This window comes from Felis catus, chromosome A2 (assembly GCF_018350175.1).
Source record: "Felis catus isolate Fca126 chromosome A2, F.catus_Fca126_mat1.0, whole genome shotgun sequence".
Classification (NCBI taxonomy): domain Eukaryota; kingdom Metazoa; phylum Chordata; class Mammalia; order Carnivora; family Felidae; genus Felis; species Felis catus.
The window spans coordinates 10,804,310-10,876,398 of NC_058369.1; the positions used below are offsets into that span (position 1 = coordinate 10,804,310).

Consider the following 72,089-nt stretch of genomic DNA (forward strand, 5'->3'; position numbering starts at 1 on the left):
AACAACCAGGTCCCATCAGCCCAAGGTTGCACAGGCAGAGGGACGGCACACAGGAGATATTTATAGTTTCCTCTGTCTGTTCATGAGGCACGTTCCCCTCCTGCCTCTCCAACCTACAGCACATGATTTCCCTGGAGGACACTGGTCTGGAGACAAAGGAAAGTTTTTTGGAGATTCCATATTCCCAATAGACTGTGACCCCAGTGTTAATCACTCCTTGCTCTTGAACTCTGCTCCTCCCAGAGGGCAGACATCCCGCATCTCATCCCAACCCTGATTTCAGCTTTTCCCCCAAGTCTAGAACTGCACAATCTTTGTGGATTAGATGCCTTGGATGTCCAAACACTTGGCTTGTGGTGGAGACACAGCTCCGCTATCTATGGAACATTCCTATTTCCTTTTCAACGAGTTCCTTTGATATGAACCCCAAGCACTACGTACCTCAGCTTCATGACACATTTTCCAAACATTTAGGCATTCCATAATATGTCACAAGGTAACAGCTGCCATGTAGCCCCTCTGTGTGAAGCATTTGTCAGTTATATAAAATATATTCAGATCATATTTGGCACTATGATATGAGCTTGGGACAGAAAAGTAAACAGATCCTTCCCTGTAGCTTCCAGAAGGAACCAAGCCTTGCAAACATCTTCGTTTCAGACCCATGAGAACGACTTCAGGCTTTTGAGCCCCAGAACTGTAAGAGCATACATGTGTGTTAAAACACTAATGTAGTCATTGTACGTTAGCATTAGGACTTGGACACAAACATTTGTCCAATAAAATTTTGCTAAGAACCTGAGACTAAGCTTCTCCGTTCATTCACTATAGCTCCCCCTGGGTAAAGGCATTTTGTGTTGTAATCCCATCTTTAAGTAGAAGAATTTTAAAATCAGTTTGGAGATATTCGTCCTCTTTAGCTGGTAGAGAATTTCTCAGGGCATAAATACAAACGTGCTCCAGATTTTATTGTCTTTGACGCATTAGCAGAAGAAAAGTAATTCATCATTTGAATGTATGTCTATTGTTTATACTAAATTGTTGTGTCTACATGTCTACATTCTATCAATTGCATATTAACTCAAACATTTATTCTTTTTATGTCAACACTCTTCAAATTTCACTCATTTCCTTTCAACATAAAATAAGAGGTCATAAATGAGTCTGTGTTCATTTTTTAAATTTTTGTTTGAGAGTAAGAGCATGTGTGAGTGGAGGAGAGGCAGAGGGAGAGATTCAGAGAGAGAGAATCCTAAGCAAGTTCCATGCTCAGTGTGGCGGGGAACCCAATTCCACGACCCCAGGGGAAATCAAGAGTCAGACATTCAGCCAACTGAGCCACTCGGGTGCCCCATTGAGTCTGCTTAAAATGAATAAGCAAGCACACAAAACAGCAGAATCCGATCCATAAATATAGAGAATAAACTCGTGGTTGTCAGAGGGGGGTGGGGGGGATGGGTGAAGGGCAGTGGGAGGTACAGGCTTCCAGTTGTGGAATAAATGAGTCATGGAAGTCAAAGGCACAGCGGACAGAATATAGTCAATGATATTGCAATGGCCTGGTAGGCTGACAGCCAGCAGTGCCTTTGTGCTGGGCACCACATAATGTACGGAGAAGTTGAATCTCTACGTCGTACACATGAAACTCGTGTAACATTGTGTGCCAAGTGCACTCAGATAATAATATTTTTAAAAACGATTCTGTGTTTGGGTACATATGTGTAGGTGTGTTTATTTGAAATAGAAATGTATACAGAGAAACACACATATATGCATACATACAACTTTACGGCTGAGCATTTTCTTCGGATTCAACGAAATATGTCCGCACACGTCATTTATTTCTTGCAATATACATTTGAAGTTATGTTTACGGTCCCAAGTTACTTTTGGAAATAAAGAAGCTGAGGCCAAGGGAGATTACATTTTAACAATTGGATTAAGAAGTCATCAAGGTTGTGCATTTTCTTTTTTTTTTTAAATTTTTTTTTCAATGTTTATTTATTTTTGGGACAGAGAGAGACAGAGCATGAACGGGGGAGGAGCAGAGAGAGAGGGAGGCACAGAATCGGAAACAGGCTCCAGGCTCTGAGCCATCAGCCCAGAGCCCGACGCGGGGCTCGAACTCACGGACCGCGAGATCGCGACCTGGCTGAAGTCAGACGCTTAACCGACTGCGCCACCCAGGCGCCCCAAGGTTGTGCATTTTCTTAAAGAACATCAAATAGGAATGTGCAGTAGGTACTTTAGTTTTTGTATGGCTCCCTTAATTCATCAAATCATACATTCCGAATAGATGCAGTTTATAGCACATGATTATACCCCCACTAAATTAGTTAGAAGGGAAAAAAATCTAGCAGCGTACGGATCAGTGTGAAATACAGAGCAGAGGTAGCTGATTCATACTGAGTCGTGACAGGAGCTTTTTCTTCTCAGTAGGAAGAAAGCAAAGAGTGATGTATGAATACAGGAACAGTAGATGTAAATTAAAATCATTCACTTTTGATATTCTTTTTTCCCCTGTAAAACAGAGGATAAAAATGCACTCGGAAATCGAGTTAACTGATCATATACTTGTTCAGAAGAGAAGTGCCCCATGGTCACACATGACATCATGGATGAGCCTTAGGAACAATGTAGAGTCGGGGTGCCTGAGTGGCTCAGTCGATTGAGTGTCCAACTTCGGCTCAGGTCATGATCTCACAGCTTGTGGGTTCAAGCCCTGCGTCAGGCTCGGTGCTGCCAGCTCGGAGCCTGGAGCCTGCTTCGGATTCTGTGTCTCCCTCTCTCTTTCTGCCCCTAACCCACTCGCATCCTGTCTCTGCCTCTCTCAAAACAAATAAACTTTAAGAAAAAATTATAAAAAAAGAAACTGTGTAGAGTCTCACAGCTCACTATAGACTCACGAGGAGACAGGCAGAGCTCAGAACAATCCCCAACATACAATATCATTTGGTAATAAAAGCATTACATTAAATCATTTTCTTTTAAATGGCTTGTTATGCAGCAATGGCTAACTGATTCAATGATCACGGTGAACAGAAGTAAGGACAATTATTATCTGCTGCTGACTGTTCTTGGTATTTATTCTTGTATTTGAAGCCTGCATTCATGGTACCTCTGCTATTTCAGTTTAGTTCAGACAACTGCATATAAAACCTCTCACTGAGAAGCAGTGGCTCAGTCGGTTGAGTCAGTTGGTTGAGTCGGTTGGGTCTCCAACTCTTGATTTTGGCTAAGGTTGTGATCTCACAGTCATGAGATCAAGCCCCGTTCAACTTGGAGCCTGCTTAAGATTCTATCTCTGTCTCCCTCTCTGCCTCTTCCCCTCTCTCCTGCTCACTCCCCCTCTCCCTCTCTCTCTCTCTCTCTCTCAAAAACAAACAAACAAACAATAACAACAAAAACAACAAAACAACTACCTCTCATTGAGGGTCATTTCCCCATAGCCAGAAAAGATTGAAAATGTATGCATTATTGTGTTGGAAAACTGGTGTCCCTGATTCACATGATCAGACAGGAATGCAAGCTCCCTCTTATGTCATCCCTTGAGCATAGAAGATGAATAGAATCCTGAGCCTGAGAAACATGTATAATGGAGGAAATGACCATTCGACACCCCTTTCGTGGTTATGACAAAATTTAGAAGGAAAGGGGATATATTTCTTTTACAACAATGAAAGGAGTCATACCAAAGGCAGCGTAAAGATTTCAGGAAGAAACAAGGAGATAATTCAATAAAAGTAGAAAAATGTCAATCAGTCCTTCCCCCATTTGGATAAGCCGCCTTACACATGGCCACCAATCCTCCATACTCCAATAAATAGCCGTACAGCATGAAGAATAAATACTTTAAAGAGCACAATGTGCGATTTAAAATAAAATAAAATTTTGCTTCATCATATTAAAGGGCATCTGGAGTCTAAGGTCATACTCTAAAGTCAATCTATCTATTAGTGTTTGTTGTTCCATGAAGACTTCTCTTGGAGACGCGTATTTGGTGAACACTTCAGTAAGGAAGTGACTTTCGTACACATTGTGGACAACAAGGTACTAAGAGACCAGGATCCTAATGAGGAGAATAAAACCCATCTATACGACACATTAATATATTAAGTGTCCATTATTAAGAAGAGCAGTTAAGATACTGATATACAAAGGAGCTTCAGACATATAAGCGAAAAAACGTAGCCTCAGATATTGTTCTACTTTAAAATCACATATATTTGTTATAAAGTGTGGTTGTTTCCATAGGTGGCGTATCAATCATGACAGTTCTTTTTGTTTGTTTGTTTCAAGTTTTTATTTAAATTCTAGTTAGTGAACATGTAGTGTAGTGTTGGTGTCAGGAGTAGAATTTAGTGATTCATCACTTACATACAACACCCAGTGCTCACCCCAACAAGTTCCCTCCCTAATGCCCATTGCCCATGTAGCCCATCACCCACCCAATTCCGCCCACCAATCCTAAGACATACAGAGAGCTAACTAGTGGTAATTGTGGCATTAAAAAAACACGTATGGAAGAAAAATTATTTGGTGTGACACAATTGTTTGAGAAAGATTATTTTTTAAAAATGTCTATGTTGCCTCAAGGTAAATGAACATTTCCAAATATTTCACATCCGTGGTTGGAAATAAAATTCAGAAAGTGGGAAATACAAGGGAAAAAATTGTAGGATATCAGAGAGAGCAGAGCTTCATAGAGTGAGTTACATACATGGCATATGGAAGTTGAGGACAAGGAAATAAACGGAAAGAGGAATACTACATCTACAGTCTGAATAAAGACCACAGTCTCTGACACAGAGGCTTTGACCCCTGCAATCATAGGCACTTCTTCAATCTTATGACGATTGGCCATGTAAGGGTCTCCTTCCCAAAGAATGCTTTCAGAGCCCTTTTCATGTCTTTGTTCCTCAAGCTGTAGATGAAGGGGTTCAGCATGGGCGTGACCACCGTGTACATCACCGAGGCTGTGGCACTTGACCGTGAGCTCTGGGTAGCAGCAGAGCTCAGGTACACGCCGAGCATCGTACAGTAAAATAAACACACGACCGACAGGTGAGACGCACAGGTGGAAAACGTTTTATACTTGCCCTTAGCTGATGCAATCCCACGTATAGAGGAAACTATCTTGGAATAAGAGTAAAGGATCCCAGCAAAAGGACCACCACCCAGCAGGACAGCTGCAAGATACATCACCACGTTATTAAGAAAGGTGTCAGAGCAGGCAAGTTGGAGCATCTGATTGAGTTCGCAGAAAAAGTGGGGGATTTCCACCTCTGTACAGAAGGACAGCCGAAATGCCATTAAGGTTTGTAACAAGGAATACAGAACACTCATGATCCAGGACACCAGAACCAGGAGTCCACAGAGCTGGGGGTTCATGATGATCGTGTAGTGCAGGGGGTGACAGATGGCCACAAACCGGTCATAGGCCATCACACTCAGCAGAAAGACGTCCAACACACCAAAGAGTATGAAAAAATAAATCTGTGTGATGCAATCCTCATAGGTTATGACTTTGCTCTGAGTCCGGATGTTCACCAGCATCTTCGGGACGGTGGTGGAGGTGAAGCAGATGTCTACAAAGGACAGGTTGGCCAGGAAGAAGTACATGGGCGTGTGGAGGTTGGGGTCTGTGCTGATGGCCAAGATGATGAGCAGGTTCCCAAACACAGTGATCAGGTACATGGAGAGGAAAAACCCAAATATGAGGGGCTGCAGTCCTGGTTCCTCTGAAAACCCCAGAAGAAGAAACTTTGAAATTTGTGTTTCATTACTTGGTTCCATGTGGTGGAGGTGGCTTCTGGGAAAGAGGGAAATAAAATAACATAAATTTGTATTACTCACAAAATTGAAATGCGACTGTTTTTTTTATTTTGCAGTCCAGAAATTCCTTTTAATATGTTGTGTATGGATATGGTCCCCTTTAGGGAATCATCGCTGCCACATCTGATATATTTTTATTGTCAATCAGCTTCTTTCCTAAGAAATCATGTATTTTATACTTTTCCTGAGAAATGCTTCAAGTATTCAGGAATAAAATTGAGTGCTGACCAGGTTTCAGGCACTATCTGGGCAATGAGTATAGAGTGCTGAAGAACAAAAATCCCTACAGCGATGGAGAAAAAATATGTAAGCAAAGAAGATAATTATACAACTATCTTTTTGATACAATTATCTTTTGATTATCTCACCTTTTTGATGGTGAGGTGTGCTGTGAAGAAATGGGAAACAGGGATAAAGCGGAGAGCAAATAGGGCATTCTATTTTAATGGCATTTAGGCAAATTCTGTACACAGGTGGCATTGGAGCACAGATGTCATGTAAGACAGAGACATAGACACAGGATTCTGGGGGAAGTGTGTGCCTGGCAGGGGGAATGGCCAGTGCAAAGGCCCTGAGGAAGGTACTTGTTTCAAATGTTCAAGCGACAAAGCAAAGCCAGCGCTGCAAGGGGAATGGTCTTGAGGGACACAGATGACAGACTCTGTCACACATGTGAGGAGGGATGTGGCCCCTCTGTGACAACTGTGACCTCCAGGCACAGGGCCATCCTTGTCCACACTGCCTCTCCCTCGGTATTCATCGTGCTGCAAAGCCATCCCATGAATTGTCACAGATCCCCGTCTTGGTGCCTGCTCTTGACTGAGCTCTGGCCCATGTATGGTGTCACCTTGGGATTGAGGAGTCCTGGCCCCTGTTGTGAGGACTGCTCATCCTCTACAAGTCACACACGCACAAGACACCGTGGTCTTCTGGGCGGTGAATTTCCCTGTTCTCACAGCCCCCACATTCTTGGTTATGCTGGGAATGGATACAACCCAAGGAGACCCGATCAGCCATCTTTCCCCTGCAGAGTGTAGAAATGGTTCCCAGAAATGCTAATTCTTTTTAAAAATTTTTTTTCAACGTTTATTTATTTTTGGGACAGAGAGAGACAGAGCATGAACGGGGGAGGGGCAGAGAGAGAGGGAGACACAGAATCGGAAACAGGCTCCAGGCTCTGAGCCATCAGCCCAGAGCCCGACACAGGGCTCGAACTCACGGACCGCGAGATAGTGACCTGGCTGAAGTCGGACACTTAACCGACTGCGCCACCCAGGCGCCCCCAGAAATGCTAATTCTTAACCCTCCCATGGACCAATCACCATGGAGCTCCATGCTGGAATGTTAATTTTCCTCTGTGATTTACACCAGTGTAACAAAGTCTGCTCAATAGATGAAAGAGACAGAGGGTGAGATACAGAGGGAATGAAATCGATGAGGGAGAGCAATGATCTCATAAGCTGGGGTGGTCCCTGAGAGACTGTGAGGAAGAACTATCTCCCTTGCTTCTCCCCTGGTTACATCCCCTGATGCCCAGCAAAAATAATAAGAGAATGAAGCAAACTTGTTTAAAAGACAGATATGATATATTCATGGTGTACTTGTACAAAACTATATAGATAAAAATATAAATAGATACAAATTTTAACATATCCATTTATATTATACATCAAGAAAAAAGAGCAAAGGGATAAACCAATACAATCAAAGTCGGGAATTTTTATATCAAGCCTAGAAGACATTTTCCTGTACCTCCTGCATCATTATATGACTGATTTATTTCTACGTGATTGATGGGGATGGGGTTAGCTCCTTTTTCCCTCTTCTTATGTGGCACCTTTTCATTGATATTCCTGGGCTTTGAGTAAAGATCTCTCTTTCTCAAACCCAATGGACACCCTCTAGTCCTCATTCTGGATCTCATCCAACATGCAAAGGACTCCCCAGACCATGCTCTGTAAATCCTGCCCACATCATGACAGTCTCAATGCTCCACTGTAACATCCAGAAGAGCAGGGACTTTATCCTCTCTGTTCATTTCTGTTTTTCACCAACTTAGTTGAATATATGTTTTCTCTAAGAAGATATAAGACTATGAGAAGTTATAGAATGGAAAGAATGAAAGGTTCTGGCAACCAGGTTAAAATAGTACCTTGGAAACACCTGTCATAAGCAAAGTTGTATGAAAAATAAAAGCAAACTGGAACAGGTAAAAATAGCAGTCATTAGTAATACCGACACGGATTAATAACTAAATTGTGAACGACCATGAAAGAATATGACATATAGTGTCCCTAGAATGTTCTGGCCCATGGCAGATGCTCAGTTATTATTTGTTGAGTGAATCAGGAATTAGGTCTCAGTGTATAAGGACATTTCCTATATGACAAGGTCGTATTTCAGTTTCGTTGGAAAAAGGTGAATTGCTAAGTAACAGCTAGAATAAATGGATATCTATCTGGAAAAACATTAAACTGGTCCCCTCCCTCAGACACATTATCGACACCAGAGGGATAATGACTTCAGTGTAAGTGTAACCATACAATATATGGAACATCAAGAAAACTGCATATAACGTTTACAGGTGGGAAAAACCACTAAAATAAAGCAAGAAACTTAGCAATAAGAAGATAGGAATATTTAAATCAAGTTAAACATTTTTATGGTCAAAGAATGTTTCCAAAGTCGACGGAGAAGCAATGATCTGAGGAAATCTTTTGAAATGCTAAAAAAAAGCAGGGGAGGGGGAATAGCATATGGCCATATAATAATCAGAAAGGTCATCACATATTTGCTGAAACTGAGGGATAGATTAAGAAACAACAGGAAATGTCTTCTTCACCCAGGAACCTGGGGAAAAAACTTAGCGCAGTGTTACATTGTGTGTGGTTGGAACTTTTTTTAATGTTTATTTTTGAGAGAGAGAGAGAGAGACAGAGTGCAATTGGGGAGGGGCAGAGAGAGAGGGAGACAGAATCCGAAGCAGGTTCCAGGCTCTGAGCTGTCAGCATAGAGCCTGGTGCGGGGCTCGAACTCATGGACTGTGAAATCATGACCTGAGCCAAAGTCGGACGCTTAACCGACTGAGCCTCCCAGGCGCCCCTGTGGTTGGACTCTTAAGCAGGTAGTCTTGGGGTTACACTGAATTTGCTGGTGGAAAGGTGGGTGTTACAGGTTGAAGGCAGGACCTGAAAGCAGCTATATTACAAATATTCATATTTTTAATGCAGGGTTTCTACGTCTCTGCCTATGGACATCCTGACCAGAGCCTGCCCAGTGCTGAGGTCTGTGTATCTTAGGATGTTTAGAGCATCCCTTTCATGGTAAAGAATATGAAGGACTCTCAAAAGTGTTCGTAGCAGCCATTCTGCGAAACTGGCACAGTCACTGAATAAATACATTCATTACTTACGCAAGCAAATAAACACAGTGATCACTTGCTATGGACTAAGTTGAATTGGCCCCGGGGTGATGATGGATTAATGTTCTCGGACAACCCTGTCATCCACGGTGCCCGGGGCTGTTGGACTCACCTGGCTGGGTGTCTGACAGGAAGGTCTCCGTGTGAAACTGAATTCTTCCCAGGACAGCAGGTAACAGGGACTAAGGCTCTGTCCTCAGCGGAGACAGCAGGGGGGAGTGAAGCATCATTCCCAGCCAGAATTAGGACTCAGAACAAACAGACCAAACCCACTCGCCTTCCTGCCCAAGGTCGCACAGGCTGACAGGAGACCAGAGGTATTTACACCTCCCTGTATCTGCTCATTAGGCGCATTTCCCTCTTGTTACTCCAACCTCTAAGCGTATGATTCCCAATGGAAAGCTGCTCTGGACATAAAGGATTTCTTCCTGATGAATCTCAGTTCCCAAAAGACTCGGTTAGAGATCAAGGGAATCCAGTTCTTTTCTTCTTTCTCCTTTTCCCTGAACTTGCCCTCTTCCTGTTATGTAAATCTCCTAGCACGTTATCTCAGCTCACAGTTACACTTTTCTCCAGCTCTAAGACGGAAGGACACACCGGGATTAGGTCTCTCTAACTTCAAAACCTTGACTGGTCTCGGGGACCCAGCCCCGCCATCTCCAGTGTCTCCTCTTCTCCTTCCCCTCCCCCTCTTCGTCTTCCTCTTCCTCCTTCTTCTCCTCCTCCCTCTTCTTCTCCTTCTCCTCCTCCTCCTCCTTCTTCTTCTTCTTCTTCATCTTCTTCTTCATCTTCTTGTCTTCTTCTATAGGAGAAAAAGTACCAAGGAGAGGCAGAGAGAGAGACAGGGAGAGAGATAATCATAAGGAGACTCCTCACTCTCAATGCAGAACCTGATGGGGGCTCAATCTCCAGGTTCCTGAGATTGGGACCTGAGCCAAAAGCAAGAGCCAGATGCTCAGCCAACTGAGTCACCCAACAACCCTAGTGTCTATTTTTAAAAAAATATTTTTCAATGTTAATTTATTTTGGAGAGACAGAGAGACAGAGCATGATCAAGGGAGGGGCAGAGAGAGAGGGAGACACAGAATCTGAAGCAGGCTCTGGGCTCTGAGCTATGAGCACAGAGAAGCACAGAGAACTGGCTTCTTCTGATAATAAACCTTGGGTTCTACACACTGGCTTCAAGACACTTTTGCCATCACAATTAGGAATTTCTTACATTATCACAAGGTAAAAGCTGTCAGTTGGTCCTTTGTTACTAAATGTTTAATTATAACAGATGTATTTAAATGTTTTATGTACTACAATGTGAGCTTGACATCTCATAGGGATAGTTGGATTCAATGTTTATAAACATCTTATCCCTGAGGAAGTACATTTATGAGCTCCATTCTACATTGTAGAAATGGTGCTTGGTCATGTCTAGTCGTCTGTCTAAATTTAATACCTGAGTATGTGGTGACCCTTGAGTTTGATTCTGTCAGGATGCTTCCAGTTCTCAAACTCTGGGCATGGTTTGCAGCCAGAAATGAATTTTCCCCTGAGGATGTCTGTCAAAGTCTGAAGGGAAGCTGCCAAACACCTACAATTCAAAGGGAAGCACCCCCTAAAATATTATCCTGCCACAAATGTCGATCATAAAAGGTGAGAAACCCAGCTACACCAGCAGTTCTCCAACTTCAATGCACGTGTGCATTCACACAGATCCCACTACAAACGCAGAATCTGATCTCCCATCCTGGGTGGCCCAGAGATTCTGCATTTCTACCAGCTCCTGGGTGATGCTAAACTGTGGGTCTGGGTCTGTGGGCCACTCTTTGATTAGCAAGGCTGGGATCTTTGTGTTAAAGACAGGTGTAGGTATTTTTAAGTCTTCTGCACCAAATGGTGTCCTTGCATGCATGTAATTTTGAAGGAATAATGTATTCACTCTTTCTTCAGTCTGTGTCAATTCTGTGTTTATTGCTTTTCTAAGTGACAAAAATAATACATTTATGAAAAAGACTTTGTAGTGGTCAGAATAAGACCCTTCCAAATATGTCCACATCCTAATTCCCAGGACCTTTCACATGTTATTTTTGATAGCAATGCAGGATTAAGGTAGCAGACTAAACAGGGCTGTAAGTTAGCTGCCATGGAGACAAAAGGATCAGCTGGGATTCTCTAGGTGGGACTAGGGTAGTCAGGATGGTCCTCCAAATGTTGAGGATGGAGACAAAAGAGTTGATGTCAGAGATTTTGAGAACGCTCTCCTGCTGGCCATGAAGGTGGTGGAAGAGCCATGAGCCAAGAAATGCAGGTGGCCAGCAACAGAGACTGTAATTGGAAAGGAAACACATTCTCCCCTGAGCCTCCAGAAGGACCACAACCGTGCAGACACCTTGCTATTAGCCGGACGAGACTCCTTCGAAGCTTCTGACTCCAGAACTGTAAGAACCTGTATGTGTTTGTCTTCAGCAGCTAGTGTGGGAATGTTTTATAACAGCAGTAGGAATCTCACAGGGACACAGTCAATAAAATTATTTGAGGGAACCGAGTTTAAGCTCCTCCATTCATCAGCTTCCCTTGGTTAAGGTCAATTGACATTTAAAGAACCCACATTATGGAGAAGAAATTAAATCAATTTGGAGATATTCTGCCTAGCACCTGGTAGAGTGAATTCCTGGAGCATAAATGTGAGTGTGGTCTATGATGCTTTTGAGGTAGCGAGATAGGCAATCAACTCATGATCAAAATTTAGGTCACTCGTATCTTCTTTATCCTTTCATCAATCCATGGACATTTGGGCTCTTTGCATAACTGGCTATTGTTAATAACACTGCTATAAACATTGGGGTACATATGCCCCTTTAATGGATCAAGAGGATGTGGCATATATATATATATATATATATATATGTATATATATATATGTATATATATATGTATATATATATATATGTATATATATATGTATATATATATATGTATATATATATATATGTATATATATATGTATATATATATATATACGTATATATATATATATATATGTATATATATATATATACGTATATATATATATATATAATGGAATATTACTCAGTGATCAAAACGAATGAAATCTTCCATTTGCAACAACGTGGTTGGAACTAGAGTGTATTATGGTAAGCAAAATATGTCCATCAGAGAAAGATCAATATAATATGATTTCACTCATATGGGAAACTTAAGAAACAAAACCGATGAACATCGGGGAAGGGAAGGAAAACTAAGATGAAAACAGAGAGGGAGGCAATTTATAAAAGACTCAAAAATACAGAGAAGAAATTCAGGGTTGCTGGAGAGGAAGTGGGTGGGGGGAGGGGCTAAATGGGTGATGGGCATTAGGGAGGGCACTTGTTGGGACCAGCACTGGGAGTATGTGTAAGTGATGTATCACTGGGTTCTACTCGTGAAACCAACACTGCACTGTATGTTAACTAACTTGAATTGAAATGAATAAATGTAAGGTGTGCTTGGGTGGCTCAGTCAGTTAAGCATTCGACTTCGGCTCAGGTCATGATCTCACAGCTCTTGAATTCAAGCCCCATGTCGGGCTCTGTGCTGACAGCTTAAATTCTATGTCTCTGCCCCTGTCTGCCCCTCCCCAGCTCAGGCTCGCTCTCTCTCTCTCTCTCTCTCTCTCTCTCTCTCTCCACCCTAAAAATAAATAAAAATGTTTAAAATACAAATTATTTGGTTTCTTATCTATAATATTTTATTATGTGTCTCTAAAAGAACTCTATTTTTGGCATGCCTGGGTGCCTCAGTGGGTTGAGCATCCAACTTTGGCTCAGGTCATCATCTTGTGGTTGACAATTTCAAGCATCTCATCAGGCTCTGTGAGGTTATGTTTTTTTCATTTATATGTCCAAAGTTCCTTTGTATATCAGTATCTTAACTGCTCTTAATAGTGGACACTTAATATATTAATGTGTCTTATAGATGGGCTTTATTCTCCTCATTAAGATCCAGGTCTCTTAGTACCTTGTTGTCCACAATGTGTACAACAGTCACTTCCTTACTCAAGTGTTCACCAAATATGCATCTCCAAGGAAAGTTTTCATGGAACAACAAATTTTAATAAGTAGATTGACTTTAGAATATGATCTTAGACTCCAGATGCCCTTTAATATGATGAAGCAAAATTGTATTTTATTTTATTATTTTCTTAATTTAAATTATAGTTAGCTTTGTTGAGTCCAAAGAAAATGTTCAGAGGCAAAGTTGTACGTATATATTACATGTGTTTTTTCAAATAAACACATATACCCATATGTATATAAACACAAACTCACTTAAAAGAAATCTTATCTGAGTACAGTTGGCAAGAATGTTGCCTTAGTTTCGGGTGCACAACGTAGTGATTCAACTTCTCTGCGCATTACGCGGTGCTCGCCACAAAGGTAGCTCCTGTCTGTTATCATACAGATCCATCCAGTATCATTGACTGTATTCCATACCCCGTGCCTTTTTTCCCCAAGACTCATTAATTCCATAACTGGAAGCCTGTATCTTCCACTGCCCTTCACCCATTCTGCCCATCCCCCCACGTCCCCTCAGGCAAACCATGAGGTTGTTTCCTCTGTATTTGTAGGTCTCATTCTGCTTTTTTGTGTGTTTGTTTATTCACTTAAATTTTTTTTTAATGTTTATGCATTTAATTTTGAGAGAGAGGTGTGGGGAGAGGCTGAGAGAGGGAAAGACAGAGAATACCAAGCAGCCTCATGTCAACACAGACCCTGACATGGGGGTTGAACTCACAAAATGTGAGATTGTGACCCAAGCCAAAATCAAGAGGCAGGTGCTTAACCAACTAAGCCATCCAAGAGCCCCATCTTTATTCATTTTAAATGCAAACTCATACATAATCTCTTATTTTATGTTGAAAGGAAACTTAAGAGAAAGTTGAAGGTGTAGGTATTAAAAGAGTAAATGTTTGAATTAATATGCATTTAAAAGAATGAAGATGTGTAGACACAAAGATTTCAAGGTAGACATAAATATTAGACACAAAGGTTTCGAGACAGACATAAATGATAGACATACATTTAAAGGATGAATTACTTTTGCTGTCATAATGCCTCCAAGACGTCAAAATCTGAAGCATGCTTGCAGGTACGTACTGAGAAATTCTCTACCAGCTAAAGAGGATGAATATCTGTAAATTGGTTTTAAATCTCCTTTTCTACTTAGAGATGAGATTACGATGCAAAATGCCTTTACCCAGGGGAAACTCCGTGAATGAAGGGAGAACCCTAATCTCAGATTCTTAACAAAATTTCATTGGAACAACATTTGTCGTTAAGTCCTAACGCTGATGTAAAATAACTACATTGGTGTTTTAAAACGCATTCATGTTCTTACATTCGATGGATCAGAACCCAGAAGTGGTTCACCTTGGTCTAAAATGAAAATGATTGCAAGGCCTGATTTCTTCTCAAAGCTACCGGGAAGAACCTGTTTACTTTTCTTTTCTTTTCTTTTCTTTTTTTTTTATTTTATTTATTTTTTTGGGGACAGAGAGAGACAGAGCATGAACGGGGGAGGGGCAGAGAGAGAGGGAGACACAGAATCGGAAACAGGCTCCAGGCCCTGAGCCATCAGCCCAGAGCCTGACGCGGGGCTCGAACTCACGGACCGCGAGATCGTGACCTAGCTGAAGTCGGATGCTTAACCGACTGCGCCACCCAGGCAGGCACCCCACCTGTTTACTTTTCTATTCCAAGCTCATATTATACTGCAAGAAAAAAAATCTCACCATATTTCATATAATTAAAAAATTCTTTACAAAGAGGGCTGAACAGCAGCTCTTAATTGTGATGTGGAATGAAAGTCCTAAAAGTGTGCAAATGTGTCATGAAGCTGCGGTACATAGTGCTCAGGGTTTGTATCAAGGGGCTGTTTTCTCCTCCTTGTTGAAAAGGAAAACCGGAATGTCGTGTAGACGGCAGGACTGCATCTCCAACACAAGCCACCAGCTTGGAGATCCAAGGGAACTAATCCACACAGATTGCTCAGTCCTAGACTTGGGCGAAACATTGACATAAGCGTTGGGAGTCGCTGCTGGGAGGTCTGAACTCTGAGAGCAGCGGAGTTCATGAGGAAGGAATACTCAACACTGGGGTCACGCAGTTATAGCCTGGTCTATTGGGAACACAGAACCTCCAGAACAATTTCCTTTGTGTCCAGACCAGTGTCCCCCAGGGAAATCATGTGCTGCTCCAAAGAGGAGGAGGAGGGGAACGTGCCTCATGAACAGACAGAGGAAACTATAAATCCCTCCTGTGCACACCCACTGCCTGTGCCACCGTGGGCTGACGGGACCAGGTTGTTGCTGTGGAGTCGAATGCTTGACTGGGAGACTCATGCTAGCCTCCGTTCTGCCGTCTTGTGTGGGGACAGAGTTTAGTCACCACCAATAACCATCCAGGAGGAATCCAGACGGCCACATGGACACCTCTCCCTCAGAGCTCCCAGCCAGGTGAGTCTGAGAGCTTGGCAAGACCCGGAGGAAAGGGTCAGAGAGAATCAAAGCCAGGCGCATCTACCTGAGGTCACCTGGCAGCCACCAGCCTAGCCCAGAACGTGGAGATCTCTATGGCCATGTACTTGTCTGATCATGCCCTTCTGAAAAACTACAGTGAACAAGGTCAGAGAGGGCCCCGTTCCTTTGGTACTTGCCTTATAATGGTGGAGTCACAGGACTATGAAAAAAGTTTGTGTGGTGTAAGAGCCTCAGGCAGAAATCTTACGGAGATGGTGACTTAGAGCCAGAATGGTTGTCATGGTATGTGCAGAATTTTGTAGCACAAGGTCTGAGCAGAACTTTGCATGTTGTGCAAACCAGAAACAGGACCAGAGTGTGCCCCACACTCGGCCAAAAGATCACAACACAAAGCCCAGGAAAAAGAGAGAAGAGATGCCACGTCTAAAGAGTGAAAGGGACTTGTCCCACCTTCTCTAAGATCACAGGACATCCAATTGGTCAAAGAAATAGCAGTCTCAAGGTGCTTTTTCAAAGAAAAAGCGAGTCTCTTACCTTCCATCATAACCTGCCCAACTTTTGCTGTGCTTTGCATATTTCCTGTGCCGAAGGTGTGATTTATTCCCTTAGCACACTTTTCTCTTGGAGCATTCACTCTGTAAGGCGATCCACACCCTGAAGTTCCCACTAATGTCGTCTTCTGACTGAATTTAATTTTTCTCCTTATTATTTTTGCTGGGCATCAGGGAGGTAACAAGGGTTGGAATGTTGTCAGAACGAAGGATGCTCTTTCTTCTTCATGGCCCCTCAGATTTCAGCGACCACCTGAGCCATTAGATCTTTTCTGCCACTTCTATTTTATTGCACTTTCTTATTTCTCTCTCTCTGTCTCTGATTTTGAGCAGATTGTTTGTGTTTCTTTAAAAAATTTTTTTTTCAACGTTTATTTATTTTGGGGACAGAGAGAGACAGAGCATGAACGGGGGAGGGGCAGAGAGAGAGGGAGACACAGAATCGGAAACAGGCTCCAGGCTCTGAGCCATCAGCCCAGAGCCCGACGCGGGGCTCGAACTCACCGACCGTGAGATCGTGACCTGGCTGAAGTCGGACGCTTAACCGACTGCACCACCCAGGCGCCCCCGTTTGTGTTTCTTTAAATACAGGAAAGAAAATGCGCATGCCAGTCTGACTTGTCAATTTTATTTGTTCATGGAAAACTTACGTCATTTGCAGGAATGATAATGGATCTGCGCATCTTGAGTTATACCCACTCCGAACTTAATTGTTGGGGTTGGAGTGAGAAGTCATGGTAAAAACACAGCCCAGGGAGCACTCATTTGGGGTGTGTGTGTGTGTGTATGTGTGCCTTGTGAAATGACATCTGTCATCAGAGCAGGGGACATGGTCCAATATATTCCAAGGTGATTCTTATAATACAGGAGCCAGCACTCAATCAACACACTGTATTCTAGAGGGCTCTATGTCAATTTACAGCAGACTTTGCAGGTGGATTCTAAGATACAAGCAGTACATAGTGTGGGTGAGTGACTCCTTTCTCTTGAAGGGGAACCAGCAACGAGGCCACCTATTTCTTTGAAATTGCCTGACACGATCTCTGATCATTTTCCTGCTCATTCCCCTTCCCATACATGCTTCCTGTTTTGGACTCAAAAGGCTCAAAGTAGTATCATCCTCGGGGCCTTAGCTGAGGCCATTCCCTCTACCATCACACACTTCCCCACACAGGCTCTGGGCTCCTGCCTTCCTTCCCTGCAGGTCTCTGATCAAATGTCACCTTGTTTACTGGTCTTGACCAAACACTGATTACAAAATAGCACTCATATCCACGCTCTCCTTTATATCTGCCTCTGTCTCTTCATAGCACTTGACACCCTGTGATGTCTTATTAATATTTGTATTTGATTCTATTCATTCTCCATCACTAGATTATAGTGGCTTTTGTTTTTCAGTATCCCATGCTCATGGCCTAGACAATGCCTGGGACATGTTTGACCTTCAGTACATATTCCTCCAATGCAAGAAAGATATTCTTAGTAAAACAATAAAATACATGACCTCTTCTGGGAGTGTGGAGCATGAGACCAAAACACCTAACTGAAATGAAACAGGAGGGAATCTCTTCAAAAGGACAATCCTTTGGGGACAAAAGGGACAAGATACTGAAATGAACTTCTTGACTGCACAATATAAATGGTAGCATTTCAACTATGTGAGTAAACTGTTGATGTGAAAATTAATGATGTCCTTTGCCTCTTTCTGACAGTCAGTGCAACCTCATGGAACCAAGAAATATTACACGGATATCAAAATTTCTTCTCCTGGGATTTTCAGTGAGACCAGAACTGCAGCCCCTCATATTTGGGCTTTTCCTCTCCATGTACCTGATCACTGTGTTTGGCAACCTGCTCATCCTCCTGGCCGTCAGCTCTGACTCCCACCTCCACACCCCCATGTACTTCTTCCTCGCCAACCTGTCCTTTGTAGACATCTGCTTCACCTCCACCACCGTCCCGAAGATGCTCTGGAACATCCAGACCCAGACCAAAGTCATAACCTATGAGGACTGTATCACACAAATGAACTTTTTCGTAACCTTTGCAGGGATGGACGACTTTCTCCTGGCTGTGATGGCCTATGACAGGTTTGTGGCCATCTGTCACCCTCTGCACTACATGGTCATCATGAGCCCCTGGCTCTGTGGGCTGCTGGTTCTGCTGTCCTGGATCACGAGTGTCCTGTATTCCTTGGTACACACCTTAATGGTGTTGGGGCTGTCCTTCTGTACAGAGGTAGAGATCCCCCACTTTTTCTGTGAACTCAATCAGATGATCCAACTTGCCTGTTCTGACACCTTTCTTGATAACTTGGTGATGTATTTTGCAGCTATGCTGCTGGCTGGAGGTCCCCTCGTTGGGATCTTTTACTCTTACTCCAAGATAGTTTCCTCCATACGTGGGATCTCATCAGCTCAGGGCAAGTATAAAGCGTTTTCCACCTGTGCATCTCACCTGTCGGTTGTCTCCTTATTTTATTGTGCAAGCCTAGGTGTGTACCTTAGCTCTGCTGCTACCCAGAGCTCACAATCAAGTGCCACAGCCTCGGTGATATACACGGTGGTCACGCCCATGCTGAACCCCTTCATCTACAGCCTGAGGAACAGAGACATAAAGAGGGCTCTGAAAAGAATCGTTGGGATCCAGTGATATAAGAACCAATCATCCAAAGGCTGAAGACATGACCATGACTGAAGGACTCAAATCCCCAGAGCCACGAACTGCCAATCTTTGATCAGACTGTGGAAGTAGAATCTACTCCTTCTATTTCTTTCTTGGCATTTTTGATCAACTTCTCTCTACATTTAAGGAACTCACTTCATTAAGCTTCTGCTGTGACTGAAATACAGACGGTTTCTCCTTTGTCTATTTTCAGGTGTCCCCAAAGTTTACCCCAACCTTGGGTCACAAATGCCTGAAATTTCTGTATCTCACATGGGACTAGTTGGATTTCTTAAAGTTAATTTCACCTCAAATGACTTATACCATGCAGGATAATTTCCCCTAGATTTCCTGAGATCGATATCATGAATTATAAGCTTCGTACGGAATAAAGCTACACTTGACCAGTAAGCCATTTCCATCATTTTACTGTCAAGGAGAATACAAAAGCACAGTTTCCACCTTGAGTCTGTCAGTCTTTTCCTTCACTTCCTTTAGGACTCCACCTGATGATGTGGACTCTAACATTGTTCCATTCAAGCTCCGGCAATTCACACCCCGCTCTGGCTAGGAAAGCCCAACCACTCACCCGCACCCATGAGCTTGTCCACACTCCCACAGACCTTTCCCTGACCACAGCCTATGCTGTGGCTGCACCTTGGGTTCTTATTGTGACTGCAGGACACAGGTCAGCAACATCTATCGGAGGACTCTAATATCCCCAGGTTTATTACTCATGTATCCTGGAGGGCACATGGGATGCTCAAAAGCCATTCTGGGAGGTCTCAGAAGGGGAGAGAGGGTCAAGAGGAAGACAGAGAGAGAGAGAGCCGCTGAGGGATCAGGCTTTCTCAAGGACCACGGCCAGGGTGGGTAGCTGGTGTTGGGCTCACACGTTCTTGGAGAATTGTATTGAGTAGAATGTGTGGGCTGAAGGGGAAAACCTGATTCACTCATGTGTCAGTCTCTAGTTTATAAAGGGCTTTCTGAAGAGGTACTTTGAGACTGGTCATAGTCGAGGGCTTATCTGGTGACTGTGGAACACATCTGACGATATGTTTATTCAACGTGGTTGTGTTCGAAACGGACCCGGGGAAAATACGTCATTTCAGTCCCTTGCACTAAACATGCCCTTATGCTTTGTCAGCGGTCTCTTGGTTTTATTCTGTTATTCACCTCAGGGTCCAGAAATTCTACCATAGTCACTGGGAAAACCTGATTAACTAATCTAGATCTCCCAGTGGAGTGTACTTAGAAAAGCAAATTTGAATAAACAGTTCAACCTGATATGTTCTTCGTATCGGCCTGACCATAAATATGAGGAGGCAAACATTCGAAACACTCATGTTGTGACACACAAAATATTTCTCTCATTTTTTAAAAACATCACAGTTCGTGCTATGCACCTATTTATTAACGCATGGAAGATGGTGGTCACCACTGAGGGAGTTTGTTCATCGAGGCGCAGGATTGCTTAGTGTCTTCTACGTTTTATCCCTGAATTATCTTCCTGTTTCTGCTTGAAAACTTCTAATGCGATCCGCTCATATGATTTTTCTGTTGTTACACGAAATAGCTTCCTTTTCCTGATATATGTCACAAATCCCACGCGATGGGGAATGCACAGTATCAGCACCATCTATATAACACGTCCTTTCTACTCTGAAATCTCTTCCACCTGCTTGACCAGAGGACGCTTCACCCAAGATCTGGATGTCCTGCCAGTCATGGGGGTCAGGGTCCCCAGTTCTTCTGCAAAAATGGGCATGTCCTTCAGAGTCGCCCAAGCTGACGAGCAGTCTGTTCAATCTGCTGCATAAATCCTTCTTTGCTCTAAAAAAAAGTAACATGTGAAAGGGACTGGAGATTAGGATGTGGGCATACCTGATAGTGCCTTATTCTTACTCTAAAGGGTTTTTCATCAGGGTATTATTTTGTTCACTTATAAAAGCAATAAACACAGATTTCTCACAGCCTGAGGAATGATCGAATACATGATCCATTCACAATTACAGGCACGCAAGGACAGGATTTGGTGCAGAAGGCTTCACGCTACCTACACTTATCTCTAACACAGGATCATCTTCTTGCTAATCAAACAGTGGTTCGCAGACTCAGACCTGCAGTTCAGCCTCACCCAGGAGCTTGCAGAAATGCAGAATCTCTAAGATTTTGCATTTGTACTGGGATCCGTGTGGATTCACGGGCACAGTGAAGTTGGAGAAAAGATGGTCCAGGTGGGTTCTCACCGTTTATGGTGGACATTGGTGGCAGGATAACAGTATTTTGGGGGTGCTTTCCTGGGGACTGTAGGTGCTGGGCAGCACCCCTTCAGACTTTGACAGACGTCCCAGGGGAAAATTCATTTCTGGCTGAGAACCACAACCCCAAGGTTGAGAACCAGAAGCATCCTGACAGAATCAAACTCAAGGGACACCACATACTCAGATATTAAATTTGGACAGATGACAAGACACGACCAAGCAGCATTTATACACCATAAGATGTAGTTCATAATCTCAGGGATAAGATTTTATAAAGATTAAATCCAAACTCCCTGTGAGATGGTAAGCTCACATTGTAGTACATAACTAGATCTCAATACATCTGTTATATTTAAGGACCATTTTATAACAAGGGACCAAATGACAGCTTTTAACGTCTTATAAAACAAGTGACAGAAAAAGTGTGTTGAAGCCAATCTCTGTGACTCCCAAGGTTTAATACCAGAAGTCATTTCTCTGCTTTATTATTTTTTCTTTTTTTTAATATATGAAATTTATTGTCAAAATGGTTTCCATGCAACACCCAGTGCTCATCCCAACAAGTGCCCTCCTCCCTGCCCATCACCCACTTTCCCATCTCCCCCACCCCCCACCTACCCTCGGTTTGTTCTCAGGCCTCAAGAGTCTCTTATGGTTTGCCTCCCTCCCTCTCTCTTTTCCCCTTCCCCTCCACATGCTCTTCTCTTAAGTTTCTCAAGATCCAACTATGAGTGAAAACATACGGTATCTGTCTTTCTCTGCCTCACTTCTTTCACTTAGCATTACACTCTCTAGTTCCATCACGTTGCTGCAAATGGCAGGATTTCATTCTTCCTCATTGCCAAGTAGGATTGCGTTGTGTATATAAACCACAACTTCTTGACCCTTTCGTCAGTTGATGGACATTTGGGCTCTTTACATAATTTGGCTGTTGCTGAAAGCACTGCTCAAAACATTGGGGTGCACGTGCCCCTGTGCATCAGCACTCCTGTGTCCTTGGGTAGATTCCTAGCAGCTCTGTTGATAAGAACAGTAGACACTGGGTCGCCTCGTGGGCTCAGTGGGTTCATCTTCCGTGTCTTGATTGCGGCTTAGGACATGACCGCATGGCCATGGAACTGAGCCCCCAGATTGCTTCTGCACTGAGCATGTAGACTGCTTGGGATTCTCTCTCTCCCTCTTTCTCTGACTCTCTCTCTTAAAATAAATAAATAAACATTAAAAAAGCTTCTCTCTGTCCCTCTCCCCTCCCTTCCTCTCCCCCACTCATGCTCTCTCTCTCCCTCTCTCTCAAAAACAAAAAAGAGATAGACAGGCAGACAGCACTAGAAATGCGACAGCTGGGTCCCTAGGACAGGCAATGCTTGGAAGACAAAGAGGACTAATCCCGGAGGGTTCCTTGGTCTTAGACTTGGAGGAAAGTGTGTCTCGGCCGAGATCAGGTGCCAGACGATTTACACATCAGGAAGGGAACAAGTTCAGGGAAAAGGGGAGGAAAAAAAGAACTGCATTCACTTGGTCTCTGACCTAGTCTTTTGGGAACCGAGAGTCATTAGGAAAAAATACTTGTGTCCAGAGCAGTTTCCCACTTGGGAATATGAGATCAGAGGCTGGGGTACCAAGAGGGAAATGAGCCTAATGAGCAGATACGGGGAGCTGTAAACACTCTCTGGTCTCCTGTCAGCCTGTGCGAACTTGGATGGAAAGGGACAAGGTCTCCGTCTGTTCTTCCAGGCCCTAATTACGGCTGGGGCCCATGCTTTACTCCTTTCTGCTGTCTCAGCTGAGAACAGAGCTTTAGTCCCTACCATCTGCAGTCCAGGGAGGCATTCAGACTTGTCACAAGGAGACCTTGTCAGACACCCCAGCCAGGTGAGCCCAACGGCCCGATGCGCCGTGGATGACAGGGTCATAAGAATGGAAGCCAACTTCATTAACCTGTCTTCGCCTGAGAGCCAATTCAACTTAGTGCAGGACAGGTGATCACTGTGTTCATTTGTTTGTTCGATTAAGTGATGTATTTATTCAGTGGCTGTGTCAATTTTACAGAGTGGATGCTCACACTTACGTTGATCTTCCATATTCTATTCCTTTAACTTACTATTAAGGCAATGGCAGTTTATTTTACCACCTGGTGTCTCAGGAACCACACAAGTTTATTAGATAATTGCTCTGCCTCATCTGTTTCATTCACTGCCCCCCTCCCCCCGACTCTCTGCCTCGCTGTCTGTTGAACAGACTGTTTTATGTTTGTGTGAATCACAGCAGAAACTTACCATTCCAATATGGAGCCTCAAATTCATTTGTCCATGGGAGGCTTAAGAACTGGCATTTCTGGGAACCATTTCTATACTTTGCGGGGAAAAGATGGCTGATCTGGCCTCCTTGGGTTGTGTCCATTCCCAGCATAACTGGGATGGTGAGTCTGTGAAGACAGGGAAATGCACATCCCAGGAGGCCATGGTGTCTTGTGACTGGTGAAGGGTGAGCAGTCCTCAAAAAAGTTAGAGGGGGAGGGAGCCAAACCAGAAGAGACTCTTAAAAACAGAACAAATTGTGGGTTGATGGGGGGAGGGAGGAGGGCGAGGCTGAGTGATGGGTATTGAGCACTGTGGGGATGAGCACTGGGTGTTGTATGGAAACCAATTTGACAATGAATTTCATATTTAAAAAAAAGGGGGGTCAGGACTCTGAAATCCCAAGATGATGCAATACAGGGGCCAGAACTCAGTCAAGAGAAGGCACCACGAAGGGGATCTGTGGCAACTCGTGGGATGCCTTGAGACCATGATGTATACAGAGGGAGACGTAGCGTGGGCAAGGACGGCCCTGTGCCTTGAGATGACAGTTGTAGCAGAGAGGCCACTTCACTCCTCACATGTGTGAAAGCGTCTGTCATCAGTCTCCATCAGGCTCATTGCCCTTGTAGCACTGGCTTTGCTCTTTGCCTTGAACTTTTGAAACAATACTTTCCTTGGGGCCTTTGTACTGCCCCTTCCCTCTGCCAGGTAAAGGCTTCCCACATAATCCTTTCTGTCTTATATGAGTTCTGTTTTCCAACGTCACCTCGTTTGCAGAATTTGCCTAAATACCCACTAAAATAGAATGCCCTATTTGCTCCCTCCTTTATTCCTGCTTTTCTTTTCTTCACAGCAGCCCTCACCATCTGAAAAGTTACAGAATTCTCTTGTTTGCTTATATACTTTTTCTCCATGTTTCTAGGGATTTTCGTTCTTCACCACACCATATACTCATTGCCTGAAACATGGTCAGCACTCAATTTATATTCTGAATACTTGAAGAATTTCTCAGTGAAATTATAAAATACGTTGTTACTTACAGAAGAAGATTTTTGACAAAAAAAAACCCCTACATCAATGTGGCAGAAGGAATCCCTTAATGGGGGCCATATCTATACACAACATATTTAAACGAGTATCTGGGGGCGCCTGGGTGGTTCAGGCTTAGAAGCGTCCAACTCTTGATTTTGGCTCAGGTCTCCACCGTAAGCTAACATTTTGGAGATCCAAGGGATCTAATCCAGACTGATTGGTTAGTCCTAGATTTTGGGGAAATGTTAAAATCAGGGTTGGGATTAGGTGCTGGGATATTTGAACTCTGGGAGGGACAGAACTCACAAGGTAGGAGTAATGAACACAGGGGTCACGCAGTTATAACCTGGTCTATTGGGAACACAGAATCTCCAGGAAATCTTTCTTTGTGTCCAGACCAGTGTCCCCCAGGGAAATCATGTGCTGTAGGTTAGACAAGCAGGAGGGAAACATGTCTCATGAACAGACAAAGGAAACTATAAATGTCTCCTCTGTGCAGTCCCTCCCCCTGTGCCACCGGGGGCGATGGGACCTGATTGTTGTTTCTAGAGTCCGAAGCTTGGCTGGATGACTCATGCTAGCCTCCTTCCCACCATCTTCCGCAGGGAGAGGGTTTAGTTGCCACCGATAACCATCCAGGAGGAATTCAGACAGCCACATGGACCCCTCTCCCTCAGAGCTCCCAGCCACGTGATTCCAGGTGCCCAGCAGGTCCAGCAGGAAAGGGTCAGAGAGAATCAATGCCAGGTGCACTTACTTGAGGTCACCTCACAGCCACCAGCCTAGCCCAGAACTGGAGATCTCTATGGTCATGTGCTTGGCTGACCATGCCTTCCTGAAAAACCACAGTAGACAAGGTCAGAGAAGGTCCTGTTCCTCTGGTACTTGCCTTATATGGCAGAGTCATAGTAGAATGAATTAAGTGTGTGGTGTAAGAGCCTCAGGCAGAAATCTTATGAAGACGGTGATTCAGAGCCTAGACTGACTGTCACGGTGTGTGCAGAATTCTGTAGAGCAAGGTCTGAACAAACCTTTGGGTGTTGTGCAAACCGGAAACAGGACCAGAGTGTGCCCACTACCCTTGCCAAGAAAGAGGTCACAATGCAAAGGCCAGGAAAAACAAAAGATGCCACATCTGAAAAGTGAAAGGGACTTATCCACCTTCTCCAAGATCACAGGACATCCAATGGGTCAAAGAAATATGAACCAGACACAGAAAAAAAAACCAAGTCTCCTACTGCATCATTATAACCTGCCCAACTTTTGCTGTGCTTTGCATATTTCCTGTGCCAAAGGGTTGATTTATTCCCTTAGCACACTTTTCTCTTGGAGCATTCAGTCTGTAAGGCAATCCACATGCTGAACAACCCACTAATTTCGTCTTCTGACCACATTTAATTTTGCTCCTTATTATTTTTGCTGGGCATCAAGGAGGTAACAAGACTTGGAATGTTGTCAGACCTAGGGATGCTCTTTCTTCTTCACGGCCCCTCAGGTTTCAGTGACCATATGAACCATGAAATCTTTTGTGCCACTTCAATTTCATTTCACTCTCTTGCCTCTCTCTCTCTGTGTGTGTGTGTGTGTGTGTGTTCTGTGTGTGTGTGTGTGTGTGTGTGTGTGTGTGTTTCTCTGATTTTGAGCAGACAGTTTGTTTTTCTTTAAATGCAGGACAGAAAATAAGCATGCCAGTCTGACCTGTCAATTGTATTTGTCCATAAGAAGCTCCATCATTGGAATTCAGGTACCATTTTTACATCATTTGTGAGGAATGATAATGGATCTGGCCACATTGGTTTATAGCCACTCTGAGCTTAATTATTGGGGCTGGAGGTGAGAACTCATTGAAGAACACAGCTCAAGGAGTGATGATTTGGTGTGTGTGTGTGTGTGTGTGTGTGTCTTGTCTTGTGGAGGGAGATCCGTTTCCAGAGCAGGGGTGCCTTAGCTAATATATTCTAAGTTGACTCTAATAATACAGAAGCCAGCACTCAATCAGCACAGGGTACTCAGGAGGGCTCCTTGTCAATTTACAGGAGGCTTTGCAGATAGATTCAAAAATATAAGCAGTATGTAGTGTGGGTGAGTGACTCCTTTCCCTCTAAGGGGAACCAGCAATGAGGCCACCCATTTCTTTGAAGTTGCCTGACACCATCTCTGATTTCTCTCCTGTTTACTCCTCTTCACACAACGCTTCCTATTTTGGACCCCAATAGCTCCAAGTAGTATGATCCTCAGGGTCTTAGCAGAGGCCATTCCCTCAGCCAGCACACACTTCCCCAGAAATGCTTGCAGATCCTGCCCTCCTTTCCCTGAAGTCTCTGTTCAAATGTCACCTGTCACGGGTCTTGACCAAATACCAATTACACAACGACACTCGTATCCACGTTCTCCTTTATATCTACTTTTGTTCTCTTCATAGCACGTTGACACCCTCTAATGTCTTATTAGTATTTTTATTTGTTTCTATTCATTCTCCGTCATTGGATGATACTTGCGTTTGGTTTTTCAGTATCCCATACTCATTGCCTACACAATGCCTGGAATATGTTTGACAATCAGCACATATTCCTCCAATGCAGGAAAGATAGTCTTAGTAAAACAGTAAAATGCATGACCTCTGCTGGGGAGTGTGGAGCATGAGACCAAAACACCTAATCTGAGGTGAAACAGGAGGGAATCTCTTCAAAAAGACAATCCTTTGGGGACAAAAGGGACAAGATACTGAAATGAACTTCTTGACTGCACAATATAAATGGTAGCATTTCAACTATGTGGGTAAACTGTTGATGTGAAAATTAATGATGTCCTTTGCCTCTTTCTGGGGGTCAGTGCAACCTCATGGAACCAGGAAATATTACACGGATATCAAAATTTCTTCTCCTGGGATTTTCAGTGAGACCAGAACTGCAGCCCCTCATATTTGGACTTTTCCTCTCCATGTACCTGATCACTGTGTTTGGCAACCTGCTCATCATCCTGGCCGTCAGCTCTGACTCCCGCCTCCACACCCCCATGTACTTCTTCCTGGCCAACCTGTCCTTTGTAGACATCTGCTTCACCTCCACCACAGTCCCGAAGATGCTGGTGAACATCCAGACCCAGAGCAACATCATAACCCATGAGGACTGCATCACACAAATGAACTTCTTCATAATCTTTTCAGGGTTGGACATCTATCTCCTGGCTGTGATGGCCTATGACCGGTTTGTGGCCATCTGTCACCCCCTGCACTATAAGGTCATCATGAACCCCCGGCTCTGTGGGCTGCTGGTCCTGGTGTCCTGGATCACAAGTATCCTGCATTCCTTGTTACAAACTTCAATGGTGTTGCAGCTGTCCTTCTGTACAGAGGTAGAAATCCCCCACTTTTTCTGTGAACTCAATCAGTTGATCCAACTTGCCTGTTCTGACACCTTTCTTAATAACTTGGTGATGTACCTTGCAGCTATGCTGCTGGCTGGAGGTCCCCTTGCTGGGATCCTTTACTCTTATTCTAAGATAGTTTCCACCATAATTGGAATCTCATCAGCTCAGGGAAAGTATAAAGCGTTTTCCACCTGTGTATCTCATCTTTTAGTTGTATCTTTATTTTTTTGTACGAGCCTAGGTGTGTACCTCAGCTCTGCTGCCACCCAGAGCTCCCACTCAAGTGCCACAGCCTCGGTGATGTACACGGTGGTCACGCCCATGCTGAACCCCTTCATCTACAGCCTGAGGAACAAAGACCTAAAGGTGGTTCTTAAAAGAATCATTGGGATTTCATTGACGTGAGGGCCAATCATATTAGGGCTGAAGACGTGCCCATGATTGCAGGGCTCAAAGCTTCAAAGTCAGGGATTAGTTATTCTTTGATTAGACTGTGGAAGTGAAATCCGCTCCTTCTATTTATGTGCTGGAATTTCCATCTTTTTTTATGTCAACTTCTCTATACATTTAAGTAAATCACTTTATTAAGCTTCTGCTGTTTCTGATATACAGACCGTTTCCCCTTTGTCTATTTTCATATGTCACCAATGTTTTCCTCAACCTTGGATCATGAATGCCTGGAAATTCCTATATCTCACATGGGAGTAGTTGGATTTCTTAAAATTAATTTCATTTCAAGTGACTTATACCATGCCGGGTAAATTTCCCCTCGATTTCCTGAGATCATTATCATGAATCATACTCTTCTTATGAAAGAAAGCTACACTTGATCAGGAAGCCATTTCCATAATTGTATTGCCAAGGAGAATACAAAACCACAGTTTCCACCTTGAGTCTACCAGTCTTTTTCCTTCACTTCATTTAATACTCTTCCTGATGATGTGGAATCTAACATTGTTCCATTTAAACCTCGGGCTATTGACACCAATGCTTTGTCAGGAAAGCCCGAGCACTCACCTGCACCCGGGGTATTTTTGGACATTCCCACAGACCTTTCCTTGACCAGGCCTATGCTGTGACTGCACAGGTCCCTGGGTTCTTATTGTGATCACAAGACACACACCAGCAACACCTATCAGAGAACTCTAAAAACGGAAATGTATTATTCACATAAGCTGGAGGGCACAGGGATGCCCAAGGGCCATTTCTGGATGTCTCAGAGGGGGAGAGAGAGATGGAGAGGGAGACAGAGAGTGCTGCTGAAGGACCTGGGTCTAAAGAGATACTTTATGGCTGAGGGTAGCTGAGCCATATGTTCATTTAAATAATAAACAATATGTTTATTTCGCATGGTTGTCTTTGAATTCGATGCCCCAGAAATCTAAAGCTCAATTTCACTTATGCTAAACATGCTATTGTGCTCTATAACCGGTCTCCTGGTTTTATTCTGTTATTTAGTTCGGGGTCCAGAAAGCCTCCCATAGCCACTGGCAAACCTGATTAGCAAATATTCATCTCCCAGTGGAGTGTACTTAGAAAGACAAATTTGAATAAATAGATCAACCTGATGTTCTTAGTATCGGCATGACCATAAGTATGAGGAGGCAAAATTTCGAAACACTCATTTTGCTACACAAAAAACATTTCTCTCTTTTTTTTAATGTCCCAGTACACGCTACGCACCTCTTTATTAAAGCACGGAAGATGGTGGTGTTCACAACTGAGGGGGTTTATTCATTGAGGTGCAGGATTGCTGAGTGCCTTCTAGCTTTTATCAGTGAATTATCTTCCCATTTCTGCTAGAAAACTTCTCGTGCTAGCTGCTAATATGACTCTTTCCGTTGTTACACAAAATAACTTCCTTTTCCTAATATTAGTCACAAATGCCGAGAGATGGTGAATGAACACTACCAGTATCATCCATTTCGTACCTCTTTCCTGCCCTGAAATCTCTTCCGCCTGCATGACCAGAGGATGCTTCACCCGAGAGCTGGATGTCCTGCTGGGGTGTGGCTCAGGGTCCCCAGTTCTTCTGCACAAACGTGCATGTCCTTCAAACTCTCCCTGTTACCCAGAAGGGAGCCCTCACGTGGTCACTTGTTCATCAAGTCATGGGAAATACACTTGAATCACTGAATGGTCATGAGTGCCCTCCTCAATTGTCAAATCATATGACACTAGTAAAAGGTAGAACGTGTTCAAATTAGTTCAGGTCGGTTGCTCGGATGATTGTGTCAGTCAGCTCTTGCTGTATAACATTCTTTCCTTGTCACGTGGGATGTTAAAATGATGTGGGATCGCCGAGGACAAAGGTCACAAAAGAATCCTTGAGTTGTTTCACCGTGCAAAAAAATGTGCTCTCATAGCAAGGCGGCAGGACTCATGGCCAGAGAGCGCTGCACTGGGATTGTGGAAAGTGAGTGATTATATACTTTTAAGTTCGTGGAGGGAGGGAAGGGTAGAGATAACATAAACGTCGAAGGAATTTCCGTATGCTGAAAGTGACCTTGGAGGTCTGGCTCCTGTCGAGAATAATGGTGCTTTTAGTCTCCAACAAAACATCAGCATCAGAGTAGCCGTGAGTTCCTGGAGAATGTCATTCCCTGCATTTCTTGGGGATTTATCAGTGAGCTACAGTTGTTGGGAATCTGACTTCGAGCAACATTTCTCATGCTTTTTGTTCTCTTCGTCAATAATACCTTTACAATCAAACGGCATTGTATCGGGAAACTTTTCTGACCTCTGCTGGGCTCCTCACGGGTCTGTGGTCAGGACTGAATCCCTACCTGGTATTTCTAGGGCCCATCCATGACGTTGTGTCTGTGGCTGTCATGCTGTTCTGTTTCAGCCGGATTCTTGGTCTTATTTCTACATTTCGATTTGTAGGATAGTCTTCTATTTACAAATTACGCACGCTTATGTGTATTCTTTGAGTTGCATCTCACTGCGCCTACATCCGTACATAAACTTGCTTTCCTTCCGTTACAAGAGCTATCTCCACACCTGTAATGGAGAGTCAGCTAACTGTGCTCCAAATCCTCCTCTGAGCCCTGCTCCATAGATATGTCCCCAATTAAATCATTGAAGTATAATTATACACAATACACCGCGTATTGAAAGGGTACAATTTGGTACGTTAAAGGAGCTACACAAGAATGTAGAGCACATGGGGTGCCTGCGTGGCCCAGTCTCTTAAGCGTCTGACTCCAGCTCAGGTGCATGGGTTCGAGCCCCCCACCGGGCTCTGTGCTGACAGCTAGAGCCTGGAGCCTACTTCGGATCGTGTGTTTCCCTCTCTGTCAACCCTCCCCTGCTCATACTCTGTCTCTCTCTCTCTCCTCAAAAATAATTAAATGTTTAAAAATTTTACAAAAAAAGATAATGAAAAGCACATAGTGCAAGTTTCCATCTGTGTATAATTTAAGGGTCTACATAAGCTTTAATTGCTTTCTCAGGTAATTGTTAAAAATTCAAGCTCCCCGAGCCTCTCTTTCCTTATTTCTGTAGGCAGTGCGGACGCTAAACGTTAATTCCTATGAATCTTGTAAGGAAAAAAATTAAATGCATTTTTACTCAAAGAAAACATTCAAGTGTAATGGTTGTGTCTTGTGTGTGTGTGTGTGTGTGTGTATACATTTTTCTTTCAAATAATCACACTCCCCATACATGTACACACACAGATGATTTATGATTTCATCTTTTATGTTGCAAGGAGACTTGAGAGACAGTTGGACAGGAAAGCACTGAAAAGAATGAATGGTTGTAGCAACAAAAAATAAAGGGAAACTAAATAAAGAACATATGTAAAAGGAAGTGGTAATAGACACAAAATTTTAATTTATCACATGTTACCATAATTCTGATCATGAGTTCCTTTCTTGTGTCACTGTCTCAAAGGATTCATGGTCAGACCACACTCACATTGATGCCCCACAGAAATCACTGTATCAGGTAAAGGGGCAAAATGTTTCAAAATCTATTTCATTTTATTTCTATTAATGTGGTTTCTTTACGTGTCAATTGCCCTTACCCAAGGGAGGCTGATAAATGAATTGAGAGTCTTAAACTCAGTTCCCTCAAATCATTTTATTGACTCTGTCCCTATGAGATTCTTACTGCTGCTGTAAAATGTCCCCATTTTAGCTGCTTAAAATGAACAAATACACACTCTTACAATTCTGGAGTCAGAAGCTTGGAAGGAGTCTCATCAGGTTAGCAGCAAGATGTCTTCAGGGTTGAGTTCCTACTGGAGGCTCAGGGGAGAATCTGTTTCCTTTCCATTTCCAGTCTCTGTCACTGGTCACCTGCAGTTCTTGGTTCATGGCTCTTCCTCCACCTTCAGAGCCAGCAGGGTAGGTTTTCAAAGTCTCTCTAGCACCAACTCTTTTGTCTCCCTCCTCAACATTTGAAGGACTGTCGTGATTGCCTTTGTCCCACCTGGACAATCACAGCTCTTTTCCTCTCAATGGCAGCTGATCAGCTGCTCTGATCAATCTGTTACCTTAATCCTTCTTTGCTATAAAAATACATGCTATAAAAATACATGCTAAAAAAAACATGTTGTAGATACTAGGGATTAGGATGTGAACATATTTGGGGGGGCCTTATTTTGCCCACTACAAAGCCTTTTTCATAAGTGTATTATTTTGGTCACTTATAAAATCAATAAGCACAGAATTGACACAGCCTGAAGAAGGAGTGAATACACGATCCTTTCACAATTACAGGCACGCAAGGACAATATTTGGTGCAGAACCCTTAACACTACCTACACCTATCTCTAACACAGGATCATCTTCTTGCTAATCAAACAGTGGTCCACAGACCCGGATCTGCACTTCAACATCACTCAGGAGCCTGGAGAAATGCAGAATCTCTGGGCCACCCAGGACGTGAGATAAGGTTTTGCATTTGTAGTGGGATCCGTGTGGATTCACGGGCACAGTGAAGTTGGAGACATGCTGGTCTAGCTGGATTTCTCACCGTTTATGGTGGACATTTGTGGCAGGATAACAGTATTTTGGGGGTGCTTTCCTGGGGATTGTAGGTATTTGGCAGCTTCCCTTCAGACTTTGACTGACGTCCCAGGGGAAAATTCATTTCTGGCTGAGAACCACGACCCCAAGTTTGAGAACCGGAAGCATCCTGACAGAATCAATCTCAAGGGACACCACATACTCAGATATTAAATTTGGACAGATGACTAGACATCACCAAGCACCATTTATACAATGTAGAATGGAGTTCATAAATGTACTTCCTTGGGGATAAGATGTTTATAAAGATCGAATCAAAACTCCCTATGAGATGTTAAGCTCACATTGTAGTACACAAAAGGATCTAAATACATCTTGTTCTACTTAACAAGCATTTTGTAACAGTGAACCAAATGGCAGCTTTTAACTTGTGATAAAGTAGGTGATGGCAAAAGTGTCTTGACGCCAATGTGGTTAGTGCCCAAGGTTTATTATCAGAAGAAGTCAATTTTCCACCTTATTAAAAAGAAGAATAGATACTGGGTTGCCTGGGTGGCTCCAATGGTTGAGATTATGTTGTGAGCCAAAATCAAGTCAGGTGTTTAACAGACTGAGCCACCCAGGAGACGCATATTTATTCATTTTAAACACAAACTCATTTCTAATCTCTTATTTTATGTTGAAAGGAAACTTGAGGGAAAGTTGCAGAATAAATGTTTGAATTAACATGCATTTAAAAGAATGCGTACATGTAGACAAAAAGATATAAAGTAAATGAGAGACACACATTCAAATGATGACTTACTTTTCCTGTTGTAATGTCTCAAAGACATCAAAATCTGAAGTACGTTTGAATTTATGCATTGAGAAATTCTTTACCAGTTCAAGAGGATTAATAACTCCAAATTGATTCTACATTTCTTCTTTTACTTGAAGATGGGATTACAACACAAAATGCCTTTACCCAGGGGAAGTTAAATGGATGAATGAAGAAGCTTAATCTCAGGGTCTTAACAAAACTTAATTGGGAAAATTGTATTAAAGTCCTAATGCTAATATAAAATGACTACATTAGTGTTCTAAAACATTTATGCTGGATGCATGGATGGTTCAATTAAGCATCTGATTTTGCTCAGCCGTGATCTCAGGGCTCATGATCTTGAGCCCCATGTCAGGTGAGCCCCACTTCTCTCTCCCACCTCTCTCTCTCTCTCTCTGCCCCTCATGGGATTCTCTCTTTGCCCTTTGCTCACTTGTGCCTTTTCTCTCTATTTCAAAAATATATTAAATTAAATTAAATTAATATAAAAATAAACACATTATGTTCTTATAATTCTGTGAATCAGAAGCTGAAGTAGCTCTCATTGGGCTAATACGAAGATGTTTGCAAGGCTTGGTTCCTTCCAGAGACTACAGGGAAGAATCTGTTTACTTTTCTATTCCAAGCTTTTCCAAGCAAAAAGTATCTATAAAAATAGATCTACCCTATGACCCAGGAATAACACTGCTAGGAATTTACCCAAGGGATCCGGGAGTGCTGATGCATAGAGGCACTTGTACCCCAATGTTTATAGCAGCACTCTCAACAATAGCCAAATGTTGGAAAGAACCTAAATGTCCATCAACTGACGAATGGATAAAGAAATTGTGGTTCATACACACGATGGAATACTACGTGGCAATGAGAAAGAATGAAATCTGGCCTTTTGTAGCAACGTGGATGGAAGTGGAGAGTGTGATGCTAAGTGAAACAAGTCATACAGAGAAAGACAGATACCTTATGTTTTCACTCTTATGTGGATCCCGAGAAACTTAACAGAAGACCAGGGGGGAGGAGAAGAAAAAAAAATTTAGAGAGGGAGGGAGCCAAATCATAAGAGACTCTAAAAAAACTGAGAACAAACTGAGGGTTGATGGGGGGTGGGAGGGAGGGAGGGTGGGTGATGGGTATTGATGAGGGCACCTGTTGGGATGAGCCCTGGGTGTTGTATGGAAACCCATTTGGCAATAAATTTCATATTTAAAAAAAAGTATCTAAACATATGCCATACAACTAACAAAAGCCTCACAAAGAGGGGCTAAAGAGCAGCTCTTAACTTGTGACATAGTATGCAATTCCTAAATGTTTGGCAAATGTGTCATGAAGCTGAGGTATGTAGTGCTTGGGGTTTATATCAAGGAACTTAGTTGCCCTCCTTGTTTAAAAGGAAAACAGGAATGTTCTATAGATGGCAGGGCTGTGTCTCCACCACAAGAGGTACATGGTCTAATATATATTCCAAGGTGACTTTTGTAACACAGAGGTCACAACTCAATCAGCACGTGGTATTTTGGAGGTCCAAGGAGTGTAATCCAGACAGATTGCTGGTCCTAGACTTTGGGGAATGCTGAAACCAGGCTTGGGGTAAGGTGCTGGGAGGTCTGTACTCTGGGAGCAGCGGTGTGCACAAGGAAGGATTAATCAACCCTGGATATGCGTGGTTATAACCTGGTCTATTGGGAACACAATCTCCAGGAAAACTCTCCCTTGTGTGCACACCAGTGTCCCCCAGGAAATCATGTGCTGTAGGTCAGAGGAGTGGGAGGGAAACGTGCCCTCTCAACAGAAGAGGAAACTGTAAGTATCTCCTGTGTGAAGTCCCTCTGCTTGTACCACCTGATGGGACCTGGTTGCTGCTTCTGGAGTCTGAAGCTTGGCTGGGAGACTCACGCTAGCCTCCTTCCTGCTGTCTTGGGTGGGGACAGAGTTTAGCCGCCACCAATAACCAACCATCCAGGGGAAACTCAGACTGCCGCATGGGCACCTCTCCCTCAGAGCTCCCATCCAGGTGAGACTGGTGATTGTATTTATTCTTGGGAAGCTTATTCATTGAAATTCAGGTACCATTTTAGATTGTTTAGGGGAATGATAATGGATCTGGGTATCTTGAGTTAGAGCCACTCCGAGCTTAATTGTTGGGGTGAGGGTTGAGAACTCATGGAAAGAACACAGCCCAGAGAGCAATGATTTGGGGTGTGTGTGTGTGTGTGTGTGTGCACCTTGTGGAATGGGATACGTACACAGAGCAGAGGTATATGGTCTAATATATTCCAAGATGACTCTTGTAAGACAGAGGCCAGAAATCAACACATGGTGTTCAGTAGGGGCTCTATGTCAATTTAACGTTTATTTATTTTTGAGACAGAGAGAGACAGAGCATGAATGGAGGAGGGGCAGAGACACAGGGAGACACAGAATCGGAAACAGGCTCCAGGCTCTGAGCCATCAGCCTAGAGCCTGACGCGGGGCTCAAACTCACGGACCGCGAGATCGTGACCTGAGCTGAAGTCGGACGCTTAACCGACCTGCGCCACCCAGGCACCCTGTCTATGTCAATTTAAAGGATGCCTTTGCAAGTAGATTCTAAAATACAAGAAATATATAGCGTGGGTGAGGGACTCCTTTCTCTTGAAGGGGAACCAGCAACGAGGCCACCTATTTCTTTGAAATTGCCTGACACCAACTCTGATATCTCTCCTGGTAATTCTCCATTCCCAAACATGCTTCCTGTTTTGGACCCAAATAGCTCGAAGTAGGATCATCCTCGGGGCCTTAGCAGAGGCCATTCCCTCGGCCAGCATACACTTCCCCAGACAGGCTCTGGGCTCCTGCCTTCCTTTCCTTGAGGTCTCTGTTCTAAGGTCACCTGTTCACCACACTCTGCTTTACACTGACCCTGGTTTCCTCAAAGTTCTTAACACCCTCTGATGTCTTATGATTATTTTTATTTGTGTCTAATCACTCTCCATCATTAGATTATAGTGGCTTTTGGTTTTCAGTATCCCGTACTCATGGCCTAGACAATGCCTGGAACATATCTGACACTCAGTACATACTCCTCCAATGCAGGAAAGATATTCTTAGTAAAAGAGTAAAATGCACGACCTCTGTTGGGGAATGCGGAGAATGAGACCAAAATGCCTAATCAGAGATGTAATGAGAGGGAATCCTTTCAAGGGGACAATCCATACACAAGACAATGAAATTAACTTCTTGACTGCACAATATAAATTGGACCCTTTCAACTATGTGAGTCATGCCTTCAGGTGAAAATTGATGATATCTCTTTCCTCTTTCCGGGGGCCAGTTCAACCTCATGGAACCAGGAAATGATACACGACTATTAGAATTTCTGCTTCTGGGATTTTCAGAGGGACCAGAACTTCAGCCCCTCATATTTGGGCTTTTCCTCTCCATGTACCTGATCACTGTGTTTGGGAACCTGCTCATCCTCCTGGCCGTCAGCTCTGACTCCCACCTCCACACCCCCATGTACTTCTTCCTGGCCAACCTGTCCTTTGTAGACATCTGCATCACCTCCACAATCATCCCGAAGATGCTGGTGAACATCCAGACTCAGAGTAAAGTTATAACCTATGACGACTGCATCACACAGATGGACTTTTTCTTAATCTTTTCAGTGTTGGACATGTATCTCCTGACCATGATGGCCTATGACAGGTTTGTGGCCATCTGTCACCCCCTGCACTACACAGTCATCATGAGCCCTCGGCTCTGTGCACTGCTGGTCCTGGTGTCCTGGATCATGAGTGTCCTGCATTCCTTGTTACAAACCTTAATGGTGTTGCAGCTGTCCTTCTGTACAGAGGTAGAAATCCCCCACTTTTTTTGTGAACTCAATCAGATGACCCAACTGGCTTGTTCTGACACCTTTTTTAATAACTTGGTGATGTATCTTGCAGCTATGCTGCTAGGTGGTGGTCCCTTCATTGGGATCCTTTACTCTTACTCCAAGATAGCTTTCTGCATACAGAGAATCTCATCAGCTCAGGGGAAGTATAAAGCATTTTCCACCTGTGCAACTCACCTCTCCGTTGTCTCTCTATTTTATTGTACTGGCCTGGGAGTGTACCTCAGCTCTGCTGCTACCCAGGGCTCCCACTCGAGTGCCACAGCCTCGGTGATGTACACGGTGGTCACGCCCATGCTGAACCCCTTCATCTACAGCCTGAGGAACAGAGACATAAAGGAGGCTCTGAGGAGATTCTCTGGGATGGTAGCTATAAAAGTTCCAATTGTCCTGGGGTTGAAGAATTTCCCATGATTGCAGGCCTCATGGTCTTAAATGAATAAGTTGTGTGTGTGTGTGTGTGTGTGTGTGTTTAAAGCAAATTGTGGTTATAGAGAGTGCTTCTTTCATTTATTTCCTGGAATTTTTATTTTTTCAACCACTCAGTACAATTTACTTACTTATTTAAAAAACTTTTTTTTTTTACCTTTCTCTGATATGCAATCATTATTCCTTCATTTTCTTCCTTTATTTCTACCAATCACTGAGCATGGAATGTTTTTCCATTTCTTTTTGTCTTCTTCAATTTCCTTCGTAAACCTTCTATTCAGTGTACAGATCTTTTACCTTTATTTGTAAATTGATTCCCAACCTGTGATATGGAAAACTTAGGAATTTTCATTTATCTAATGGAACTGCTTGGATTTCTTAAGAATAATTTATTCCCAAATGACAAAAATTACCCCATTTAATATGTCCTTAGTTTTCCTAAAAGAATATTCATTTGTTACCACTCTGATGGAAAAAATTCAGTTTGATCAGTAGTTCATTTCTATTCTGTTTTATTCTATTCTATTCTATTCTAAATCTGATACCACAGTTTTTCACTTTGTGTCTGTCATTCTTTTGTATATCACTACAATAACTGCTCTTCCTGATGAACAGATAAGTGTGTTTTATGAGACCATCAGCTTTTTTCTCCGAATTAGGATCCCATCTTCTTCTCAGGCTCTATGTCCCCAGTGCTTACATTAGTCACTGCCAAAACTGATTATCAAAAACTTGTCTACCAGTGGAGTCTACACGGAAACAGAAATTCAAATAAGTAGAATGACTTAATACGGCTTTGGAGTCAAAGATGACCTTGACTATGATAAAGCAAATTTTAAACTCTCCTTTGTATTACTATGCTCTACATTTTTTCTCAAGCTGTACATCTCTCAATCAAGTATGGAATAGCAGTGGCTGTGTTTAAGGGGATTTATTCGCTGGGGTGAATGACTGGTTACTTATTGCCGTCAAAAGACTTATAAATAAAAACAATCAAATGGTCCTGAAAGAAATTAAAGAATACATAAATAAATGGGATGACCTCCTGTGCTCATGCTTGGAAGATTTTTTATTTAATTTTAGGATGGTTTTAAAAATGTTTTCCAAGGATACCCCATTTTTGTTATTATCAAATTATCATTGAATCTGTAGATCTTTGGGTAGTATTGCCATCTTAACAACTTTAATTCTAATTTAAATTTCTCCTAACGAAGGACCACAGCTTTGCTCTCAGTCTGGACTCCACATCCAGGACCCGGAGCATCAAACCCACCAGGGAGCTTGTTAGAGAAGCAGGGTCCTCGGGGTCCCTGGAGACCTGAGGAATCAGAATTTGCATTTCAACTACAGTCCCTGGTGAATTGTGTGCACAGTGGAGAAACCTTAGTGTGGAACAGGTTTCCTCACCTTCTCGCCATTGACCCTTGGAGCTGGGTAACTATTTTTGTCGAGTGGTGTCCTGCGGCTGATGATATTCAGAAGCACCTCTTCAGACATGGACAAAAATCCCAAGAGCCACTCTGGTAGGAACCACTTCCCAGAGTTTCAGAACCGGAAACATCCTGACATCATTCCAATTAAGACTACATGCTGATTGGTTTGTGCCTTTGAGCAGTACATTGAATTCCTCTGAGCCCATTTCTACAATAGTAAATACATCTCATGAAAGTACTACATCAAAGATTGTACTTTTGTCAAAATTAAACCATAGAACCCCTTTAGTGTGCTAAGCTAGTCTATGCTGCAGAAAATCGAAATGTATCTCTTATTAATAAACACTTCATTATGAGGGAAAAATGACAGTTTGTAACTCGTGATCTAATAATGAAATTCCTACTTGTTTCTGCTAAACTATTACACAACCAAAGAGGTTAGTACCCCAACTTTTTAAAATTCATTTATTAAAATTCAAGGATCCAAGAAGCTCAGAGGGTCCCCGAGGGACTGTGACGAACAGTAACCTCCTCGCTTCTGACAGCTTTGCACCCGACCACCTCCCCTGAGGCCCAGCAAAAACCATGTGAGAACACATTTGCCTCCCCCAAAGACGAAAGTGCTGATATCTTCCTAATGTCAAACACCTTACATATGGCAGGCCCAAGGGAAAAAATGAGCAAGGGGATAAGCCAACACTTCACAAAAGGAAGCGCATGTGATTGGCTACAAGGTGCACAGTTACAAGGTCAACCATGGAAGACTTCGCTTTCATGTGCCTCTGGCATCATTACTTGGGCAATTCGTCTTCATGGGGGCTGACAGCAGGTGAGGGCAGCCCTGTTATCCCTTTCTCTTTTTAATGTTTATTTCTTTGAGAGAGAGAGAGCACAAGCAGGGGAGGGAGGGTGAGAGAGAGAGAGAGCACAAAGCAGGGGAGGGACAGAGAGAGTCCCAAGCAGGCTCCATGCTGTCAGCACAGAGCCCAACAAGGGTCTGGATCTCACGAACGGTGAGATCTGAGCTGAGCCGAAAGCAAGAAGAGGTCTCTTAACCCACTGAGCCACCGAGGCACTCGTCTCCCATCCCTATGTGATGTCCTCTCATCGATACTCTTGGACTCTGCGTATTGGTCTCTTTTTCACAAACCCAAGGGGCACCTCGAATCCTCATTCTGTATGTCAGCCAGTGGACAGAGGCTTCCCCAGACCATGCTCTGTAAATGCTCCCAACATCACGACAGTCCAGTTGTGTACCAAAAAACTTGTTTCATATGATTATGCTTGACTGCATGATGCCATCCGTATATTTATATTATTGTTCTCTGTCCTTGGTGCTACACAGAAACATATGTTAGTGAAGGGATTTCACCTTCTTTGTTCACTTTTGTTTTTGTCACAAATGTATGTGAATATATGGTTAGTATGAAAAAACCAAGGATATGAAAAATTATAGAATTTAAAAAATAAGGGATAATGAAACCAGGTGAAAATGACTAGTTTCTAAACAGCTGTCCACAGCAAAATTATGTGAAAACTAAAAACTAACTGAAATTGGCTATAAAAAAGAAATTGTTAATGATATCAACATGGATTCATAACTAAATTGTCAATGGCCTACACGCGAAAAAATGTAATGTATAATGTTCCTACAATGCTCAGTTTGTATTTGTGGGATGACTCAGAAATTAGGTCTCAAAGTATAAGGACATTGACCATATGGCAAGGTTGTATTTTATTTCATTGGAAAAGGTTGAATTGCTAAATAACATCTAGAATGAAGAGATAGCTAAACTAATACTGGCATCAATGGATATCTATCTGGAAGAATATGCAATTGGTCCCCTCCTCAGACACTTCACAAAAATTCAGAGGGATTATGACCCCAGTGGAAGCGTAACCATACAATATAGCAGAACATCAAGGAAACTACATATAACACTCACAGGTGAGCAAACCCACTAAATAAAGCCATAATCTCAGAAGTAAGAAGATAGATTTATTTAAATAAAATTTAAAATTTTTATGATCAAAATATGTTGCAAAAATCAATTGAGAAACAATGATCTCAGGAAATCATTTGAAATGTTGGTAATGTTTTAAAAATAAAAGAGAGAGAGAGAGAGAATAACCTATGGGCATATAATAATAATAAAACCAATCAGGATGGTCATCAAACATATGACCTTGGCTGAAACTGAGGGATGGTTTAGGAAAATAACAAGAACTGCCTCTTTCACCCAGCAGCCTGGAAAAAAACTTACAGGACTGTTACATTGTTTGTGGTTGAAACTTTCAAATAGGAGCCAAGGGTCATTCTGAATTTGTTGGCATAAGAGTAAGTGTAACAAGGTTGAAGGCAGAAGCTGAAAGCAGCTGTATTACAGATACTGACATTCTGTCACCAGGAGTTTCCCAGTCTCTGCACCCATCCTGCCCAGAGCCTGCCCTGTGGTGGGGAGTGTCCTGTGCCTTGTAAAATGTTCAGAGCATCCCTGACCTCTGTGCACCCCTCTCCAGCGTGACAGACAAAGTGTCTCCAGACATTGATCAATGTCCCCTGGGGACAAAATTATACTCGATTAGAAACACACAGTGAATTTAACAATCTCAACATATTTTTTCTAGCACGGCCATAATAGCAATTGAATGATACAGAATAAGAAAGATCTTCAAAAGTGTGAACGGCAGTCATTCGGTGAAACTGACATTAGCACTGAATAAATACATTATAACTTAATTAAACGAGCAAACACACAGACACAGTGATATGCTCTGGGCTAAATTGGATTGGCCCTCAGGAGATGACTGATTAATGTTCTCGACTTCCACTCTCTCTGACCCTCTCATCCATGGACCAGGCTGAGTTGTCTGACAGGAAGGTCTCCTTGTGGAAGTCTGAATCCCTCCCTGGATGCTGAATTCCTCCCTGGATGCCAGATTATAGATCATTTTCTCCTCAATGGAGAAAGCAGGAAGGTCAGAGAAGCATCAGCCCCCAGCCAATATGAGTACTCAGAACACCAGATGAAAACCACACCCCTTCCTGTCTAAGGTTGCACACACTGACAGACAGGAGACTAGGAGGTATTTTCGGCACCCTGTATCTGCTCGTTAGGTACATGTCTCTCTTCTTACTCCAGCATGGCTCCCAAGTGGACAACCCTTTGGCACACAAAGGACATTTCTCTAATGAATCTCTGATCCCAAGAGACCAGTTTGGAAGCAGTAACTCCAGTTAGGTTTTTTGTTCTTCCTTTTCCATGAATGTGACCCCTTCCTGATGAGTAAGCTCACAGCACCACTGTGAGTTACAGTTTCCTCCAGGTCTATGTATATGGGATCAATTCCTTGATTTCTCTTTCTGTTGCTTCATTATTGCTGTATAGAAATGCAACCGATTTCTGTACATTAACTTTATATCCTGCAAAAATTCTTAACAAGATACTAGCAAATTGAATTCAACAGTGTATCCAAAGAATTATTCACCATGATCACATGGGATTCATTCCTGAGCTGCAAGTCTGGTTCAATGTTTGCAAATCAATGTGATACATCACATTAATAGAAGAAAGGACAAGAACCATATGATCCTGTCAGTGGATGCAGAAAAAGCATTCAACAGAACACAGAATCTTTCTTGATAAAAATGCTTGAGAAAGTCGGGATAGAAGGAACATACCTTAACACCATAAAAGCCGTACAAAAAAAGGCCCACAGCTACTATCACCCTCCGTGGGAAAAGATTGAGAGATTTCCCCCAAAGATCAGGAGCATGACAGGGAGGTCCACTCTCACCGCTGTTGTTTAACATAGTGTTGGGAGTCCTAGCCTCAGCAACCAGACAACAAAATGAAATAAAAAGCATCCAAATTGGCAAACAAGTCAAACTTTCACTTTTTGCAGATGACATGACACTCTACACGGAAAACTCGAAAGACTCCACCAAAAACCTGCTAGAGCTGACACATGAACTCAGCAAAGTCTCAGGATGCTTGAGTGTTTAGAAGTTACCTAACATCACGGCACTGAGCCCTGCATCAGGGCTGACACTGTGGAGCCTGCTTGGGATTCTCCCTATCTCTGCCCCTCACCCATCTCTCTCTCTCTCTCCTCTCTCTCTCAAAATAAATAAATGAACTTAGAAAAGAAACTCTCCAACAAAGCAGTTAAAGCTTATGTGACAGTATTAAAATATACAGAAATAGAAACTCGAAATATCTACTGTTCATTTGCGTGTGGCTCCTTTAATTCACCAAAGCGCACACTTTACATATGCAGGTTATAGTGTGTAATTACACTCCGATGATTTAATTCAGTGGAAAAAATCGAATGGGTCATGGCTAAGGTTAGGATCTAGAGAACGGGTAGCTGATTCTCACTTAAGAGGGCTGGGAGATAGCACTTCTAATGGGGAAGGAAGCCAAATGTTAATATGGATGTATGAACGATGGAATTACATTTAAGTAATTCACATGATAAAGCAGTTTGTTTCCATAAAGAAAAGATTAACCTCCATACGGGAACCGTATCTGACCATAAATTGGTTGAAGACAGAAGAGCACTACAGCCAAGCCCAACACCACGCATGAGCCTGAGAAACACAATGTAGAGACTCACACCTGACCCCAGACCCACGAGGAGCCCAGCAGAGATCAGAAACATTCCCCCGCACATGATTCCATTTGATTGTAAAAGTATTATGATATGTTATTTGACAAGGACCGCCTGTTATACAGCAGTAGCTGACTGACACAATAACCCAAGCGAACGGACCTTAGACAATTAGAAGATGTGCTGATTTTTATTTGTGGCAAATGATCTGACGTTGAGGAGAGCACTCATGATCGTTCTGTGATTCAAGTTTATTTCCCACGACGTTACGAACAAGTGGGCTCCCTTCTGGGTAACTGGGAGAGTTTGAAGGACATCCATGTTTGTGCAGAACAACTGGGGACCCTGAGCCACATGCCAGCAGGACATCCAGCTCTCGTGTGAAGCATCCTCTGGTCGTGCAGGTGGGAGCGATTTCAGAGGGGGACGGAGGCACGAAATGGATGGGGCTGATACTGTTCATTTGCCATCATTTGTGACAAATACTGGGAAAAGGAACCTATTTCATGTGACGGTAGGAAGACTCATGATAGTAGGTAGCGTTGCAAAGCTTTCAGAAGAAACGGGAAGCGAATTTGGAGATAAAACAGAAGACACTAAGCAACCCCTTACCTCAGTGAACAAACCACCTCAGCTGCGGACAAAAGCCTCCATGCTTCAATAAATAGAGGCAGCGCATGAAAAGGAAATATTTTGCATGGGAACACAATGGGTGTTTTGCTTCCTCGGGTTTATGGTCTCCTCTGACACCAAGAACATATTAGATCAATCTGTTTATTCCAATTTGTCTTTCCATGTTGACCCCAGGGGCGGTACACATTTCATTTGCTCATCAGTTTTTGCCAGTGGCTATGATAGGCCCCTGGACGCCGGGCTGAATAACAGAAAACAACAACAACAACGAGTCCAGTTATGAGACACAGAAGCGTGTTTGTACAATAATTGCCTGACATTAGGCTTTTCACTTCTGAGGCACCCATTTCAAAGATCACCATTCATATTAACACATTGCCAGGCATATGATTCAGTTACTATACAAACATGCAGACCCCCCCCTCCCACAAATCCCCCCATTAGAAAGCCCTGGTAATCTAGGTAACAACTGTGAGTGACCCCACTCTTCCCGTTCGGTGCCCACATTCCGTTACTGGGCTTTTTGTCTGGTTTTTGCTGTTGTTATTTTTGAGTACTGGGGGATAATATTTTATTATTCTTTTTCTTTAACTGTTTACATGAGCGTAGTTGACACACGATGTTACCTTAGTTTCAGGTTTGCAATACAGTGATTCAACTTCTCTGTACTTTATGCGGGGCTCACACAGGTGTACTGACACCTGTCCCATTACTGCTAGTACATCATCGATGACTATATTCCACACACTGTGTCTTCCATTCTCATTATTGATCTTTCCATCACTCCATTCCCCCTCTCCTTGGCCCATTTGGCCAATCCTCTAACTCCACTCGTGTTTTAAATTCATCCATAAAAAATGAGCCCAGAAAAACGTAGTCACTCCCCCCATGGACCCCCCCAAAAGCCAGATCCTTCATAGTGCTCTCTTTCCTTCCCTGTTAAAGTCTCTCCCTCTCTGAGACCTCCTTGAATGGCCTTTGGGAATCCCATGTGCCCTCAACGTTTGTGAGCAATGAACCTTGTGTTTTTAGAGTCCTCCGGGGGGTGTTGCTGAGGTGTGTCTTGTGACCAAAATAAGAACCCAAAGGCCAGGGCAGTCACAGCATAGGCTCTGGTCAGGGAAACACTTGGGGGAATGTCCACAAGCACAAGGCCATGTGCAAATGCCTGGGGTATCCTACCTAAGCATTGGTGTCAATAGCCTGAGGCTTAAATGGACCCCTGCTAGAGTCCACATCGTCAAAGAGTTCTTAAGGAAGGGACTTAAAAGGGATTGACAGACTCCAGGTGAAAGCAGAGGTTTTGTATTTCCATCTACAATAAAATTGTGTCGAGGGCCTAGGGGCCAAGTGCAGTGTTTTTCCACATGAAGAACCCACCTTGGGATTATTCTTTGGGGGAAATTGGGGAAAATTTATGTGGCATGGTAGAAATCATGGTATAAATTCATTTCAGTTTGAAATGGAATTATTTTTAAGGAGACCAACTTGCCCATTGTAAGGTAATTTCCTGGCATTTGTGATCCAACAATTGGGAAAACACTGGGAACGTATGAAAGTGAACAAGGGTGAAATGGTATATCAGACAGAGTGGAAACTTGATAAAGTGAGTTACCTCAATGTATAGGAAAGTTGAATTCAAACAAACGGAAATGCCAGGAAATAAACAGAAGGAGCAGATTCTACTTCCCCAGACTGATCAAAGATTAGAAGTTCCCGGCTCTGAGGCTCTGAGCCCTGCAATCATGGGCACGTCTTTGGCCTCAGGACGATTGTCCCATGCATTGCTGGAATGCCAACAATTCTTTTCAGAGCCCTCTTTATGTCTCTGTTCCTCAGGCTGTAGATGAAGGGGTTCAGCATGGGCGTGACCACCGTGTACATCACCGAGGCTGTGGCACTCGAGTGGGAGCTCTGGGTAGCAGCAGAGCTGAGGTACACTCCTAGGCTTGTGCAATAAAATAAGGAGACAACCGAGAGGTGAGATGCACAGGTGGAAAATGCCTTATACTTGCCCAGAGCTGATGAGATCCTACGTATGGAGGAAACTATCTTAGAATAAGAGTAAAGGACCCCAGCCAGGGGAACACCACCCAACAGCACAGCTGCAAGATATATCACCGTGTCATTAAGAAAGGTGTCAGAGCAGGCAAGTTAGATCATCTGATTGAGCTCACAGAAAAAGTGGGGGATTTCTACCTCTGTACAGAAGGACAGGTGCAACACCATTGAACTTTGTAACAAGGAATGCAGGACACTCGTGATCCAGGACACCAGGACCAGCAGCCCACAGAGCCGGGGGTTCATGATGACCATATAGTTCAGGGGGTAACAGATGGCCACAAACCGGTCATAAGCCATCACAGACAGTAGAAAGTTGTCCAATCCAGCAAAGACAAGGAAAAAGTACATCTGAGTGATGCAGCCTTCATAGGTTATGACTTTGGTCTGGGTCTGGATGTTCCAGAGCATCTTCGGGACGGTGGTGGAGGTGAAGCAGATGTCTACAAAGGACAGGTTGGCCAGGAAGAAGTACATGGGGGTGTGGAGGCGGGAGTCAGAGCTGACGGCCAGGAGGATGAGCAGGTTGCCAAACACAGTGATCAGGTACATGGAGAGGAAAAGCCCAAATATGAGGGGCTGCAGCTCTGGTCCCTTTGAAAATCCCAGAAGGTTAAACTCTGAAATTTGTGTATCATTTCCTGTTTCCATATGCTGGAGATGACTACCGGGGAACAAAGAAATAACATGACTAATTTTCTCAAAATGAACATTGCAAATATCGTTGAAATTCTACAATTCTTATTTTGCATTCAAAAGATCAATTTCTATAGTTTTTTACAGAAATTTCCCCTCTCAGGGAAAAATCTCAGGGGAAAAATCCCCTCCCCAAGCCAGCTCTAACTAGGGCTTCACATCCCCCAGTTAGCTTTTTCCCCAACTACTCATCTATTGTATATTTTTAATGAGGAATTCTGAAAGCTGTCATGCGTTTGAGGAATAACTTTGAACACTCACTAACCTCCAGGTAAAGAGTATAAGTGCCTAGAAACAAAAGCCTGGAGGGTTCAGTGATGGAGAAAGGGGATAAGCAAATAAAGATCAGATAAAATATCAGGAGGTGACAGGTGCCATGAAGAAAAACAAAGCCTGTGTAAAGGGAAGCGTGGATGGAGGGATGGCTCTTCCTGGTTGTTCGGGCACACTGGCACACATGTAAACAGAGCCCTCGAGGAGACAGGAGACACAAGGTCCTCTGGGGAAGAGCATGACCATCGGAGGGAACTATGAGTGCGACGGCTCTGAGGAAAGATGCGGGTTTTTCTAAATTAAGTTTTTAAAGCCTGAGGGTGGTCGACACACCAGGTCACGTTAGTTTGGGGGGCGCCACACAGTGATTCAACAAGTGTCAACATCACGCCCTGCTCACCAGGCATGGAGCTGCCATCTGTCACCACACAGCCTGTGACAGCATCACTGACAGTATTCCCTCCGCTGGGCCTTTACCTCCTCTGAGTCTCCCCTTCCTGAACATGGAAGGAATTCCTCAACCGGAAGCCAGTGTCTCCCACTCCCCTTCACCATCCTGCCTTTTGTTGTTTGCATATTGTGTTAAAGACCCAGGCTCAAAAGAAAGCCAGTGTGTCCAGGGGAAGGAGTGAGAGGAAGACTGATGAGAGGTGGTGGCAGGGAATGTGGAGGAATGAGGTGGCCTCCCTGACACTGATGAAACTTCCCGGCACAAGGAACCCCTCCTTCACATGGTGTTCCTGCACTTTATTAATTTCGTTTCCAAGGAATCTTTGAATAGAAACAGACATCCTTCTTATATTCATTGTCGGTACTAACCTGGCACCTGTATTTTAAGGGTCGAGTACTGGAAGTATGGGTTCCAGGACCTCTGTCTTGAGAACTGCTCATCACACACACACACACACACACACACACACACACACACAGGCTCTATAGCCTCCTTGGACCATGTCACAACCAGACTATTCTCACCTCCAGTCGCAATAATTAGGCAAACAATGATACAAGGCAAGCTGTGCAATATCAGATTGTCTTTCCTATAAATTGCAAAAACATCCAAATTCTAGTAGATAAGTCTCCAGTGAGCATGTAGATATGGGTCTCGATTTTAAGGTGATCATTTTGTGTCCAGTATTTACAGAAACAAAAATCAAATTCAAAAACTGAGAGCAAGAAAAGTGGGGAGAAATATCTAATGAGCTCAGATGGCCCCTGGTGGTGATGATGAGAAAGTGTCCCTGGTTCTGGCGACACCCCAACCCCAGGTACATCTCCTTGATGCCCAGAATAATAAAGCGGCAAAAAGCAATTTATCTAAAAGGAAAAGTTAAGATGTCTAAGTTATCAAGACATCCCGCTAAATAACAAGCAAGGCAAAACCCCCACAATTCTCTAAGGGTAATATACAGAGTACAACAAAAGTGGTGGATTTTAAAAGATTATTTGCTATCAAAACCCAACTCTTATAAATGATATAAAATGCAACACCTTCATCATCAGAAACTCGTGTTTTGAATTCTGGATCTACATATGTTTGCTTTTTGAACTTGGAGAACCAACCAAACTACTCTTTTTTTCATTTAAATTCTACTCAGGTAACATACAGTGCAACATATTGTTTTCAGGAGTAGAATTCAGTGATTCATCACTTACCACACCCAGTGCTCATCACAGCAATTACCCTCCTTAATCCCCATGACCCATCTAGCCCATCCCTCACCTACCTGCCTCCAACAACCCTCAATTTGTTCTCTATCTTTATGAGTCTCTTCTGGTTTGTTTCCCTCTCTTCTCTTCCCCCACCTTCCCAACCAAACTATTGTAAATGCTAATATCCTTCCCAAACAGTAGGGCTAGAGGTATCTATCTTGCTCAGGTGGTTGGCAGATTTAGTGAATACGCCATAAAGAACTTAGCATAGTTCCCTCAATGGATAATGAGTGCTTCTTACTGGTGAGGAGATTTGACCAACTTTTTCTTCTCTCAAAGTCCCCATCACTCCCCACTTCTGGGGCCCCAATTCCACAGCCTTATTTCAGTTTTCTTCCTCTCTCCACCCATCACAGGCTAGCACCCCTCTAGCCAATATTCACATTTACCCCCCAGAGAGATCTCTCTATATTACAATTACGTTACTGTCCACCTTCCTGATTTAATGCTTTCATCTGACTCCCCCCTGGAGAATGAACCCCAAATCCATATTTCCAACACTTGGCTTGCCTCCCCTGACTGACCCAACAGCTTTGTACTCATGCTGCCTCACCCACATCAACTCTACCAACACTGAACTTGAGTTGTAGCTTCATCTCAAGCCCCAGTCTCAAGACTCCGAGCCCCTACACACCTGCTTCCCCTCTGGTTGGAATCATCCACTGGTCTACTTGGAAGTTCTCACCTCTTCTGTCTTGAAACTCCCATCTCCTCTCTCAGACAGCAAGGAGTCGTCTCCTTCATGAATGTGTGTGAGTGTGTGTGTGACTGTGTGTGTGTGTTTTGACATTCCCACAAGAAAAAAATGACTTTCTTTTGTGATAATTTAGATGTGGTGTTATCACTGTAATTTTTATTTAATTCCATATATGTTTCCCTGCTAGACTGTGGGTGCCCTGGGCATGTTATACTTACTCCCACCCCTTACCCCCAGACATAGTTTGGTTGGGGACAGTAGTAATAAATACATATTGCATGAACGAATGAGAGATTGTGCTCACAGGAGTTGTCAATGAAAGGAGAGAGAACACAAACAGGGAGCTGTTAGCACAGGAACAGAGAACCAGGGAGAGGAGTGTTTTCCATATTCTGAGACTGGGACCATTTGTGGGGTCAGGGTGTGGTTTGCAAGAATAAACTAGAATAGAAAAACTAAGGCACAATAGAAAATATCAGAGCACGTCGTACGTGGTCAGGGTGCAGACCAATCACTCGTGGTTCTCCTTGTTGAGTTATATGTGTGTGCGTGTGAGTGTGCAAAAACGTGTTTCCTTTCTTCATATGTCTATCCCTGAGAACATTGTGTCAGATACACTTTGCTTTCTTCATTGAATGTAAGATCCAAACGAGCAGGACCTCACTTCTTTCATTCATTTTTTTTGCTGTTTCATAAAGGTGTGCATTTATATAGTAACACATTTTTAGAAAATGGAATTTATAAAATACAAGGAACAGCAGAGAGAAGAAAACTGGGATAAATAGTGAATTCAAAATAAACTTATTAATTAAAATTGAGTTAAAAAGACTCTTCTGTAGGAAAAGATATAAAATAACAATTTCATCACATTAACACCCGTCTCAAACTCAAAATGGAATAGGCAAAAACCTCAAAGAAGAATAGGAAAACAAGGATTATGATTATAACTGACTTTAAAAATAATGCAGGGAGCAGACTATAAAATTGTAATTTCATCCTTTACAAACATAAGTGGGGTCACACACACTTGTGAAAAAGATATAAGTTGAATGCAAGAGAAATTCACGTTTCCACAGGACGGCAGAAGGATGATTGCTAGTTTAGAAAATAGATCCAATCACAAAACAAAAGGTAGCAGCGAGGAAGCACAGATGAGAGGTAGGTGGCAATACATACAAAAGGCAGTTTATTACTACAAGGCACACAGAAAGCAATGGGTGGGGAGAAAGTATGGCCGACTGGTAGATTTGACCACTCAAAGTTTATAAACTCTCACACGACCCAGAAAATATATCTGTACATACATACAAGAATCAAACAGCAAATAGTAAACTTGGCTTAAAATTTGCAAATTTTTTTTTTCTTTTTACAGTTTTTATTTAAATTCTGGTTGGTTAAAATATAGTGTAATATTGGTTTCAGGAGTAGAATTATTTGTGTGAAAAAAATGCAATCAAGAGGAAGGAAGAAAATGATTCAGCAGGAGCATCAAACAAAGAAAAGAATAAGAACACTCAGACTCAATGTAAAAGGCAAAGAAATTACACTGATAATTTACGACAGGCAAAGTAAATGGCCAATAAACCCCAACATAAATTCGTCCTCCAGGTAATAAGTGCAAAATAAAACCCTCTAGCATATGCCTGTTCGAGTTTTAAATAAACTTTTTAACTGACCTAATGCAGAGACGATTCTAGAAATGTATGTCTCCAGAACTGCAGTTGCCAGGTCGTGGCTCCCTCCATTGGTCTGGACCTTTCTAAAAGATACAGAATATGCTCCAAAATACCCCATCTTAAAAATATTGTTTACATTCCCTCACTGCACCTCCTTCCATACCTAATAGTCTATTTTCATATTTCCTTTAACTGAAAACTCTTTGGAAATGTTCAGATTATCCTGTAAGACAGTACCCGGCGCTCCCTCGTTAGTCGCATCCAACTGATCTTTTATTCCCACCACTTAATTGTCAACAATAATCCTTATATTGCTAATTTCAACACACACTTCCTTTTTTTCACATCTTAAATAAATTGATTATAAATGAGTGGGTTGGGCACCTGGGTGGCTCAGTCGGTGAAGCGTCCGACTTCAGCTCAGGTCATGATCTCACAGTTGGTTAGTTCCAACCCCACATAAGGCTCTGTGCTGATGGCTCGAAGCCTGGAACCTGCCTCAGATCTATGTCTCCCTCTCTCTCTGGTCCTCCCTCACTCACACTCTGCCTCTCTCTCTCTTTCTCTCAAAAGTAAATAAACATAAAAAAAATAAATGGGGGAGACTGGGTGGCTCAGTAAGTTAAGCGTCTGACTTTGGCTCAGGTCATGATCTCGCAGTTCGTGAATTCGAGCCCCGCGTCAGGCTCTGTGCTGACAGCTCAGAGCCTGGAGTCTGCTTCAGATTCTGTGTCCCCCTCTCTCTGTGCCCCTCACACTCTTACTCTGTCTCCATCTCTCTCGCTCAAATATAAGTAAACATTAAAAAAATGAAAGAGTTCACCGTGCCATCAAACACAATGGGTCTTTTGGCTCCCAGACCAGGATGGTTAGGCTGTCAGGTGACCTCAGAGGAATGCTTTCAGATTCCATTCTCTGGGAACCTTCCCTGGAATACCTGCTGAGTGCTGAGACTCACCTAGATGGGGTCTCTGAGAGGAAGGTCTCCAGGTGGAAGTCAGAATTCCTCCTTGTTTGTTGATGATGGAAAGCAAGCTCTATTCCCAGAACAGGAAGGAGTGAAGCATTGGTCCCCAAACCAGACTTAAGAATCCAAATGCAAAGACCATGTCTCCTCTGGCTTGGATTAAACATGTCTGGATCTGCAGCAGAGGAGGTATTTACAGCTCCTTATGTTTGCTGCATCTGACACAGCAAAATGTGTCTGCAACGTTAGACACATTTCCCATTGTTACTCCAACCCCTGAGCCCATCTCCCCATGGGAACTTATCTGGACAGAATGGAATTTTTTCCTGTAGATTCCCTGTTCCCAAGAGATCAGATTAGATTTCAGGCATATCCAATTTTTATTACTCCTCCTCAAACTTCCCTGGCTTGTCTAACATTGAAACTTTTCACAGACCTGAGTGAAAGTTTCTTTTTCCAAATCTAGGACTCAGGAACCTGTCTTGACTATGCCTCTTGGCTCTCTGAAACATTGAGTTGTGGTGGGAACACAACTCCTGATAGTCTAGAAAATACCTATTCTTTCTTCAACAAGAAAAAGTGTGTTCCTTTGCTATACAACCATGGGTTTAATAATCCTTGGATTTGATATTCTTTTGACAAATCATCTGGGAGTTTCGTATGTTTAAGACAGGTTAAAAGTTGACGTTTATAAAACATTTGGTAATTCTACGTGTATTACAAAGCTGTAGTCATCAAGACAGTATGGTACTGACACAAAAACGGACCCATAGAACAATGGAATAGAACAGAAAACCCAGAAATGGACCCAAAACAATATGGTCAATCTTCGACAAAGAAGGAAGAAGTGTCCAATGGAAAAAAGGCAGCTTCTTAAGCAATGGTATCGGCAAAATGGAGAGCAACATGCCAGTGAAACTGGACCACTCTCTTACACCATACACCATTCACAGAAATGAATTCAAAATGGATGAAAGGCCTAAATGTGAGATAGGAAACCACCCAAATCCTAGAGGAGAACACAGGCAGCTATCTCTTTGACCTCAAATACGGCAACTTCTTGTTACCCATGTTGCCGTAGGCAAGAGAAACAAAAGCGAACATGAACTATTGGGACCTCACCAATGTAAAAAGCTTCTGCACAGTGAAGAAAACAAAAGAATTAAAAGGCTTCCTACAGAATGGGAGAAGATGTTTGTAAATGACACATCAGATAAACATGTGTGTGTGGGGGGGGGGGGTGTGCGCGTTTGTGTGCCACATTTTCCTTATCCATTCCTCTATTGACAGACACTTAGGTTGATTCCATATCTTGTCTGTTGTAAAGAATACTGCAATAAACATAGGGATGCATATATGTTTTCAAATTGGCGTTTTTCTTTTCTTTGGAAACAGTAATGGACTTATTGGATCATGTTGTCATTCTATTTCCAAGTTTTGAGGGCCCTCCGTACTGTTTTCCACAGTGGCTGCATTCCCACCAGCAGTGTGTGAGGTGCCTTTTCCCCCACTTCATCACCAGCACTTGTTTGTTGTGTTTCTGATTTTAGCCCTTCTGACCTGTGTGAGGTGGTATCTCATTGTGGTTTTGATTTACATTTCCCTGATGATGAGTGATGATGAACATCTTTGCATTTGTCTGTTGGCCATCTGGATGTCTTCTTTAGAGACATGTCAATTCATAACCTCTGCCCAATTTTTAAGTGGATGGTTTGGGTTTTTTTGTTGTTGTATAGTTGTATGAATTCTTTGTGTATTTTAGATATTAACCTTTTATCAGATATATCATTTGCAAATACCTTCTCCCATTCAATAGATCAGGTTTGTTTTGTTTTGTTTTGTTTTGTTTTCTTGTCTCCTTTGCTGTGTAAAAGCTTTTAATTTTGATGGAATCCCAATAGTTTATTATCATTTTTGTTTCCCTAGCCTTAGGAGACTTGTCTAGAAAAATGTTGCTATAGCTGATGTCAGAGAAATTACTGCCTGTGTTCTTTTCGGGCAGTTTCATGTCTCACATTTAGGTTTTTCATCCATTTTTGTTTTTATGTATGGTGTAAGAAAGTTGTCCTGTTTCATTGTTTTACATGTATCTTCCCAGTTTTCCCAGCACCATTTATTGAAAAGACTGTCTTTTCCCTATAGTCTCACCTTTTTAAATTTTATTTTAATTTACATCCAAGTAATAGATTAAACCCATTTAGTCATGTTTTATTTCTGGGGTCTTTATTCTGTCCCACTGACCTATGTGTCTATTTATGTGTCTAAAGCATACTATCTTGATTACTACAGCTTTGGAGTATATCTTGAAACCTGGTTGGTCTGTTCTTTTTTCTCAGGATTGCTTTGGCTATGCAGGATCCGGTAGTTCCATACAAATGTTAGTATTATTTGTTCTAGTTTTGTGAAAACTGCTGTTGCTATTTTGATAGAGATTGCAATGAATCTGTCGATTGCTTTGCTTTGGGTAATATGGACATTTTCACAAGAATAATTCTTCCAATCCATGAGCATGGAATATCTTTCCATTTATTTATGTTACCTTCAATTTCTTTCACTAGTGTATTATAGTTTTTGGAACATAGGTCTTTCACTTTTTGGCTAAGTTGATTCCTAAATATTTTATCCTTTTTGGTGCAATTGTAAATGGTGTTTTTAAATGTTTTCCTTTCAGCTGCTTCGTTGTTAAGGTACAGAAACGTTGCTGATAACTGGGTATTTATTTTGTATTTTGTACTTTACTGAATTAATGTAGTACACCTAGTAATTTTATATGTATGTATGTATGTAAAATCAAGTTAGTTAACATGCACTGTAGTATTGGTTTCATGAGTAGAACCCAGTGATTCATCACTTCTATAGAACACTCAGTGCTCATTCCAATAAGTGCCCTCCTTAAATAAATGCCCATCACCCATTTAGATAACCCCCAATCCACCTCCCCTCCAGGAACCCCCAGCCTATTCTCTGCATTCAAGAGTCTCTTATGGTTTTACTCCCTCTGTTATTAACTTATTTTCCCTCACTTCCCCAATGCTCGTCTGTTTTGTTTCTTAAAATTCCACATATGAGTGAAATGATATATTTGTCTTTTTCTGACTGACTTATTTCACTTAGCATAATACACTGTAGTTCCATCCACATTCTTTCAAATGGCAAGATTTCATTCTTTTTGATCACTGAATATTATTCCATTGTATGTATATATACCACATCTTCCTTATCCATACTTCTAGGAAGGTTTTGGTAGATTCTTTTGGATTTACCATGTATAGTATCATGTCATCTGCAAATAGTAGCAGTTTAACTTCTTTACCAATATGGATACCTCTTATTTCTTTTTCTTGTCTGATTGCTGTGGCTAGGACCTCCAGTACTATGTTGAATAAGTGTGAGTGGACATATTTTCTTCTTCTTGACATTGGGGGTAAAGCTCTCCACATTTCACCATTGAGTATGATGCTACCTATGGGATTTTCATAGGTGGCCTTTATTATGTGGAGGTATGTTGCCTTTAACCCCACTTTATTGAATTTTTATCATGAATGAATGTTGAATTTTGTCAAATGATTTTTCTTCATCTATTGAGATGATCATATGATTTTTATCCTTCATTTTGTTGATGTGTATAACATTGATTTTCAAAATATTGAAACACCCTTGTATCCCTGAAATAAATCCTACCTGATCATGGTGAATGATCTTTTTAGTATACTGTCATGTGTGGTTTGCTAGGATTTTCCTGAGGATTTTTGCATCTATCTTCATCAAGGATACTGGTCTATAGTTTTCTTTTTGGGGGGTGTCATTGTCTGGTTCCAGCATCAGGGTAATGTTGGCCTGATTGATGTATTTGGAAGCTTTCCCTCCTGTTCAATACTTTGGAGTAGGTTGAAGAGAACAGATACTAACTCTTTGTTAAATGCCTTGTAGATGGGGCATTTGGGTGGCTCTGATGGTTGGGTGTCCAACTTCAGCTCAGGTCGTAATCTCATGGTTCATGAGTTTAAGCCCCACACTGGGATCTGTGCATTGGGCTCTGTGTTGACATCTTGGAGCCTGGAGCCTGCTTCAGATTCTGTGTCTCTATCTCCAAAGGCAAGGGGATTAAAAGCAAAAATTAACTATCGGGAGCTCATGAAGATAAAAAGCTTCTGCGCTGCAAAGGGAACAATCAACAAAACTAAAAGGCAACTGAGAGAATGTGAAAAGATACTTGCAAATGACATATGGACAAAGGGCTAGTATCCAAAATCTATAAAGACTCTCCAAATTCCACACCCGAAAGACAAATAAGCCAGTGAGGCCAGATCAGTGACCTTTTACCTGCAAAGTATAGAAATGGTTCCCAGAAATGCCAGTTCTTAAGCCTCCCATGGACAAATGAATTTGAGGCTCCATATTGGAATGGTAAGTTTCTGCTGTGATTTACACAAACTTAAAAATGTCTGTTCAACACACAGCGAGGCAGAGAGTGGGGGTGGTGGTGAATAAAACGGATGAGGCAGAGCAATTATCTAATAAACGTGCGTGGTTCCTGAGACACTGGGAGGTAAAATAAACTGCCATTGCCTTAATAGTAAGTTAAAGGAATAGAATATGGAATATCAACGAAAGTGTGAGCATCCACGCTGTGAAACTGACACAGCCACTGAATAAATACATCACTTAATCAAACAAACAAATGAACACAGTGATCACCAGCCCTGCACTAGGTTGAATTGGCTCTCAGGTGATGACAGGTTAATGAAATTGGCTTCCATTCTTCTGACCCTGTCATCCACGGCGCATCGGGCCGTTGGGCTCACCTGGCGGGGGTGTGTGACAAGATCTCCTTGTGACAAGTCTGAATGCCTCTCTGGACTGCAGATGGTAGGGACTAAAGCCCTGTTCTTAGCTGAGACAGCAGGAAGGAGTAAAGCATGGGCCCCAGCCGTAATTAGGGTCTGGAAGAACAGAGGGAGACCTTGTCCCTTCCCATCCAAGGTCACACAGGCTGACAGGCGACCAGAGAGTATTTACAGCTCCCCGTATCCGCTCATTAGGCTCATTTCTCTCTTGGTACCCCAGCCTCTGATCTCATATTCCCAAGTGGGAAACTGCTCTGGACACAAGTATTTTTTCCTAATGACTCTCGGTTCCCAAAAGACTAGGTCAGAGACCAAGTGAATGCAGTTCTTTTTTTCCTCCCCTTTTCCCTGAACTTGTCCCCTTCCTGATGTGTAAATCGTCTGGCACCTGATCTCGGCCGAGACACACTTTTCTCCAAGTCTAAGACCAAGGAACCCTCCGGGATTAGTCCTCTTTGTCTTCCAAGCATTGCCTGTCCTAGGGACCCAGCTGTAGCATTTCTAGTGCTGTCTGTCTGTCTCTTTGTTTGTTTTTGAGAGAGAGGGAGAGAGAGAGCATGAGTGGGGGAGAGGAAGGGAGGGAGAGAGGGACAGAGAGAAGCTTTAATGTTTATTTATTTATTTTAAGAGAGAGAGTCAGAGAAAGAGGGAGAGAGAGAATCCCAAGCAGTCTACATGCTCAGTGCAGAAGCAATCTGGGGGCTCAATTCCATGGCCATGCGGTCATGTCCTAAGCCGCAATCAAGACACGGAAGATGAACCCACTGAGCCAATGAGGTGACCCAGTGTCTACTGTTCTTATCAACAGCACCGCTAGGAATCTACCTAAGGACACAGGAGTGCTGATGCACAGGGCACGTGCACCCCAATGTTTAGAGCAGCGCTTTCAGCAACAGCCAAATTATGTAAAGAGCCCAAATGTCCATCATCTGACGAAAGGATCAAGAAGTTGTGGTTTATATACACAACGCAATCCTACTTGGCAATGAGGAAGAATGAAATCCTGCCATTTGCAGCAACGTGATGGAACTAGAGAGTGTAATGCTAAGTGAAAGAAGTGAGGCAGAGAAAGACAGATACCGTATGTTTTCACTCATAGTTGGATCTTGAGAAACTTAAGAGAAGAGCATGTGGAGGGGAAGGGGAAAAGAGAGTTAGAGGGAGGGAGGCAAACCATAAGAGACTCTTGAGGCCTGAGAACAAACCGAGGGTAGGTGGGGGGTGGGGGGATTTGGGAAAGTGGGTGATGGGCAGGGAGGAGGGCACTTGTTGGGATGAGCACTGGGTGTTGCATGGAAACCATTTTGACAATAAATTTCATATATTAAAAAAAAGAAAAAAATAATAAAGCAGAGAAATGACTTCTGGTATTAAACCTTGGGAGCCACAGAGATTGGCTTCAAGACACTTTTTCTGTCACTTGTTTTATAAGACGTTAAAAGCTGTCATTTGGTCCCTTGTTATAAAATGGTCCTTAAATATAACAGATGTATTGAGATCTAGTTATGTACTACAATGTGAGCTTACCATCTCACAGGGAGTTTGGGTTTAATCTTTATAAAATCTTATCCCTGAGATTATGAACTACATCTTATGGTGTATAAATGCTGCTTGGTTGTGTCTTGTCATCTGTCCAAATTTAATATCTGAGTATGTGGTGTCCCTTGAGTTTGATTCTGTCAGGATGCTTCTGGTTCTCAACCTTGGGGTTGTGGTTCTCAGCCAGAAATGAATTTTCCCCTGGGACGTCTGTCAAAGTCTGAAGGGGTGCTGCCCAGCACCTACAGTCTCCAGGAAAGCACCCCCAAAATACTGTTATCCTGCCACCAATGTCCACCATAAACGGTGAGAACCCAGCTGGACCATCATTTTTCCAACTTCACTGTGCCCGTGAATCCACACGGATCCCAGTACAAATGCAAATCTTAGAGATTCTGCATTTCTGCAAGCTCCTGGGTGAGGCTGAACTGCAGGTCTGAGTCTGCGAACCACTGTTTGATTAGCAAGAAATGATCCTGTGTTAGAGATAAGTGTAGGTAGCGTGAAGCCTTCTGCACCAAATCCTGTCCTTGCGTGCCTGTAATTGTGAATGGATCGTGTATTCGATCATTCCTCAGGCTGTGAGAAATCTGTGTTTATTGCTTTTATAAGTGAACAAAATAATACCCTGATGAAAAACCCTTTAGAGTAAGAATAAGGCACTATCAGGTATGCCCACATCCTAATCTCCAGTCCCTTTCACATGTTACTTTTTTTTAGAGCAAAGAAGGATTTATGCAGCAGATTGAACAGACTGCTCGTCAGCTTGGGCGACTCTGAAGGACATGCCCATTTTTGCAGAAGAACTGGGGACCCTGATCCACATGATTGGCAGGACATCCAGATCTTGGGTGAAGCGTCCTCTGGTCAAGCAGGTGGAAGAGATTTCAGAGTAGAAAGGACGTGTTATATAGATGGTGCTGATACTGTGCATTCCCCATCGCGTGGGATTTGTGACATATATCAGGAAAAGGAAGCTATTTCGTGTAACAACAGAAAAATCATATGAGCGGATCGCATTAGAAGTTTTCAAGCAGAAACAGGAAGATAATTCAGGGATAAAACGTAGAAGACACTAAGCAATCCTGCGCCTCGATGAACAAACTCCCTCTCAGTGGTGACCACCATCTTCCATGCGTTAATAAATAGGTGCATAGCACGAACTGTGATGTTTTTAAAAAATGAGAGAAATATTTTGTGTGTCACAACATGAGTGTTTCGAATGTTTGCCTCCTCATATTTATGGTCAGGCCGATACGAAGAACATATCAGGTTGAACTGTTTATTCAAATTTGCCTTTCTAAGTACACTCCACTGGGAGATCTAGATTAGTTAATCAGGTTTTCCCAGTGACTATGGTAGAATTTCTGGACCCTGAGGTGAATAACAGAATAAAACCAAGAGACCGCTGACAAAGCATAAGGGCATGTTTAGTGCAAGGGACTGAAATGACGTATTTTCCCCGGGTCCGTTTCGAACACAACCACGTTGAATAAACATATCGTCAGATGTGTTCCACAGTCACCAGATAAGCCCTCGACTATGACCAGTCACAAAGTACCTCTTCAGAAAGCCCTTTATAAACTAGAGACTGACACATGAGTGAATCAGGTTTTCCCCTTCAGCCCACACATTCTACTCAATACAATTCTCCAAGAACGTGTGAGCCCAACACCAGCTACCCACCCTGGCCGTGGTCCTTGAGAAAGCCTGATCCCTCAGCGGCTCTCTCTCTCTCTCTGTCTTCCTCTTGACCCTCTCTCCCCTTCTGAGACCTCCCAGAATGGCTTTTGTGCATCCCGTGTGCCCTCCAGCATACATGAGTAATAAACCTGGGTTATTAGAGTTCTCTGATAGATGTTGCTGACGTGTGTTCTGCAATCACCATAAGAACCCAAGGACTGGTGCAGCCAAGGCATAGGCTGTGGTCAGGGAAAGGTCTGTGGGAGTGTGGACAAGCACATGGGAGCGGGTGAGTGCTTGGGCTTTCCTAGCCTAACGGGGTGTCAATAGCCTGAACTTAAATGGAACAATGTTAGAGTCCACATCATCAGGTGGAGTCCTAAAGGAAGTGAAGGAAAGACTGAGACTCAGGTGGAAACTGTGCTTTTGTATTCTCCTTGACAGTAAAATGATGGAAATGGCGCACTGGTCAAGTGTAGCTTTATTCCGTACGAAGCGTATAATTCATGATATCGATCTCAGGAAATCTAGGGGAAATTTACCCTGGATGGTATAAGTCATTTGAGGTGAAATTAATTTTAAGAAATCCAACTAGTCCCATGTGAGATACAGAAATTTCAGGCATTTGTGACCCAAGGTTGGGGTAAACTTTGGGGACACCTGAAAATAGACAAAGGAGAAACTGTCTGTATTTCAGTCACAGCAGAAGCTTAATGAAGTGAGTCCTTAAATGTAGAGAGAAGTTGATCAAACAAATGGAAATGCCAAGAAAGAAATGGAAGGAGTAGATTCTACTTCCACAGTCTGATCAAAGATTGGCAGTTCCTGGCTCTGAGGATTTGAGTCCTTCAATCATGGGCATGTCTTCAGCCTTTGGATGATTGGTTCTTATATCACTGGATCCCAACGATTCTTTTCAGAGCCCTCTTTATGTCTCTGTTCCTCAGGCTGTAGATGAAGGGGTTCAGCATGGGCGTGACCACCGTGTACATCACCGAGGCTGTGGCACTTGACCGTGAGCTCTGGGTAGCAGCAGAGCTAAGGTACACACCTAGGCTTGCACAATAAAATAAGGAGACAACCGAGAGGTGAGATGCACAGGTAGAAAATGCTTTATACTTGCCTTGAGCTGATGAGATCCCACGTATGGAGGAAACTATCTTGGAGTAAGAGTAAAGGATCCCAACGAGGGGACCTCCAGCCAGCAGCATAGCTGCAAAATACATCACCAAGTTATCAAGAAAGGTGTCAGAACAGGCAAGTTGGATCATCTGATTGAGTTCACAGAAAAAGTGGGGGATCTCTACCTCTGTACAGAAGGACAGGTGCCAACACCATTGAAGTTTGTAACAAGGAATGCAGGACACTCGTGATCCAGGACACCAGAACCAGCAGCCCACAGAGCCAGGGGCTCATGATGACCATGTAGTGCAGAGGGTGACAGATGGCCACAAACCTGTCATAGGCCATCACAGCCAGGAGAAAGTCGTCCATCCCTGCAAAGGTTACGAAAAAGTTCATTTGTGTGATACAGTCCTCATAGGTTATGACTTTGGTCTGGGTCTGGATGTTCCAGAGCATCTTCGGGACGGTGGTGGAGGTGAAGCAGATGTCTACAAAGGACAGGTTGGCCAGGAAGAAGTACATGGGGGTGTGGAGGTGGGAGTCAGAGCTGACGGCCAGGAGGATGAGCAGGTTCCCAAACACAGTGATCAGGTACATGGAGAGGAAAAGCCCAAATATGAGGGGCTGCAGTTCTGGTCTCTCTGAAAATCCCAGGAGAAGAAATTTCGATATCCGTGTAATATTTCCTGGTTCCATGAGGTTGCACTGACACCCAGAAAGAGGCAAAGGACATCATTAATTTTCATATGAACAGTTTACCCACATAGATGAAGTGCTACCAGTTATATTGTGCAGTCAAGAAGTTCATATCAGTACCTTATCCTTTTTTGTCCCCAAAGGATTGTCCTTTTGAAGAGATTCCCTCCTGTTTCATATCAGATTAGGTGTTTTGGTCTCATTCTCCACACTCCTGAGCAGAGGTCATGCATTTTACTGTTTTACTAAGAATATCTTTCCTGCATTGGAGGAATAGGTACTGATTGTCAAACATGTCCCAGGCATTGTCTAGGCCATGAGCATGGGATACTGAAAACCAAAAGCCACTATAATCTAGTGATGGAGAATGAATAGAATCAAATACAAATATTAATAAGACATCACAGGGTGTCAAGTGCTATGAAGAGACAGAAGCAGATATAAAGGAGAGCGTGGATATGAGTGCTATTTTGCAATCAGTGTTTGGTCAAGACCAGTAAACAAGGTGACATTTGATCAGAGACCTGCAGGGAAGGAAGGCAGGAGCCCAGAGCCTGTGTGGGGAAGTGTGTGATGGTAGAGGGAATGGCCTCAGCTAAGGCCCTGAGGATGATACTACTTTGAGCCTTTTGAGTCCAAAACAGGAAGCATGTATGGGAAGGGGAATGAGCAGGAAAATGATCAGAGATCGTGTCAGGCAATTTCAAAGAAATAGGTGGCCTCGTTGCTGGTTCCCCTTCAAGAGAAAGGAGTCACTCACCCACACTATGTACTGCTTGTATCTTAGAATCCACTTGCAAAGTCTGCTGTAAATTGACATAGAGCCCTCTAGAATACAGTGTGTTGATTGAGTGCTGGCTCCTGTATTATAAGAATCACCTTGGAATATATTGGACCATGTCCCCTGCTCTGATGACAGATGTCATTTCACAAGGCACACATACACACACACACACACCCCAAATGAGTGCTCCCTGGGCTGTGTTTTTACCATGACTTCTCACTCCAACCCCAACAATTAAGTTCGGAGTGGGTATAACTCAAGATGCGCAGATCCATTATCATTCCTGCAAATGACGTAAGTTTTCCATGAACAAATAAAATTGACAAGTCAGACTGGCATGCGCATTTTCTTTCCTGTATTTAAAGAAACACAAACGGGGGCGCCTGGGTGGCGCAGTCGGTTAAGCGTCCAACTTCAGCCAGGTCACGATCTCACGGTCGGTGAGTTCGAGCCCCGCGTCGGGCTCTGGGCTGATGGCTCAGAGCCTGGAGCCTGTTTCCGATTCTGTGTCTCCCTCTCTCTCTGCCCCTCCCCCGTTCATGCTCTGTCTCTCTCTGTCCCCAAAATAAATAAACGTTGAAAAAAACTTTTTTAAAGAAACACAAACAATCTGCTCAAAATCAGAGACAGAGAGAGAGAAATAAGAAAGTGCAATAAAATAGAAGTGGCAGAAAAGATCTAATGGCTCAGGTGGTCGCTGACATCTGAGGGGCCATGAAGAAGAAAGAGCATCTCTGGTTCTGACAACATTCCAACCCTTGTTACCTCCCTGATGCCCAGCAAAAATAATAAGGAGAAAAATTAAATTCAGTCAGAAGACGACATTAGTGGGAACTTCAGGGTGTGGATCGCCTTACAGAGTGAATGCTCCAAGAGAAAAGTGTGCTAAGGGAATAAATCAACCCTTCGGCACAGGAAATATGCAAAGCACAGCAAAAGTTGGGCAGGTTATGATGGAAGGTAAGAGACTCGCTTTTTCTTTGAAAAAGCACCTTGAGACTGCTATTTCTTTGACCAATTGGATGTCCTGTGATCTTAGAGAAGGTGGGACAAGTCCCTTTCACTCTTTAGATGTGGCATCTTTTCTCTCTTTTTCCTGGGCTTTGTGTTGTGATCTTTTGGCCGAGTGTGGGGCACACTCTGGTCCTGTTTCTGGTTTGCACAACATGCAAAGTTCTGCTCAGACCTTGTGCTACAAAATTCTGCACATACCATGACAACCATTCTGGCTCTAAGTCACCATCTCCGTAAGATTTCTGCCTGAGGCTCTTACACCACACAAACTTTTTTCATAGTCCTGTGACTCCACCATTATAAGGCAAGTACCAAAGGAACGGGGCCCTCTCTGACCTTGTTCACTGTAGTTTTTCAGAAGGGCATGATCAGACAAGTACATGGCCATAGAGATCTCCACGTTCTGGGCTAGGCTGGTGGCTGCCAGGTGACCTCAGGTAGATGCGCCTGGCTTTGATTCTCTCTGACCCTTTCCTCCGGGTCTTGCCAAGCTCTCAGACTCACCTGGCTGGGAGCTCTGAGGGAGAGGTGTCCATGTGGCCGTCTGGATTCCTCCTGGATGGTTATTGGTGGTGACTAAACTCTGTCCCCACACAAGACGGCAGAACGGAGGCTAGCATGAGTCTCCCAGTCAAGCTTTCGACTCCACAGCAACAACCTGGTCCCGTCAGCCCACGGTGGCACAGGCAGTGGGTGTGCACAGGAGGGATTTATAGTTTCCTCTGTCTGTTCATGAGGCACGTTCCCCTCCTCCTCCTCTTTGGAGCAGCACATGATTTCCCTGGGGGACACTGGTCTGTCTGGACACAAAGGAAATTGTTCTGGAGGTTCTGTGTTCCCAATAGACCAGGTTATAACTGCGTGACCCCAGTGTTGAGTATTCCTTCCTCATGAACTCCGCTGCTCTCAGAGTTCAGACCTCCCAGCAGCGACTCCCAACGCTTATGTCAATGTTTCGCCCAAGTCTAGGACTGAGCGATCTGTGTGGATTAGTTCCCTTGGATCTCCAAGCTGGTGGCTTGTGTTGGAGATGCAGTCCTGCCGTCTACACGACATTCCGGTTTTCCTTTTCAACAAGGAGGAGAAAACAGCCCCTTGATACAAACCCTGAGCACTATGTACCGCAGCTTCATGACACATTTGCACACTTTTAGGACTTTCATTCCACATCACAATTAAGAGCTGCTGTTCAGCCCTCTTTGTAAAGAATTTTTTAATTATATGAAATATGGTGAGATTTTTTTTCTTGCAGTATAATATGAGCTTGGAATAGAAAAGTAAACAGGTGGGGCGCCTGCCTGGGTGGCGCAGTCGGTTAAGCATCCGACTTCAGCTAGGTCACGATCTCGCGGTCCGTGAGTTCGAGCCCCGCGTCAGGCTCTGGGCTGATGGCTCAGGGCCTGGAGCCTGTTTCCGATTCTGTGTCTCCCTTTCTCTCTGCCCCTCCCCCGTTCATGCTCTGTCTCTCTCTGTCCCCAAAAAAATAAATGAAATAAAAAAAAAAAAAGAAAAGAAAAGAAAAGAAAAGTAAACAGGTTCTTCCCGGTAGCTTTGAGAAGAAATCAGGCCTTGCAATCATTTTCATTTTAGACCAAGGTGAACCACTTCTGGGTTCTGATCCATCGAATGTAAGAACATAAATGCGTTTTAAAACACCAATGTAGTTATTTTACATCAGCGTTAGGACTTAACGACAAATGTTGTTCCAATGAAATTTTGTTAAGAATCTGAGATTAGGGTTCTCCCTTCATTCACGGAGTTTCCCCTGGGTAAAGGCATTTTGCATCGTAATCTCATCTCTAAGTAGAAAAGGAGATTTAAAACCAATTTACAGATATTCATCCTCTTTAGCTGGTAGAGAATTTCTCAGTACGTACCTGCAAGCATGCTTCAGATTTTGACGTCTTGGAGGCATTATGACAGCAAAAGTAATTCATCCTTTAAATGTGTGTCTATCATTTATGTCTGTCTCGAAACCTTTGTGTCTATCATTTATGTCTACCTTGAAATCTTTGTGTCTACACATCTTCATTCTTTAAATGCATATTAATTCAAACATTTACTCTTTTAATACCTACACCTTCAACTTTCTCTTAAGTTTCCTTTCAACATAAAATAAGAGATTATGTATGAGTTTGCATTTAAAATGAATAAAGATGGGGCTCTTGGATGGCTCAGTTGGTTAAGCACCTGCCTCTTGATTTTGGCTCGGGTCACAATCTCACATTTTGTGAGTTCAACCCCCATGTCAGGGTCTGTGTTGACATGAGGCTGCTTGGTATTCTCTGTCTTTCCCTCTCTCAGCCTCTCCGCACACCTCTCTCTCAAAATTAAATGCATAAACATTAAAAAAATTTTAAGTGAATAAACAAACACACAAAAAAACAGAATGAGACCTACAAATACAGAGAAAAAAACCTCATGGTTTGCCTGAGGGGACGTGGGGGGATGGGCAGAATGGGTGAAGGATAGTGGGAGATACAGGCTTCCAGTTATGGAATTAATGAGTCTTGGGGTAAAAAAGGCACGGGGTATGGAATACAGTCAATGATACTGGATGGGTTTGTATGATAACAGACAGCAGCTACCTCTGTGGCGAGCACCGCGTAATGGACAGAGAAGTTGAATCACTACGTTGTGCACCTGAAACTAATGCAACATTCTTGCCAACTGTACTCAGATAAGATTTCTTTTAAGTGAGTTTGTGTTTATGTACATATGCGTATATGTATTTATTTGAAAAAACACATGTAATATATACGTACAACTTTGCCTCTGAACATTTTCTTTGGACTCAACAAAGCTAACTATAATTTAAATTAAGAAAATAATAAAATAAAATACAATTTTGCTTCATCATATTAAAGGGCATCTGGAGTCTAAGATCATATTCTAAAGTCAATCTACTTATTAAAATTTGTTGTTCCATGAAAACTTTCCTTGGAGATGCATATTTGGTGAACACTTGAGTAAGGAAGTGACTGTTGTACACATTGTGGACAACAAGGTACTAAGAGACCAGGATCCTAATGAGGAGAATAAAACCCATCTATACGACACATTAATATATTAAGTGTCCACTATTAAGAAGAGCAGTGAAGATACTGATATACAAAGGAACTTGGACATATAAGTGAAAAAAACATAATCTCACAGAGCCTGATGCGGTGCTTGAAATTGTCAACCACAAGATCATGACCTGAGCCAAAGTTGGACCCTCAACCCACTGAGCCACCCAGGCATGCCAAAAATAGAGTTCTTTTAGAAGCACATAATAAAATATTACAGATAAGAAACCAAATAATTTGTATTTTTAAATATTTTTATTTATTTTTAAGAGAGGGAGAGAGAGAGAGAGAGATGACCTGAGCTGGGGAGGGGCAGAGAGGGGCAGAGACATAGAATTTAAGCTGTCAGCACAGAGCCCGACATGGGGCTTGAACTCAAGAGCTGTGAGATCATGACCTGAGCCGAAGTTGGATGCTTAACTGACTGAGCCACCCAAGCACACCTTACATTTATTTATTTCAATTCAAGTTAGTTACCATACAGTGGAGTGTTGGTTTCACGAGTAGAACCCAGTGATACATCACTCACATATAACTCCCAATGCTTGTCTTAACAAGTGCCCTCCTTAATGCCCATCACCCATTTAGCCCCTCCCCCCACCCACTTCCTCTCCAGCAACCCTGAATTTCTTCTCCGTATTTTTGAGTCTTTTATAAATTGCCTCCCTCTCTTTTTTCATCTTAGTTTTCCTTCCCTTCCCCTATGTTCATCGGTTTTGTCTCTTAAGTTTCCCATATGAGTGAAATCATATTATATTGATCTTTCTCTGATGGACATATTTTGCTTAGCATAATACACTCTAGTTCCAACCACGTTGTTGCAAATGGAAGATTTCATTCGTTTTGATCACTGAGTAATATTCGATTATATATATATATATATATATATATATATATATATATATATATATATATATATATATGCCACATTCTCTTGATCCCTTAAAGGGGCATATGTACCCCAATGTTTATAGCAGCGTTATTAACAATAGCCAGTTATGCAAAGAGCCCAAATGTCCATGGATTGATGAAAGGATAAAGAAGATACGAGTGACCTAAATTTTGATCATGAGTTGATTGCCTATCTCGCTACCTCAAAAGCATCATAGACCACACTCACATTTATGCTCCAGGAATTCACTCTACCAGGTGCTAGGCAGAATATCTCCAAATTGATTTAATTTCTTCTCCATAATGTGGGTTCTTTAAATGTCAATTGACCTTAACCAAGGGAAGCTGATGAATGGAGGAGCTTAAACTCGGTTCCCTCAAATAATTTTATTGACTGTGTCCCTGTGAGATTCCTACTGCTGTTATAAAACATTCCCACACTAGCTGCTGAAGACAAACACATACAGGTTCTTACAGTTCTGGAGTCAGAAGCTTCGAAGGAGTCTCGTCGGGCTAATAGCAAGGTGTCTGCATGGTTGTGGTCCTTCTGGAGGCTCAGGGGAGAATGTGTTTCCTTTCCAATTACAGTCTCTGTTGCTGGCGACCTGCATTTCTTGGCTCATGGCTCTTCTGCCACCTTCATAGCCAGCAGGAGAGCATTCTCAAAATCTCTGACATCAACTCTTTTGTCTCCATCCTCAACATTTGGAGGACCATCCTGACTACCCTAGTCCCACCTAGAGAATCCCAGCTGATCCTTTTGTCTCCATGGCAGCTAACTTACAGCCCTGTTTAGTCTGCTACCTTAATCCTGCGTTGCTATCAAAAATAACATGTGAAAGGTCCTGGGAATTAGGATGTGGACATATTTGGAAGGGCCTTATTCTGCCCACTACAAAGTCTTTTTCATAAATGTATTATTTTTGTCACTTAGAAAAGCAATAAACACAGAATTGACACAGACTGAAGAAAGAGTGAATACATTATTCCTTCAAAATTACATGCATGCAAGGACACCATTTGGTGCAGAAGACTTAAAAATACCTACACCTGTCTTTAACACAAGATCCCAGCCTTGCTAATCAAAGAGTGGCCCACAGACCCAGACCCACAGTTTAGCATCACCCAGGAGCTGGTAGAAATGCAGAATCTCTGGGCCACCCAGGATGGGAGATCAGATTCTGCGTTTGCAGTGGGATCTGTGTGAATGCACACGTGCATTGAAGTTGGAGAACTGCTGGTGTAGCTGGGTTTCTCACCTTTTATGATCGACATTTGTGGCAGGATAATATTTTAGGGGGTGCTTCCCTTTGAATTGTAGGTGTTTGGCAGCTTCCCTTCAGACTTTGACAGACATCCTCAGGGGAAAATTCATTTCTGGCTGCAAACCACTGCCCAGAGTTTGAGAACTGGAAGCATCCTGACAGAATCAAACTCAAGGGTCACCACATACTCAGGTATTAAATTTAGACGACTAGACATGACCAAGCACCATTTCTACAATGTAGAATGGAGCTCATAAATGTACTTCCTCAGGGATAAGATGTTTATAAACATTGAATCCAACTATCCCTATGAGATGTCAAGCTCACATTGTAGTACGTAAAATATTTAAATACATCTGTTATAATTAAACATTTAGTAACAAAGGACCAACTGACAGCTTTTATCTTGTGATAATGTAAGAAATTCCTAATTGTGATGGCAAAAGTGTCTTGAAGCCAGTGTGTAGAACCCAAGGTTTATTATCAGAAGAAGCCAGTTCTCTGTGCTTCTCTGTGCTCATAGCTCAGAGCCCGGAGCCTGCTTCAGATTCTGTGTCTCCCTCTCTCTCTGCCCCTCCCTTGATCATGCTCTGTCTCTCTGTCTCTCCAAAATAAATTAACATTGAAAAATATTTTTTTAAAAATAGACACTAGGGTTGTTGGGTGACTCAGTTGGCTGAGCATCTGGCTCTTGCTTTTGGCTCAGGTCCCAATCTCAGGAACCTGGAGATTGAGCCCCCATCAGGTTCTGCATTGAGAGTGAGGAGTCTCCTTATGATTATCTCTCTCCCTGTCTCTCTCTGCCTCTCCTTGGTACTTTTTCTCCTATAGAAGAAGACAAGAAGAAGAAGAAGAAGAAGAAGAAGAAGAAGAAGAAGGAGAAGGAGGAGGAGAAGAAGGAAGAGGAAGACGAAGAGGGGGAGGGGAAGGAGAAGAGGAGACACTGGAGATGGCGGGGCTGGGTCCCCGAGACCAGTCAAGGTTTTGAAGTTAGAGAGACCTAATCCCGGTGTGTCCTTCCGTCTTAGAGCTGGAGAAAAGTGTAACTGTGAGCTGAGATAACGTGCTAGGAGATTTACATAACAGGAAGAGGGCAAGTTCAGGGAAAAGGAGAAAGAAGAAAAGAACTGGATTCCCTTGATCTCTAACCGAGTCTTTTGGGAACTGAGATTCATCAGGAAGAAATCCTTTATGTCCAGAGCAGCTTTCCATTGGGAATCATACGCTTAGAGGTTGGAGTAACAAGAGGGAAATGCGCCTAATGAGCAGATACAGGGAGGTGTAAATACCTCTGGTCTCCTGTCAGCCTGTGCGACCTTGGGCAGGAAGGCGAGTGGTTTTGGTCTGTTTGTTCTGAGTCCTAATTCTGGCTGGGAATGATGCTTCACTCCCCCCTGCTGTCTCCGCTGAGGACAGAGCCTTAGTCCCTGTTACCTGCTGTCCTGGGAGGAATTCAGTTTCACACGGAGACTTTCCTGTCAGACACCCAGCCAGGTGAGTCCAACAGCCCCGGGCACCGTGGATGACAGGGTTGTCCGAGAACATTAATCCATCATCACCCGGGGGCCAATTCAACTTAGTCCATAGCAAGTGATCACTGTGTTTATTTGCTTGCGTAAGTAATGAATGTATTTATTCAGTGACTGTGCCAGTTTCGCAGAATGGCTGCTACGAACACTTTTGAGAGTCCTTCATATTCTTTACCATGAAAGGGATGCTCTAAACATCCTAAGATACACAGACCTCAGCACTGGGCAGGCTCTGGTCAGGATGTCCATAGGCAGAGACGTAGAAACCCTGCATTAAAAATATGAATATTTGTAATATAGCTGCTTTCAGGTCCTGCCTTCAACCTGTAACACCCACCTTTCCACCAGCAAATTCAGTGTAACCCCAAGACTACCTGCTTAAGAGTCCAACCACAGGGGCGCCTGGGAGGCTCAGTCGGTTAAGCGTCCGACTTTGGCTCAGGTCATGATTTCACAGTCCATGAGTTCGAGCCCCGCACCAGGCTCTATGCTGACAGCTCAGAGCCTGGAACCTGCTTCGGATTCTGTCTCCCTCTCTCTCTGCCCCTCCCCAATTGCACTCTGTCTCTCTCTCTCTCTCAAAAATAAATAAACATTAAAAAAAGTTCCAACCACACACAATGTAACACTGCGCTAAGTTTTTTCCCCAGGTTCCTGGGTGAAGAAGACATTTCCTGTTGTTTCTTAATCTATCCTTCAGTTTCAGCAAATATGTGATGGCCTTTCTGATTATTATATGGCCATATGCTATTCCCCCTCCCCTGCTTTTTTTTAGCATTTCAAAAGATTTCCTCAGATCATTGCTTCTCCGTCGACTTTGGAAA

At 43.0% G+C, this 72,089-nt stretch overlaps 6 protein-coding genes across 6 annotated transcripts; 3 read left to right on the forward strand and 3 right to left on the reverse strand.

Moving 5' to 3' along the window:
• Positions 1 to 4,586: 4,586 nt before the first annotated feature.
• Positions 4,587 to 9,939, reverse strand: LOC123382453 (olfactory receptor-like protein OLF4). Its single transcript, XM_045047287.1, has 2 exons — positions 9,369 to 9,939; positions 4,587 to 5,812 (listed from the first exon to the last, which is right to left on the reverse strand). Exon 2 carries the CDS (start codon positions 5,794 to 5,796, stop codon positions 4,828 to 4,830), a length of 969 nt encoding a protein of 322 aa, XP_044903222.1. The 5' UTR covers positions 5,797 to 5,812; positions 9,369 to 9,939; the 3' UTR covers positions 4,587 to 4,827.
• A 7,985-nt stretch (positions 9,940 to 17,924) lies between these two features.
• LOC111558923 (olfactory receptor-like protein OLF4) lies at positions 17,925 to 20,155 on the forward strand. The gene has a single exon (XM_045047290.1). It carries the CDS (start codon positions 18,062 to 18,064, stop codon positions 18,986 to 18,988), a length of 927 nt encoding a protein of 308 aa, XP_044903225.1. The 5' UTR covers positions 17,925 to 18,061; the 3' UTR covers positions 18,989 to 20,155.
• Positions 20,156 to 27,304: 7,149 nt separating this feature from the next.
• Positions 27,305 to 28,977, forward strand: LOC101082381 (olfactory receptor 7A17-like). The gene has a single exon (XM_019824930.3). The coding sequence runs from the start codon at positions 27,438 to 27,440 to the stop codon at positions 28,368 to 28,370; it is 933 nt and encodes a 310-aa protein (XP_019680489.1). The 5' UTR covers positions 27,305 to 27,437; the 3' UTR covers positions 28,371 to 28,977.
• A 7,782-nt stretch (positions 28,978 to 36,759) lies between these two features.
• LOC101082634 (olfactory receptor-like protein OLF4) lies at positions 36,760 to 38,046 on the forward strand. The gene has a single exon (XM_011290174.2). It carries the CDS (start codon positions 37,078 to 37,080, stop codon positions 38,044 to 38,046), a length of 969 nt encoding a protein of 322 aa, XP_011288476.1. The 5' UTR covers positions 36,760 to 37,077.
• An 8,243-nt stretch (positions 38,047 to 46,289) lies between these two features.
• LOC101085871 (olfactory receptor-like protein OLF4) lies at positions 46,290 to 47,453 on the reverse strand. Its single transcript, XM_045047307.1, is given in 1 exon segment — positions 46,290 to 47,453. A coding segment is annotated over 1 exon segment (969 nt). The 3' UTR covers positions 46,290 to 46,484.
• A 13,817-nt stretch (positions 47,454 to 61,270) lies between these two features.
• Positions 61,271 to 63,673, reverse strand: LOC101084693 (olfactory receptor-like protein OLF4). Its single transcript, XM_045047311.1, is given in 2 exon segments — positions 61,271 to 62,218; positions 62,220 to 63,673. Coding segments are annotated over 2 exon segments (927 nt in total). The 5' UTR covers positions 62,715 to 63,673; the 3' UTR covers positions 61,271 to 61,786.
• Between the last annotated feature and the right edge of the window lie 8,416 nt (positions 63,674 to 72,089).

Excerpts from the sequence above, each read along its gene's own strand:
- LOC123382453 (XM_045047287.1), bottom strand. The coding sequence starts at position 5,796 with ATGGAACCAAGTAATGAAACACAAATTTCAAAGTTTCTTCTTCTGGGG.
- LOC111558923 (XM_045047290.1), top strand. The coding sequence starts at position 18,062 with ATGGAACCAAGAAATATTACACGGATATCAAAATTTCTTCTCCTGGGA.
- LOC101082381 (XM_019824930.3), top strand. The coding sequence starts at position 27,438 with ATGGAACCAGGAAATATTACACGGATATCAAAATTTCTTCTCCTGGGA.
- LOC101082634 (XM_011290174.2), top strand. The coding sequence starts at position 37,078 with ATGGAACCAGGAAATGATACACGACTATTAGAATTTCTGCTTCTGGGA.